A 72089-nucleotide genomic window follows, 5' to 3' on the forward strand; every position below is an offset into this window, starting at 1 on the left:
TAATTACTACCTGCTGCTTTGATTGAAAGTCCAGTTTAGAAAATTATTTCATCTTGGATATGTAACCCTCCATTCTGAAACTAAAGGTCAGGCAAGAGGAAAAATAAATGAACGGCTGTTTTTGTAGCTTGCTGTCACTTATTCTGCAGCTGAGGAGTTGCTGCAAGAAGAATTCCTGGGATCACTATATATATAAAAGGAAATCTATGTATGCATGTACGAGGTCTGTCCAAAAAGTAACGGACATTTTTATTTTTTTCAAAAACTATATGGATTTGAATCACGTGTGATTACATCAGCCAAGCTTGAACGTTCATGTGCATGCGTGAGTTTTTTCACGCCTGTCGGTTGCGTCATTTGCCTGTGGGCAGGCTTTGAGTGAGCACTGGTCCAGCCCCTTCGTCGGATTTTTATTGTCAGGGAAATGGCTGAGAGACTGCCGCTTTGCTCCATGAAATTTTTTTCAGAAACTGTTAGAGACAGCCAGTTGGAAACCATTTGAAAGATTCAGATGGCTTTCGATGGCTTTTCAGTCGAGTGAGTATCCGAGAAATTGTGTAACAGCTGGACATGCCACAGTGTGAGACTTCCAACACGGAGGTGTTTTTTTTGTTGCGCGTCATGAGCGGCTTCGTGCCGACACGCGAAATCCTCCACACGTCTTTCATTACAAAATCTCCTGTAACAGTGGAATGTGCCACAAAAGTGCTATGTCCAGCTCTCTTGCCATTTCTGTGGTAGTCACACGATGTCCCGGATCAACACAGCGTTCAGTTTAGAAATGATCTGGTCGTTCCAGCCTGTTGATGGCCGCTCGGTGCGCCGCGCGCCCTCCGCCGCTGTGGGCCGTCTTTAAAAAGCTTTTAACAGTCCTTAATCTGTGTGACGCCGACAGAATCTTCACCGAAAGCCATCGGAATCTTTCGAATGGTTTCCAACTGGCTGTCTCTAACAGTTTCTGAAAAAAAAATTCATGGAGCAAAGCGGCAGTCTCTCTGCCATTTCCCTGATAATATAAATCAGACGGGGGGGTGGACCAGTGCTCACTCAAAGCCTGCCCACAGGCGAATGACGCAACCGACAGGCGTGAAAAAACTCACGCATGCGCACGAAGGTTCAAGCTTGGCTGATGCAATCACATGTGATTCAAATCCATATAGTTTTTGAAAAAAATAAAAAGGTCCTTTACTTTGTGGACAGTCCTCGTATGTGGCACGGTTTGTGTTCGCTATACACAGCCACAGTAATTAAGCAATCGACACCAAACTTGGTATTGTGAGTGGGGGCACCAAGGGAGAGGTCACTGGGGCCCTTAGGTTGAAATAGTACATGCGTGAACACACACACACACACACACACACACATGGTCAGCCTGATATATTTAATCACGACCCACTCATTGGAGCCCTTTTTTTCACAGTTCACGTGGTACTCAGCTGAGGTAGCACGCATCACACTTTAATTACTACATAGTAGCGGCTGGCTAGGGTGTGCTTTAATTATAATCCAAACGGGCCAACGCGTGCTGCTTGCGAGTTAAGGCGCACATTTTTTCAATTAAAATGTACCTGCTGTGTGTCACATGCCAGAGCATTGCAGTGATATGACATGTTATCACCTTTTTATCATCATTTACTTGAGTCTCCATGAATGCCACAAATTGCTCTATGAAAATGAAAGATGTCAGCATACACATAATGCAATGCAGCTTACTACACCTTAACTAAAGTGACATGAAATATACAATGACATATACTATACTATACTATAGACATATACAATACTCTTCTCTATTACCCGTGTGTAGAATGCAGGGTTGGGAGGGTTACTTTAAAAAGGTATTCCGATACAGTTACTAGCTACCTGTTGAAAAATGTAGTCAGTAACGTAATCCAAGTACCATAATATTAAAGTAATATAATTTGATTACTTTCAATTACTTCTGGATTACTCCGATATCAAATATGCTAATACAGACAAAATAAACTAAATATAAATAGTCTTGACCACATAGAACAGTTTATTAAGCAAAAATAAAACTGTTTCTTTTACATGGCATGTGTTTTACTTCACATTATGAATTAAGAGCACCGCATATTGTTTTAAACACACCCAGTGTTCACCTGCTAGATTTTCAACAAAAAATGCCAAACAAATGAAGGATAATGAAAACTCAGGTGTTATGCAGATGAATTTGTAATTAAAAGTGGCTTGCAGAACAATATACAAAACAAAACAAAAAAAATCTGCTACTTGTTCAGTAAACATAAAATTATCTGACTTTAGTCTTTCACATGGCATTCGCACCATGTTTAACATATCAGTCCACTTATTGAACTTTCAAAATAAGAACAACAGCATAATGAAAACCATTAATTAAATACTGTCAGTAAGGAGGCGTGATCGCCATTTTAATTCCGGGCAAGTTAGTGATTTGTGTGCATAGAAGTTCAAGAAACAGGTGGAATATGCCGGAAAGCTGCGCATGTTGGCAAAGCCACAAACGGAGGAACAAGGGAGACAATATTTCCTTCCATATGTAAGTGGTTTTGGTTCTTCTTGTCACTTTGTCCGTGATATTTGGATGATAAACAGCTGTATGTCTCCTGTACCTGTGTCGCCCGATGACACAGACCATTAACTCTTCACTTATGTCTAGTTGATATTTTCCACTGCTAGACCAATGTGTAGTTAAAATACTTGTCGTTAGTGATTAAAATTGTTCGACAAGATGGGATTTTTTTTTTTTTATTTGCACCTTAAAATAATGAGATTATAATGACCCGCGCTGTGCCGCTCACAGTCACACCCATACAGAGATGTGTACCCACACCACTGACTTCATGAATGAAACTCGGTCAATAAAGGATAATTGTGTAAAAATATAATATATATATATATATAAATGTATTGTAATGGTTTTAGGAGCTGCGCTGAACAGCAGCTGCAGCAGGACGCCTCAGCTCAGCAGCTTGAACAGCGAGCGCAGATCTGTGTAACTTTCAACACTAATATTTGGGAATGTGTGAGTGTGTCAGAGTAAGTTGAATACTTTCCTGACATAATTTAATATAATTTAATTTTATTGGCTCGATATCCAGGTCAAAATGGCATTTTAACACGTATTTTGCGAGCATTTTTCTGAGTGTGTTCAGTCGCGAATCTCCATTGAAAATGCATTAACATCCGGGAACTTGATCAATATTTTGCCCAGTTAGGAGACGTCATGTCGCTGTTCATGAAGGGACGTTTTCGTTTCAAAGAACAAAAAAATATTATATACAGATAATATCATAAAATGCATTAAAATTGTAATCCCGCGATCTAATCCCCATTTTTATTAAATATACCTGTAATCTGAATATGTCTTTTTTTCTGTGACTGTAGCGGAATACAGTTACCTTTTTTTGTATCCTAATTACGTAACGCCGTTACTGTTGTGTGGGCCGCCCGAAGAGGAGGTACTGCTGGCCCAACACCAGAGGGCGCCCTGCCTGAAGGCGAGCTTCAGGCACCAGAGGGCACAGTCGCCGCAAAGGAGCTCCAGGAGCCTGGAGCTGACAGCTGTCACCACTCATTAATCATCATTACCATAAAAGCCTGGAGGAGACACCACATCTCTGCCGAGAAATCGTCTTACCAACAGGTAAAACTCTCAGCCGTGTCTGTGCCGAACGCACTTATCATTGTCTTTTTGAAACCTTTGCGGGAGTACCTGTTATCTTTAGTCAGCTGAGAGCTGGGTTATGGACGTAGAAGAGTGACGGACTTCACTCCTCTTTCCAAACCAGAGAAGTAACAGTCAGTCTCTGCACGTTTCTGTGTTTTTGTGTCGGAGGTGGAAATCCTCCCACAGAAGGAACTGAACTGAGTTGCTGATTGTTTTGCTGGGTGTGCACACACCCACTTGATCTGTTTTTTACTTTCTGCCAGCAGTACCCGGTCTGACAGCTGAAGGCGGTGGCCACCTGGGGACTCAGGACTTGGCGGCTCTGGTGGCTCTCGGGTCTCCGCTGGCAGTGGAAATCGTGTGGGTATCGACTCTTCTCTGGACAGGCGTCTCCTATCCTCGAGCCTGCCCACACGACACCGATTGTGTAATTGACTGTTGTTTAAAACCGTATCTGTATACCATTGTGCACATTTCACAACATTAAATTGTTACTTTTGGCATTTCCATTGTCCGTTCATTTACGCCCCATGTTGTGGGTCCGTGTCATCACACTTTTCACAACAGTTACATGTATTCCGTTACTCCTCAAGCCTGGTAGAATGTGTAACTCAGCTAGTTATATATAAAGCTGACCATGTGTGTGTTCACTATGCACAGCCACAATGATTAAGCAATCCACACCAAACTTGCTATGGTGACTGAGGGCACCAAGGGGGAGCTCACTGGGGCCCTTAGGTTGAAAGTGTACATGCTAAGTGTACCTAAGTGGCTCTACTGTACTCTATTCTACTCTTCTATTCTGCTCTTCTTTTTTTAGATATTTAGATATACCTTAGTATACACTAGTATAGTTTTACCTTAGAACAGGAATATATTATAGAAGACATACCTTACTGAATTTTCATGCGCGAGCACACACACACACACGCACACACACACACACACGCACGCACGCACGCACACACACACACACACACACACACACACACACACACACACACACACACACACACACACACACACACACACACACACACACACACACACACACACACACAGTCAGCCTTTAAGACATGCCGGTTTAAAATGGTTTCCATCCTCAAAATAGTTTGTGCTGACACTCCCACACTCGGCCCAGGGATTAGTCTCTCCCCACAGTGTCACTTCTAACAGAAAAATGGTGTACTGTTTTGTTTGGGGCTGCAATCACCGAAGCAGTCGGTAAAAGTTCAGTTTTTCTGGTTCCCAGTGGAGAAGGGAAGATGACGCAAATGGGAGCGTGTCGCTAAGTGTTGTTTGAGCTCCGGGTCACAAACAAACCTCAACACATGCCCACTTTCCCACCGCATTGTCACTTTTTCTTTGCATTTTCACTTTGTTTGCCATGTAAGTTGCCCAAAAACTTAGAGAAAGTGCCATGTTCCTGCTGGGGACAGACGAGGGCTGTCCCTGGAAGTAGAATCGTATGTATGTATGTATGTATGTATGCATCGTATGTATGTATTTTACCCCTTTGGCACCCTCGAACAAGAATGCAGTGCCCAGTTCCTCTCCTCTTTCCTTCCTTCCTCAACAGTGATGACACTCACCTCCTCCACTGTGTGCGCTGAGGTGAGAGCGATGGTCGTTTCTCCATCAGAAAACTCTGTCAGGTTCTCAGACAGCAGTTGCTGCAAACCTACAACCAGTCAAAACACAAACACATACACAAGTATCTAGGAGTGGACTAAAAGTTACATAAAACACACACAAAGGAGATGAAACCTTTTCATAACAGACAAAAAAAAAAAAAAGAACACAGTACTATAGCCACTTTGTGCAGAGTTGTTTAGGATTGTGGTTGGCTTTTTAACAGAGAACAAGTGGAAAACACTGACATGAGTGAAGCCTCCCTGAGGGACGATTGTAAAGCTGCAAAACATATTTTACACTTGTCTCCTTCATTTTACACTTGTCTCCTTATATTGTGTATGTAGTGTATTGCAGCAATCTTGAATCGCATAACATAGCTCTTTTATCAGCAATCAACTTATAACACCTCAGTAGAGTGCAGAGCCACTGAACGGACTGCGCGCTAAAACAATCAGTTAACTGTATAATCAGTTATCTTAAATGGTTTATTTGCATTTTGTACGCATGTTTACATTTAGAGAGATCCTATTGATGGTAACAGACACTTTTAAATACATTTTTGCCTGTTCAGTGGCAACATCAAGCAGTTTACTCTGAGTGTTGTTAGCTTACTCCGTACAATAACAATAATGTTAGCAGTTAGCCTGTGATGTTGTTTGCATTCTGAATCAATATTGCACTGTTTGTCACAAATGAAACATTTAACTTTAAAATATTCAAAAAATGATCAAAGATTGAAAAATGTTGGCGTTCCACCTTACAGTAAATTAAGACATATTACAATGTGCACTTTGTATCTTGGTTCTATCATGGCACTGAGTCCATCGCTCCAGAGAGCTCATTAGCTCCTCCAGCTGTACTGACCCGTGGCCATATTTTATCCAGAAAGCTTCATTTTGCAGTCGCAGTGCCTCTGTTAACGCAAGTACACACATGATCCATGTTCTTACTGACAACAAACTATAACAGTTACTTATATGACTTTAATGTGCATGGGTAAAAGAGCCCCAGTGCAAATACGTACAACTCAGTGCATCACAGTACAATCATCCGCAAATAGGCGGATAAAACGCCGCTAAATCCGTCGAATAAAGCGGCGTTTTGACGCCGTAGCATCCGGCACACGTCAGGCAACGGGGGTTAATACCCAGTTCTATCCTTTACAATCGCAGGTTAAGACGCGCGTGAGAATGGCGGTGTTCTGCTGCCGCTGATAATGCCCTGTGTACTGCTGGTTAATACCCAAGTTTTTATCCAGGCAAATCCTGCGTTACTCCAGGATCATTTGCATATAGGCACCGCCCCCAGAGTATAATAGGCTGAAGCAGCAGGAATACATGCCTCTGTCACTGAAGGGGGAGGGAGATCATGCTCAGCCTTTTCTTCTCCTTCCTTTCCCCCTCCTTAACGTGTTACTCCATCTCCACCACAGGCCTCCCCTCTGCTTCTGAACCAGACCTTTCCTTCTTCTTTAAGTCCTTACCGCTGCCAACTTTCTTTTAGGAGGCATACAGGAGCTTCTCTGCAAAAATATCTGGAGCTGGCGCGAGTGAGAGGTCTGCATGCAGCGCGGTAGCATTTTTATACTGACCGCCGCCTATCGCCCGTTTGGAACGCCGTTTTAACTGGGAGGTGGCGTTTAGAACGGCGTACTGTCCGCAAGCGCCACCGTTTTGTCTGCCTCTGTCGCCAGTTAAAACGCTGTTGTGTAAGCCGATGTGGGCTCTATCTCCATTTTATACGCCGTTGATTAGGGATACAACGCCGGCTGCTGAATAACGGTGGTGTAGACTGCGGCACTACAGGAAGGGACAGGATGAAACGGCGATTAAAAAGTATCAAACGCCGTTGTTCGCCTTGTCTCTGTCGTCACGCGAATTCTCCAGCAGCGCTCCCGGAATTATTCGACATGTTGAATAATTTTTTTCGACGATTCCCGGTGAAGCCGGAACTAAGCCACGCCCCCTAGCGCCGGCGTTAACAACGGCGTTTGATCCCTAAGACGGCTTGGAGGAGCCAAAAACTCTTCCGGGACGCTTCCGGGAGCTCTTACCATTTATGTGTAAACGGGGCTTTAATAGTGTGATGTTATTTCGAACAGATGAGTCGGTACCAAAGCAGCATCCATGAAAGACTGATTGTTTGAAGAGTAAAGATAGGCAGCGGATCTCCACTTTGTCAAGAAAGTAACCCGAAATATTTAAAAACATTGTCCCTCAAAGAAAGACTGGAAGGGATTTGCGTATTTCTCCATCTACAATGCTTAATATCCTTAAGTGATAAGAGGAATTTCAGTGCGTAGGGGGTTAGCCTAAGTCCATGACTTCCAATACCTTAGACAGCACTGCATCAAGAACTGTCTGTTGTGCTGCCTTGGTGTTTGCTCTGCTCTCCCTCCCTTCTTGTTCCTCTAGGTGCTGCGTCACGTAGCTGACTCTGCACACCTGCCAGCAATCAACCTCAGCTGTAGTTAAACCCTGGTCCTACCTCTCCACAATCACCAGAAACGCAGTTTTGCCTGCATGATACCTGGCCTCATTTTGTCACTCTGAGTCCTTGCACTCCTGTCTACATCGCAGCCGCCTGGTTCTGGTTATGGTTCAGTCATCATTCACCATCTGGTTCGGGAACTCACTCCATCTACCTTCTGATCAAGTCAGCATCTCCTTGCTCCAGTGTCTTCTTCCTTGGAATTGTACATTTATCTATTCAGATTTGTTTGCACAATAAAATTGTTATTTTTCTTCTTCATTTTGACTCCCTCCATTTTGGGTCCTAACCCCCATTTCTGGTTTAATCACAACACTGTCATTAATCAATAGGTGATATAACCATATTGTCAGGGAATTTGGGAAGCCTTTGTAAAGTGCAACAACAGAAGTTACATTCATAAATGTCACTTAAAACATTACCGTGCAAGAAAGAAGCCTGATGTTAAACTTGTCAACATCTCTGTGCTTTATTTTTTACCACTGTTGTCGTGTGTTACCTGTGCTGCTCCGCAGCCTGTCCAGTGGATTTTTATTTTATTATTTTATTTTATTTTATTTTATTTTTTTATTTTTTTTTTAGCACTGTTGTCGTGCGTTACCTGTGCTGCTCCACAGCCTGTCCAGTGGATTTTTATTTTATTTTTTAGCACTGTTGTCGTGCGTTACCTGTGCTGCTCCACAGCCTGTCCAGTGGATTTTTATTTTATTTTTTACCACTGTTGTCGTGCGTTACCTGTGCTGCTCCACAGCCTGTCCAGTGGATTTTGATTTTTATTTTATTTTTTTGGGCGCTGTTGTCGTGCGTTACCTGTGCTGCTCCACAGCCTGTCCAGTGGATTTTTATTTAGCGCTGTTGTCGTGCGTTACCTGTGCTGCTCCACAGCCTGTCCAGTGGATTTTTATTTTATTTTTTACCACTGTTGTCGTGCGTTACCTGTGCTGCTCCACAGCCTGTCCAGTGGATTTTGATTTTTATTTTATTTTTTTGGGCGCTGTTGTCGTGCGTTACCTGTGCTGCTCCACAGCCTGTCTAGTGGATTTTTATTTTGTTTTAGCACTGTTGTCGTGCGTTGCCTGTGCTGCTCCACAGCCTGTCCAGTGGATTTTTATTTTTATTTTATTTTATTTTTTAGCACTGTTGTTGTGCGTTACCTGTGCTGCTCCACAGCCTGTCCAGTGGATTTTTATTTTGTTTTAGCACTGTTGTCGTGCGTTACCTGTGCTGCTCCACAGCCTGTCTAGTGGATTTTTATTTTGTTTTAGCACTGTTGTCGTGCGTTACCTGTGCTGCTCCACAGCCTGTCTAGTGGATTTTTATTTTGTTTTAGCACTGTTGTCGTGCCTTACCTGTGCTGCTCCACAGCCTGTCTAGTGGATTTTTATTTTGTTTTAGCACTGTTGTTGTGCGTTACCTGTGCTGCTCCACAGCCTGTCTAGTGGATTTCTATTTTGTTTTAGCACTGTTGTCGTGCGTTACCTGTGCTGCTCCACAGCCTGTCTAGTGGATTTTTATTTTGTTTTAGCACTGTTGTCGTGCGTTACCTGTGCTGCTCCACAGCCTGTCTAGTGGATTTTTATTTTGTTTTAGCACTGTTGTCGTGCGTTACCTGTGCTGCTCCACAGCCTGTCTAGTGGATTTTTATTTTGTTTTAGCACTGTTGTCGTGCGTTACCTGTGCTGCTCCACAGCCTGTCTAGTGGATTTTTATTTTGTTTTAGCACTGTTGTCGTGCGTTACCTGTGCTGCTCCACAGCCTGTCCAGTGGATTTTTATTTTTATTTTATTTTATTTTTTAGCACTGTTGTTGTGCGTTACCTGTGCTGCTCCACAGCCTGTCTAGTGGATTTTTATTTTGTTTTAGCACTGTTGTCGTGCGTTGCCTGTGCTGCTCCACAGCCTGTCCAGTGGATTTTTATTTTTATTTTATTTTATTTTTTAGCACTGTTGTTGTGCGTTACCTGTGCTGCTCCACAGCCTGTCCAGTGGATTTTTATTTTGTTTTAGCACTGTTGTCGTGCGTTACCTGTGCTGCTCCACAGCCTGTCTAGTGGATTTTTATTTTGTTTTAGCACTGTTGTCGTGCGTTACCTGTGCTGCTCCACAGCCTGTCTAGTGGATTTTTATTTTGTTTTAGCACTGTTGTCGTGCCTTACCTGTGCTGCTCCACAGCCTGTCTAGTGGATTTTTATTTTGTTTTAGCACTGTTGTTGTGCGTTACCTGTGCTGCTCCACAGCCTGTCTAGTGGATTTCTATTTTGTTTTAGCACTGTTGTCGTGCGTTACCTGTGCTGCTCCACAGCCTGTCTAGTGGATTTTTATTTTGTTTTAGCACTGTTGTCGTGCGTTGCCTGTGCTGCTCCACAGCCTGTCCAGTGGATTTTTATTTTTATTTTATTTTATTTTTTAGCACTGTTGTTGTGCGTTACCTGTGCTGCTCCACAGCCTGTCTAGTGGATTTTTATTTTGTTTTAGCACTGTTGTCGTGCGTTACCTGTGCTGCTCCACAGCCTGTCCAGTGGATTTTTATTTTTATTTTATTTTATTTTTTAGCTCTGTTGTTGTGCGTTACCTGTGGTGCTCCACAGCCTGTCTAGTGGATTTTTATTTTATTTTAGCACTGTTGTCGTGCGTTACCTGTGCTGCTCCACAGCCTGTCTAGTGGATTTTTATTTTGTTTTAGCACTGTTGTCGTGCGTTGCCTGTGCTGCTCCACAGCCTGTCCAGTGGATTTTTATTTTTATTTTATTTTATTTTTTAGCACTGTTGTTGTGCGTTACCTGTGCTGCTCCACAGCCTGTCTAGTGGATTTTTATTTTATTTTAGCACTGTTGTTGTGCGTTACCTGTGCTGCTCCACAGCCTGTCTAGTGTCGGATTCCCTGTTTGGGAATCCGCTAGCTTAGCGTAGCTACTAGCTCTTAGCCGTTTTAGCATGGTGGCTTCTCCTGTCTCTCCCGTACTTTTCTGCTCTGGGTGTGAAATGTTTAGTTATTCCTCGGCCTCTTTTAGCAGTAACGGTACATGTAATAAGTGCAGCTTATTCGTAGCTTTGGAGGCCAGGCTGGGCGAATTGGAGGCTCGGCTCCGCACCGTGGAAAATTCTACAGCTAGCCAGGCCCCTGTAGTCGGTGCGGACCAAGGTAGCTTAGCCGCCGTTAGTTCCCCCCTGGCAGACCCCGTGCAGTCAGGAAGGCAGGCTGACTGGGTGACTGTGAGGAGGAAGCGTAGCCCTAAACAGAAGCCCCGTGTACACCGTCAACCCGTTCACATCTCTAACCGTTTTTCCCCACTCGACGATACACTCGCCGAGGATCAAACTCTGGTTATTGGCGACTCTGTTTTGAGAAATGTGAAGTTAGCGACACCAGCAACCATTGTCAATTGTCTTCCGGGGGCCAGAGCAGGCAACATCGAAGGACATTTGAAATTGCTGGCTAAGGCTAAGCGTAAATTTGGTAAGATTGTAATTCACGTCGGCAGTAATGACACTCGGTTACGCCAATCGGAGGTCACTAAAATTAACATTGAATCGGTGTGTAACTTTGCAAAAACAATGTCGGACTCTGTTGTTTTCTCTGGGCCCCTCCCCAATCAGACCGGGAGTGACATGTTTAGCCGCATGTTCTCCTTGAATTGCTGGCTGTCTGAGTGGTATCCAAAAAATGAGGTGGGCTTCATTGATAATTGGCAAAGCTTCTGGGGAAAACCTGGTCTTGTTAGGAGAGACGGCATCCATCCCACTTTAGAGGGAGCAGCTCTCATTTCTAGAAATCTGGCCAATTTTTTGGGATCCTCCAAACTGTGACTGTCTAGCGTTGGGACCAGGAGGCAGAGCTGTGGTCTTATACACCTCTCTGCAGCTTCTCTCCCCCTGCCATCCCCCTATTACCCCATCCCCGTAGAGACGGTGCCTGCTCCCAGACCACCAATAACTAGCAAAAATCTATTTAAGCATAAAAATTCAAAAAGAAAAAATAATATAGCACCTTCAATTGCACCACAGACTAAAACAGTTAAATGTGGTCTATTAAACATTAGGTCTCTTTCTTCTAAGTCCCTGTTGGTAAATGATATAATAATTGATCAACGTATTGATTTATTCTGCCTAACAGAAACTTGGTTACAGCAGGATGAATATGTTAGTTTAAATGAGTCAACACCCCCGAGTCACACTAACTGTCAGAATGCTCGTAGCACTGGCCGGGGCGGAGGATTAGCAGCAATCTTCCATTCCAGCTTATTAATTAATCAAAAACCTAGACAGAGCTTTAATTCATTTGAAAGCTTGTCTCTTAGTCTTGTCCATCCAAATTGGAAGTCCCAAAAACCAGTTTTATTTGTTATTATCTATCGTCCACCTGGTCGTTACTGTGAGTTTCTCTGTGAATTTTCAGACCTTTTGTCTGACTTAGTGCTTAGCTCAGATAAGATAATTATAGTGGGCGATTTTAACATCCACACAGATGCTGAGAATGACAGCCTCAACACTGCATTTAATCTATTATTAGACTCTATCGGCTTTGCTCAAAAAGTAAATGAGTCCACCCACCACTTTAATCATATTTTAGATCTTGTTCTGACTTATGGTATGGAAATAGAAGACTTAACAGTATTCCCTGAAAACTCCCTTTTGTCTGATCATTTTTTAATAACATTTACATTTACCCTGATGGACTACCCTGCAGTGGGGAATAAGTTTCATTACACTAGAAGTCTTTCAGAAAGCGCTGTAACTAGGTTTAAGGATATGATTCCTTCTTTATGTTCTCTAATGTCATATACCAACACAGAGCAGAGTAGCTACCTAAACTCTGTAAGGGAGTTAGAGTATCTTGTCAATAGTTTTACATCCTCATTGAAGACAACTTTGGATGCTGTAGCTCCTCTGAAAAAAAGAGCTTTAAATCAGAAGTGTCTGACTCCGTGGTATAACTCACAAACTCGTAGCTTAAAGCAGATAACCCGTAAGTTGGAGAGGAAATGGCGTCTCACTAATTTAGAAGATCTTCACTTAGCCTGGAAAAAGAGTTTGTTGCTCTATAAGAAAGCCCTTCGTGAAGCTAGGACATCTTTCTACTCATCACTAATTGAAGAAAATAAGAACAACCCCAGGTTTCTTTTCAGCACTGTAGCCAGGCTGACAAAGAGTCAGAGCTCTATTGAGCTGAGTATTCCATTAACTTTAACTAGTAATGACTTCATGACTTTCTTTGCTAACAAAATTATGACTATTAGAGAAAAAATTACTCATAACCATCCCAAAGATGTATCGTTATCTTTGGCTGCTTTCAGTGATGCCGGTATTTGGTTAGACTCTTTCTCTCTGATTGTTCTGTCTGAGTTATTTTCATTAGTTACTTCATCCAAACCATCAACATGCTTATTAGACCCCATTCCTGCCAGGCTGCTCAAGGAAGTCCTACCATTATTTAATGCTTCAATCTTAAATATGATCAATCTATCTTTGTTAGTTGGTTATGTACCACAGGCCTTTAAGGTGGCAGTAATTAAACCATTACTTAAAAAGCCATCACTTGACCCAGCTATCTTAGCTAATTATAGGCCAATCTCCAACCTTCCTTTTCTCTCAAAGATTCTTGAGAGGGTAGTTGTAAAACAGCTAACTGATCACCTGCAGAGGAATGGTCTATTTGAAGAGTTTCAGTCAGGTTTTAGAATTCATCATAGTACAGAAACAGCATTAGTGAAGGTTACAAATGACCTTCTTATGGCTTCGGACAGTGGACTTATCTCTGTGCTTGTTCTGTTGGACCTCAGTGCTGCTTTTGATACTGTTGACCATAAAATTTTATTACAGAGATTAGAGCATGTCATAGGTATTAAAGGCATTGCGCTGCGGTGGTTTGAATCATATTTGTCTAATAGATTACAGTTTGTTCATGTAAATGGGGAATCTTCTTCACAGACTAAAGTTAATTATGGAGTTCCACAAGGTTCTGTGCTAGGACCAATTTTATTCACTTTATACATGCTTCCCTTGGGCAGTATTATTAGACGGTATTGCTTAAATTTTCATTGTTACGCAGATGATACCCAGCTTTATCTATCCATGAAGCCAGAGGATACGCACCAATTAGCTAAACTGCAGGATTGTCTTACAGACATAAAGACATGGATGACCTCTAATTTCCTGCTTTTAAACTCAGATAAAACTGAAGTTATTGTACTTGGCCCCACAAATCTTAGAAGCATGGTGTCTAACCAGATCGTTACTCTGGATGGCATTTCCCTGATCTCTAGTAATACTGTGAGAAATCTTGGAGTTATTTTTGATCAGGATATGTCATTCAAAGCGCATATTAAACAAATATGTAGGACTGCCTTTTTGCATTTACGCAATATCTCTAAAATCAGAAAGGTCTTGTCTCAGAGTGATGCTGAAAAACTAATTCATGCATTTGTTTCCTCTAGGCTGGACTATTGTAATTCATTATTATCAGGTTGTCCTAAAAGTTCCCTAAAAAGCCTTCAGTTGGTTCAGAATGCTGCAGCTAGAGTACTGACGGGGACTAGCAGGAGAGAGCATATCTCACCCGTGTTGGCCTCCCTTCATTGGCTTCCTGTTAATGCTAGAATAGAATTTAAAATTCTTCTTCTTACTTATAAGGTTTTGAATAATCAGGTCCCATCTTATCTTAGGGACCTCGTAGTACCATATTACCCCATTAGAGCGCTTCGCTCTCAGACTGCGGGCTTACTTGTAGTTCCTAGGGTTTGTAAGAGTAGAATGGGAGGCAGAGCCTTCAGCTTTCAGGCTCCTCTCCTGTGGAACCAGCTCCCAATTCAGATCAGGGAGACAGATACCCTCTCTACTTTTAAGATTAGGCTTAAAACTTTCCTTTTCGCTAAGGCTTATAGTTAGGGCTGGATCGGGTGACCCTGGACCATCCCTTGGTTATGTTGCTTTAGACGTAGACTGTGTTTCATAATTATTGTGTGGCCTTGCCTTGCGGTGTGGAGCGCCTTGGGGCAACTGTTTGTTGTGATTTGGCGCTATACAAGAAAAAAGTTGATTGATTGATTGATATGGATACTGGGCTGGCCTGCCTGCAGTCCTGACCTGCCCCAATAAAGAATGTGCGAATAATTTTGAAATGAAAACTGCAACAATGAAGAGCTCATAATGTTGTGCACTTTAAGGGCCCATTCACACATAACACGATTTAAGCCGACTAGAGCACGAAGGAGGAATTGCATGCCATTCGTGAAAAACTGAAGCTGCCTCCAGCGCCTCGTACACATGTCACTACAACTATTCGCGCACACCAGCAGCTGAAAGACAGAGTGTGCCCTCTGAGAGCCCTTTCAATCTCTCTCACGACAGGTGTCAGCCAAATTCCAGGTGACACACATGAACATCTAACACCACTCGCTTAGCACTTACAAAATGTGTGGCCATTCACGCTGTTAGCACGAAAACAGTGAGCAGACAATCACTTTTGAACTGGCTGTGGAATTTATCTAAGTGTCCCCACGACTGTGGCGTTGCAAAAAGCAACACACATGTGGTGCATGTGTCTCACACGTGTGCGCGTGTCATGTCCCCCCCCCCCCCCCCTCCTGAAACACATGTGGAGCATATGTGCAAATCGGGGGCCACACTTGCATAAAATGCTGGTATGTATGCACTAACATGATCACATGCAGGGCCGGACAGTCAAGTCAGAGCGCACACAGCATGGGGAGGTGCCTCCCAGCTGCTGACCAGCGACACAAATGACGGCTCAGTGCACAGGATGTGTCACAGTACAAACACAGAGACCACAGCCATACATACACAATTACATAACAAATAAGTAAAAATTTATGATCACATAACAGAAAGTGACACGTTGGTGTGTGCGCTGAACTAACAGGGGGCATGTCCGCTGACAGCTGCAGCTGTTGAGATCTCTGGTTCTGGATGTCCCAGCTGGGGAATACGTACCGTGTTTGGACAAACATGACCTAACAACTGTCCACTGTGATGTGCGTGTGTCTGCTTGCTGTTCTCACATGGACATACACAAAAACATATATCGCTTGCTGTTGCGATGGGCTGTAGCGAGTGCACGGCACGCACATTGACACATCGGTGAAACCGATGGTCAGATCATAACACGCAGCGGGCAATCTGAATATCACATCACCCATATATATATTCTTATACCCTTATATATATTCTTATACCCATATATATATTTTTATATTCGCTGCAAAATGTGCAGCGAATATAAAAATTTTATCCCCCAAAAAACTTGTGTAAATTATTAATCACAATTCAAGTTATACTTGGCCTATTAACAAAATTGAAAAAGTGTCCAGAGGGACTTCTGAGTCACGAATGGAGTAGACGCTCATCGCTCGCTCTCCCGCAACTTTTCGATGTAAATTAATATTTAACAAGGACTGTGTTTTCACATAGTGGTGTTTGCTTTTACTGCCAATCTACTACTGCCCGAAGTCTGAATGGCATCGAAGTCAGCCAGGAAAGATGGGAAAAAAGACGAGGAGTCGGCAGGTGCTAACATGGCGGCCCTGGCTAAGCTGCTGGAGGAGCATAAAGCAGCCCTCTCCGCTCAGTTTAAAATCAATCAATCAATCAATCAATCAATCAATCAATCAATCAACTTTTTTCTTATATAGCGCCAAATCACAACAAACAGTTGCCCCAAATGGCCATGATCTCCCTTGAAACTAAGATAGACTGTGTTCAAACAACCATCTCCGACCATACAATAACCTTTTTCATGGTTATTGTATGGCCTTGCCTTGCAATATGGAGCGCCTTGGGGCAACTGTTTGTTGTGATTTGGCGCTATATAAGAAAAAAGTTGATTGATTGATTGACCACGGACAGAGACTGACTTCCCTGGAAGCCGACGCGTACCAAGTTAGTGACAAGTTGGAGGAGATGGAAGCTAAACTCGGTGCTCTGGAGCAGGGCTACAACAAGGTAAAGGCTAAGGCTATCGACCTCGAATCCCGCAGTTGACGCAACAACATACGGATAGCGGGAGTGCCTGAGTCTGCAGAGGGCATGCAGCCCACTGCCTTCTTTTCAAAGCTCCTGCTCGAAATCCTTGGCGAAGGGATTCTGAGCTCACCCCCGGAGTTAGACCGAGCCCACAGAGCATCGACTGCCAAGCGCTCCAGGGACAAACCACTGCTGGTGATTGCACGAGTTCATAACTACAGGCTTAAAGAACTGATCGTCCAAGAGGCTCGCAAAAGGAGAGGGAAGCTGTTCTACCAGGGGAAACCGGTGGCAATTTTTGAGAACTACTGTACTGAAATTATGGAGCAGCGCACAGCATACCGTGAGGTGATGTCGGCACTTTACCAGCGGGGTTTCAAGCCATCGCTGCTGTACCCAGCCAAACTGAGAATTACAACCAAAGACGGTGGGAGGAAACGTCTCGCCTCTGTGAAGGATGCTGAGGACTTTCTGGCGTCACAGCGCTGAATCTACAGTGATGTACGGTAACTGTGTGACACCCGTCCGACACAACATTTTATGCTGATGCTCTGACCCAGAGCCAGTGTGATTCGACAGCTGATTGTGGCGCCACCGCGCAGCATACCGGACGGCACACGTGGTTTCCAGCTGGGTGCTTTCATTGCCGTTATCCCCCCTTTTTTTAAAACTCTAATTAAGGGTCTTCATCTCGGTAGCACCAGCCTACTTAACCCCAAGGACTGGTCATATCACGTGGCTTCCAGCTAGGTGCTCTCATCGCCCCCCCCCCCCCCCACTTTTTTTTTACACAAAACTTGGTGTCCGAATTTTGGCAGCGCTCGCCTACTCTGTATCAAAACTGAACGTCACGTGGCTTCCAGCTGAGTGCTCCCACCGCCCCCCTCCCTTTTCTTTTTTTTTTTTAACTCCAATTAAGTGTCTAATTAAGTGTCATTATCTCAGTAGCACTAGCCTACTCAACTCAACACCAAGGACTGGTCATATCACGTGGCTTTTAGTTAGGTGCTCTCATCGCTCCTCCCTTGTTTTTTTGTTTTTTTTCTTCTTCTTCTTTAAGTGCCTCTTTTGTAGTAGCACTTGTTCTTTACACCAAGAACAATGTTTCTGTTTATCTTGGTCTGATTTATGACACCTCACCATGCCTATTCGGCTGGCAACTGAGTTCTGGACTTCTCTGTTTACAAGCCATTGGACAATGCTTGCGGGGCAAGTTGCGCCAGAGGTGACATACGGTTTACAGCCCCAGCGGTTATCACTGTTAATTATTATTACCATTCTCTTCAACATGTTAAATACTGATTAACTTTCGATCCAGGGAGAAGGAGTAGGTACACAGGGAAGTATATGTATGTCTAGGGATGTACTGTTTGAACCAATTCACGTCATGGCTGACAGAGATGGCAGGTTTTTAATTGTCTCTGGGAAACTTTTTGATACCAGTGTTGTCCTAGTTAACATTTATGCTCCAAATGCGGATGATGTTACCTTCTTTGAAAAAATGTTTTCTAAGCTTCCCGAGTTGGACTCGTGCTATCTAATCATGGGCAGGGACTTCAATTGCTGGCTTGATCCAGTACTAGATCGCTCTTCCTCCAAGCCAACTACGAGGACTAAGTCAGCCTCATACATACAATCATTTCTGTTAGAGGGTGGAATCTCCGACGTTTGGCGCCATCTTCATCATGATGATAGGGCATATTCCTTCTTATCCCCCATGCACAACACATTCACCAGGATAGATCATTTTTTTGTGGATGACAAAATTGTTCCCCAAGTCAGCTCATGTGACTATCAGAGTATAGTTATCTCCGACCATGCTCCTTTGACAATGTCAGTGAATTTCCCCAGGATCCCAAACCCCTCAAGACATTGGCGATTTAATTCTACACTACTCCCAGATGATAGCTTTATCAAGTTTATAGAGGAATATATTTCTCTATTTCTTGAAACTAACAATACTCCTGACGTATCTGCACTCTCAGTCTGGGAAGCACTCATAGCCTATTTGAGAGGCCAAATTATCTCATTTACAGCAAACTTGAAAAGAAAATCCCAGAAAGAACAATCGGACCTCCTATCTGAAATCCTTAACACTGACAAGGAATACGCGAAACACCAAACTCCTGAGCTTTACAATAAAAAGATTGAACTCAAAACCAGATTTGACCTCTTGACAACCTACCAAACACAAAACATTCTCCTGAAAAATAATTGCACATTGTATGAACACGGGGAGAAATTGGGGAAATTACTTGCTAACTTGCTAAGGGGACGCAGAGCCAAACAACACATATCGGCCATCCGCTCTGAAAATGGGGAAATTACTTCCAACCCCAGTGAGATCAACACTACGTTCAGAAATTTTTATTCCAGTCTATATTCCTCTGAATTTGATGGAGATGAGATTAGTATTAGCACTTTTCTCAACTCACTGCCTATTCCCTCTGTTCCTGTACACCTCATTGAGAAGCTAGAGGCTCCTATATCCCAAGCAGAAATAACCCAAGCCATCTCTTTGATGCAGTCTGGGAAGACACCGGAACCTGACGGTTTTCCCACTGAATTTTTTAAACAGTTTTCCAAACCCCTTTCATCGCAATTTGCAACGGTCCTACATGAATCACACCAACGTGGCTCACTTCCACCATCACTAGCTGAGGCTTTCATATCATTTATTGCAAAGAAAGGAAAAGACACGGCTGACTGTGCCTCCTATCCTCCTATTTCACTCCTTAATACGGATGCCAAAATTCTAGCGAAAGTCCTGGCTCTCAGATTAAAAGAGGCCCTCCCTCATATAATATCAGGCGTCTTCTTGATGTGCTATATACGCCCTCCCGAGACAAAACTCTGGAATGCATTGTTTCTATTGATGCGGAGAAAGCAATCGATCGTGTCAAGTGGAAATATCTGTTTTCAGCATTACGCAAATTTGGCTTCAGTCCCATGTTTGTAGGCTGGATTAAGTTGCTCTATGCCGCCACTACTGCAACTGTACGGACGAATGGCATAACATCCCTACCGTTCGCACTAGGCCACGGAACACGACAGGGTTGTCTGTTGAGCCCGATCCTATTTGATTTAGCAATAGAGCCACTTGCAGTCGCACTCAGAAACAGCATTAACATCCCAGGCATCTATAGGGGTGGCGTGGAGCATAAAGTTTCTCTTTACGCTGACGATCTCTTGCTGTATATCTCTAACCCAACTAATTCTCTGGCCGCGGCGTTGTCTCTTTTTGAAGAATTTGGATGTATGTCCGGCTACAAAATTAACATCCACAAGACAAAGCTTTTTCCAATAAATGACGAGGCCCTGGCTGCTGATTACAGTAGCACCCCTCTTAAAATTGAGAAACGGCAGTTTACCTATTTAGGATTAGAGATCACCCGTAAATTTAAGGACCTATTCCGCGAAAATTTCATAACTCTCCACAATCAGGTGAGAACGTCTCTACAACAATGGTCACCCCTTTCATTGACACTAGCCGGTCGTATAAATTCCGTAAAAATGAACATACTGCCTAAGTTTATGTACTTATTCCAATCTCTACCTATATTTGTTCCCAAATCCTTTTTTACTTTGTTGGATTTGACTATTTCTTCATACATCTGGCAGAATAAGAAACCCAGAGTAAGCAAAGTTGTGCTCCAACGTTTGAAGATCGACGGCGGCATGGGACTACCTAATATGCGCTCCTACTATTGGGCAGCAAATATTCGTTCTCTCGCCTTTTGGTATAAATACAATCTTCAATCGGATGGCCCGGAATGGTTAACAGTTGAGCTGAACTCAGTCCAAAACATGTCACTCTCTCTGTTGCTTGGTGCCCCACTTAATTATCCAGTACCCAAACAAATAAAAAATCCAGTAGTACGCTCTACTCTGAAGGTGTGGACTCAGTTTAGGAGGGAATTCAGTCTTGCCGAAATTTCCATGCTCAGTCCTGTTGCATCCAATCCCCTTTTTACCCCATCTCAGTGTGATACCTCCTCCACGGACTGGCATAAAAAGGGCATCATTTCACTCTCACATCTATTCAAGGGCAGCAATTTTTCTTCTTTTGATGAACTCTCTGAGAAATTCCACTTGCCCAAAATGCACTTTTTTCGTTATTTACAGGTCAGAGATTTTATGCGATGTACCTTATCATGCTTTCCCAATAAACCGGGTGCTAATCCAATTGACACATTTCTCTCCTTTAATCCAACCTTGAAGGGCGCACTCTCTAAACTGTAACGGAACATTATCGCACTCTCGCATTTGACACTAGACAGGACCAGAAAGGCATGGGAACAGGACCTAGGATGCTCGATATCTGCCGACTGCTGGGACTTGATCCTAAACTCGATTCATAAATCGACACTGTGTGCAAGACACTGCCTAATGCAATTCAAAGTGGTTCATAGAGCTCACAGATCAAAGGCTGAATTAGCTAGCATATATCCCGACGTTATCCCCACCTGTGTCAAATGTAAATTAGGCGATGCCACCCTCTTCCACATGTATTGGTTATGCCCCCACTTACAAATCTTTTGGAGTGAGATTTTTCACAGTCTTTCAAATATCCTGAAGCGTGAACTCTATCCAAATCCTATGATGGCCTTATTTGGTACCTTTGGGCCTGACGACCCCCGACTGACTTCTGCGGAGCACCACATGGTCTCCTTCTCCCTCCTGTTGGCCAGGCGGGCCATTCTGTTCAGGTGGAAGGAGGCGACCTCGCCCACACACACTCAATGGCTGAGGGACATTATGCGCTGTCTTGCTCTAGAAAAGATGTGTTTCTCATTGAAAGGCACTGAGGGCAAATTTTATAAGACTTGGGGATCCTTTCTGACCTACTTTCACGACTCGCACGTGTTGTAAAATATGACTGTGGAATAGGCCCCTGACATTTGAGTAACGACAAGCCTGCTGACTACTGTGGTTGCCTTAGCTGTGTTTCTTTGGGGGGGGCAGGTTCAACATTCTACCTCTATCTTGATATGATCAAGAGGAGTCGTTATACGCTCCTACACAGGTGTAAGCATAATATATGGGAGGGTAGATCATTTAACTGTACTTTCCATACTGGTACCTGCCTAATACCGGGATGATATGTTCTGTTGTTATTATTGTTATTATATTTGTAATATACAGTTCCAAGGTGCAACTGCTGCTTTTTTTTATGTGTGTATGTACATATATATGTTGTGAAAGTGTCGTGACACGGACCCACAACAGGGGGCGTTAATGAACGGACAATAGATAAGCCAAAAAGTAACAATTTAATGTTGTGAACCCGGCAGCTAACGAGTCCCGGATGTAGGTCTCCATTGATTCGTGTTCCGGACGTGAGAGGTTGTACAGCCTGCTGGACGGGTACTCAGCGCCCGGTATCAAATCAATGGCACAATCGTACGGACGGTGCGGGGGCAGCGTGAGTGCCAGATCCTTGCTGAAGACGTCAGCAAGGTCGTGGTACTCGGCTGGCACCGCCGCCAGATTGGGGGGGACTAAAACCTCCTCCTTAGCTGTCACACCGGGTGGAACCGAGGATCCTAAACACTCCCGGTGGCAGGTTTCGCTCCACTGAACCACAACCCCAGACGGCCAATCAATCCGGGGATTGTGTTTTAACACCCATGGAAAACCCAATATCACTCGGGAGGTAGAAGGTGTTACATAAAACACAATCTCCTCCCTGTGATTCCCAGACACCACCAATGTCACTGGCTGAGTCTGGTGTGTGATTAGTAGAAGAAGGGTGCCATCTAGTGCCCGCACCGACAATGGTGACGGTAAGGCCACTAGAGGGAGCCCAACCTCCTTTGCCCATCTGCTATCCAGCAGATTTCCCTCCGACCCCGTGTCCACCAGTGCTGGGGCGTGAAGGGTTAAATCCTCACTCAGGATCGTGACTGGGATTCGTGCAGATTTACGGGGTCTCCCCGCGTGGGTATTGTGACCCACCCTTAGCCCAGTCTCTAAGGAGACTTGGCTATTATGAGCGTACTCGATCCAGGCCAGATGATCACTCCAGGCCGTCAAGTGCGCGGAGGTCACGCAACGGAGGGCCTGCTCCAGTTCCTAGTTTGTCCGCTCTGCCTGCCCGTTCGTCTGGGGGTGGTACCCAGACGAGAGACTGACGGTGGCCCCCAGTTCCAAACAGAAACTCCGCCAGACCTGGGAGGAGAACTGAGGACCATGATCCGAGACAATGTCTGATGGAATCCCATGCAGACGCACGACGTGGTGGACCAGGAGGTCTGCAGTCTCCTGGGCCGTCGGGAGCTTCGGGAGGGCCACGAAGTGGGCCGCCTTGGAAAACCGGTCCACTATCGTTAGGATGGTGATGTTTCCCTGGGACGGTGGGAGGCCCGTGACAAAGTCCAGGCCGATATGAGACCAGGGGCGACGAGGCACTGGCAGAGGCTGGAGGAGGCCTTGGGCCTTGTGATGGTCAGCTTTGCCCCTGGCGCAGGTGGTGCAGGCCTGGACATACTCCCGGACGTCGGCTTCCATAGACGCCCACCAGAAGCGCTGCCGGACCACTGCCACGGTTCTTTGCACCCCTGGGTGACAGGAGAGCTTGGAACCGTGACAGAAGTCAAGGACCGCAGCCCTGGCCTCTGGTGGGACGTACAGTTTGTTCTTCGGACCGGTCCCCGGGTCCGGGCTCCGTGTCAGGGCCTCCCGGACGGTCTTCTCCACGTCCCAGGTAAGGGCGGCCACGACAGTAGACTCGGGGATGATGGTGTCAGGGGGGTCTGACAGCTCGGTCTTGACCTCCTCTTCGTGCACCCGGGACAGGGCATCAGATCGTTGGTTCTTTGTCCCGGGGCGGTAGGTGATCCGGAAGTCAAAACGCCCGAAGAACAGCGACCAGCGGGCTTGCCTGGGGTTCAGACGCTTCGCGGTCCGGATGTACTCCAGGTTCCGATGGTCCGTGAAAACTGTAAATGGTACCGACGCTCCCTCCAACAGGTGTCTCCACTCTTCAAGAGCCTCCTTCACCGCAAGAAGTTCCCGATTGCCGACGTCATAGTTCCGTTCAGCTGGGGTCAACCTGCGGGAAAAGTAGGCACATGGATGGAGAACCTTGTCGGACTCCCCGCTCTGGGATAGCACGGCTCCTATCCCTGAGTCAGAGGCATCCACTTCAACAATAAACTGGCGCTTGGGATCGGGCTGCACCAGAACTGGTGCAGTTGAGAACCGGCGTTTCAACTCCCTAAACGCGGCTTCGCACCGATCCGACCAGGTGAAGGGGACTTTTGTGGAGGTCAGGGCTGTCAGGGGGCTAACTACCTGACTGTAACCCTTGATGAACCTCCGATAGAAATTTGCAAAACCGAGGAACTGTTGTAGTTTCCTACGGTTCGTTGGTTGGGGCCAATCTCTCACCGCCGCAACCTTGGCCGGATCAGGGGCGACAGAGTTGGAGGAGATGATGAACCCCAAGAAGGACAAAGAAGAGCGGTAGAACTCACACTTCTCGCCCTTCACAAACAGCCGGTTCTCCAACAACCGCTGTAGGACCTGACGTACATGCTTAACATGGGTCTCAGGATCCGGAGAAAAAATGAGCATATCGTCTAGATATACGAAGACAAACCGATGCAGGAAGTCCCACAAGACGTCTTTAACCAATGCTTGGAACGTCGCGGGCGCATTGGTGAGGCCGAACGGCATGACCAGGTACTCAAAGTGACCTAACGGGGTGTTAAATGCTGTCTTCCACTCGTCTCCCTCCCGGATCCGAACCAGGTGATAAGCATTCCTAAGATCCAATTTCGTGAAAATTTGGGCTCCATGCAGGGGCGTGAACACTGAATCCAACACAGGTAACGGGTATCGGTTACGAACCGTGATCTCGTTCAGCCCTCTGTAATCAATGCATGGACGGAGTCCGCCGTCCTTCTTGCCCACAAAAAAGAAACCAGCACCCATCGGGGAGGTGGAGTTCCGGATCAACCCGGCAGCTAACGAGTCCCGGATGTAGGTCTCCATTGATTCGCGTTCCGGACGTGAGAGGTTGTACAGCCTGCTGGACGGGTACTCAGCGCCCGGTATCAAATCAATGGCACAATCGTACGGACGGTGCGGGGGCAGCGTGAGTGCCAGATCCTTGCTGAAGACGTCAGCAAGGTCGTGGTACTCGGCTGGCACCGCCGCCAGATTGGGGGGGACTAAAACCTCCTCCTTAGCTGTCACACCGGGTGGAACCGAGGATCCTAAACACTCCCGGTGGCAGGTTTCGTTCCACTGAACCACAACCCCAGACGGCCAATCAATCCGGGGATTGTGTTTTAACACCCATGGAAAACCCAATATCACTCGGGAGGTAGAAGGTGTTACATAAAACACAATCTCCTCCCTGTGATTCCCAGACACCACCAATGTCACTGGCTGAGTCTGGTGTGTGATTAGTAGAAGAAGGGTGCCATCTAGTGCCCGCACCGACAATGGTGACGGTAAGGCCACTAGAGGGAGCCCAACCTCCTTTGCCCATCTGCTATCCAGCAGATTTCCCTCCGACCCCGTGTCCACCAGTGCTGGGGCGTGAAGGGTTAAATCCTCACTCAGGATCGTGACTGGGATTTGTGCAGATTTACGGGGTCTCCCCGCGTGGGTATTGTGACCCACCCTTAGCCCAGTCTCTAAGGACGAGTGCTGCTGTTTTGATCGTTTGGGGCATTCTCTCTGTGTGTGCTCAGTTGAGCTACAGAGAAAACACTCTCCACGGATCAGCCTCCTTTGTCTCTGATCTGATCGTTTTTTGGCCCTGCTCGTTTCCATAGCAACGTCAGCAGGGGGAGCTGTTGTCACGTGGAGAGCCCTGGCAGTGGAGCGTGGGGAAGTCGGCTCCCTTTCAGACCCGGGAGGAAGAGGGACGGCTTGTGCCTGACCACGCCCTTCGTCTCGCTCCCGTCTGTGTTCTGTTAATCGGTTGTCTAACCGTATAACCAGGTCGATAAGCCCATCTAAATCCCGCGGCTCGTCCTTCGCCACCAGGTGCTCCTTGAGGACCAGAGACAGTCCGTTTACAAAGGCGGCACGGAGCGCAACAGCATTCCAGCCGGCTCGCGCTGCCGCGATGCGGAAGTCGACTGCATACTTTGCTGCGCTCCGACACCCCTGTCTTATCGACAGCAGCACACTTGAAGCGGTCTCACCTCTATGAGGGTGGTCGAACACCTGTCGGAACTCCCTCACAAACTCAGTATAAACTGTTAGGAGCCATGAATTCTGCTCCCAAAGCGCCGTAGCCTAGGCGCGTGCATCTCCTCGAAGCAAGTTTATAACGTAAGCCACCCGGCTGGCGTCTGACGCGTACATGACGGGACGCTGTGAAAAGATGAGCGAGCACTGCATCAAGAAGTCCGCGCACGTCTCCACACAGCCTCCGTACGGCTCCGGAGGGCTTATGTATGCTTCAGGGGAAGGTGGGGGGGGTCGTTGAACGACCAGCGGAATGTCTGTTTCTGGCACACGGTCAGCAGGAGGAGGTGCTACAGCAGCGCCCTGATCATGCGCTTCCACCTGGGCGGTGAGAGCCTCTATCCTGCGATTGAGAACACTGCTCTGCTCGGTAACTAAGTCCAACCGAGCGGCAAAGGCGGTTAAGATGTGTTGCAGCTCACCCACCACGCCTCCTGCCTGTGCACCTCGCTCTCTCATTGGCTGTTCAAGCGATGGTTGATGCCCCTCGGGATCCATGACGCTGGCCGAGAAATCCTGTTGTGAAAGTGTCGTGACACGGACCCACAACAGGGGGCGTTAATGAACGGACAATGGATAAGCCAAAAATTAACAATTTAATGTTGTGAATCGCACAACAACGTACAGACAATAACAATATGGTGGACTGTCAATCATACACCAGGTGACGTGTGGGCAGGCTCGACGATAGAAGACGCCTGGAGAGAGAAGAGCCGGATCCCCACACAGCTTCCAACACCAACGGAGCTGAAGAACACCGGAGCCGCCAAGCCCTGCGCCCCAGGTGGCCGCTGTCTTCAGCAGTCAGACCCGGTACTGCTGGCAGAGAACAGAGACAGTCCAGATGAGTGTGAGTTCGCACACTCAGTAATCCCACAGTCTGTATTAAGTAAAGGAGGGAAAACCTCCACCTCCAATCACACACACTCGTGCAGCTCCTGGTCAACCACTTATCTGGGTTGGGGTGTGAGGCGAAGCCGTCGCTGTCACACCAAACGCCAATCCCTCAGATAAGGACACACTCCAGGAAAACGGCTGCAACAGAAGTTCAGGTTATTACACACAAAGTGTCAGTCAGCAGAGAAATTACCTGAATGGTAGTTGATTTCTCGGCGAGGAGGTGGAGTTGCAGTCCGGTCTTTGTAGTGGTGGTGATGGGTGACAGCTTGTGTTGATTAATGACAGCTGTCACCTCCAGCAAAGCCGACGCCCTCTCGTGCTTGAAGCCCACACTTCAAGCAGGGCGCCATCTTGTGGTGGTGGGCCAGCAGTACCTCCTCTTCAGCGGCCCACACAACAATATATACATATATATATATATATATATATATATATATATATATATATATGTAATTGTGTGTATGTACAAGGTCTGTTAGAAAAGTATCGTACCTTTTTATTTTTTTCAAAAACTATATGGATTTGATTCATATGTTTTTACGTCAGCCAAGCTTGAACCTTTGTGCGCATGCGTGAGTTTTTCCACGCCTGTCGGTTGCGTCATTCGCCTGTGGGTAGGCTTTGAGTGAGCACTGGTCCACCTCTCTCATCGTTGTTTCATTGCGAGGAAATGGCGGAATGATTTTGGCTTTTTTTCCATCAGAATTTTTTCAGAAACTGTTAGAGACAGGCAGCTGGAAACCATTCGAAAAATTTATCTGGCTTTCGGTGAAAATTTTACGGGCTCAAGCTTGGCTGACGTAAAAACATATGAATCAAATCCATATAGTTTTTGAAAAAAATAAAAAGGTATGATACTTTTCTAACAGACCTCGTATGTATTTATATGCATATGTATATATGTTCGCTTTGGGAAATTTAATAAAAAGATTTTGAAAAAGAAAAAGTGGTGTGGAGGTTGAAGTCTCCACTTTCAACACACATTCAAACAGACACTCAGAGTGGAGCAGATTGTGTGTTACATCAGCTTAATTAGGTCATGTGACTTTTGATGCAAGGGCATGTCATTCGACTCCAAGGGATAAATACGTTTATCTCCTTGTTGATTTCAGGCATTTTACACACCTTTTATAGGACAGCTATGGTAGCGCAGTGGTAAAGCTTCTGGCTGGCTATCAGAGCTTTTGTAAATTGCAGGTTCGAATTCCATGGGTGGCATGTATTTTTTTTCCACAGCAGCTGCACGATGTGGTTACACATGCTCCAGCTGCTCACATTGTCTTCCCGCTGCGACGGTTTCATTCACACTCATGCACGAAACCGTTGCAGTGGGGTCGTTCACGCCTGCCCAAACCTGTGTCCCTCCCGACATCGGCTCTATGTTTTAGTGGTTCGCTCATACGAGCTGTTTCACCGTGATTCACCTGATTTGTACTTATACGTACTATGTGTGAAGGGGCCCTTAACATTGTCAGTGCTAATCTAACGCAGGCAATTTTTTTGTTAATATAGGCTATGATATGGTAGACTAGGATAGGAAAGGGTCGGAAACAACAGGATGAGAAAAGAGTGTTCACTGAATACAAATTAGTCTTATCTGCTGACCCATGAAAATTCAGTAAGGCATGTCTTCTAGAATATATTCCATTTCTAAGGTAGAACTCTACTAGTGTATACTAAGGTATATCCAAATATCTAAAAAAGGAAGAGTAGAACAGAGTAAAGTAGAGCCACTTAGGTGCCTGGTCTTCAGAAGCAGGGATGGTAGGTTGAAAAGCTTTTTTATCCCATGGGAACTCTTATCCCATGTTTACATGGCTGCTTAAAACTGACAGCTGTCTGATTGACATGGCAAGAAGGCAAACATGTGCATGACACTTACTACTCCATATAACTTATTTCTGGACATCTTTTTTTTTTGGCATACAAATGTCACCATGCTATCTCAAAAAAATTACCTAAACAAAATAATGTAAACTTAAATAATTTTTCTTTAAGAGCCCATGTTATGGGATGCTGTCTCTCTGCACTCCTCCTTACTCACACTCACCACCCCTCATCTCTTTCTCCATCTCTCCGGGTGGGTGTTAAGCGAGTCATGTCAGGGGATTTGTGTGTGTCCTCCTTCATCGCCCCATTACTCCTCCTGGGGGGCTTCTCCCTCACCTCCGAGTGTCTCCCCCAGCGCCACTCCGACGCGCTCCACTGGCTCTTGAAGAATCTCCCTGGCGACTGTCCTCACTGCAGACGATGCCCCATCATCTGCTGCTTCCTGCTGCTGATTGTAATGGACCACTCGCTGGATGCTGGACTCCAAAATGTGGTACTCAGAGCTGTGAAAGAGAGAAAAGGAAGGTGAAGAAAAAAATTGATGGTTGCAGGGGCAAAAGCATTGATTGTGGAGAATTTGCATACGCACATCTCCTCTTGGAGATTTAAGTGATAAACACACATTGGATGGAAATGCACACTCAGACACACACTTTAGCATCAACAAATACAGTTGCTCCAGTTCAATCCGGTGTGTCTGTCTGTGTCTGCATGTACATTGCTGTGCAAAACCTTTAGACATGCTTAAAGGGGTTATATTTGGTAAAATGGATTCTCATACTTCATACAGTTGCACCTGTCTTAGGATTTGATTTGAACATGTAGAAAATCTCTTGCAATAAGCAACACAGAGGATTGAACTGGGGGGTAGCAAGCAGCATCTGCACAGACTCATAGTTGTGTTTTCCCACCTGCAAGCTAGGGGCTGAAGAAAAACATCATAAAACGTGGTGCAATCAGAGTCATAAAGGTTTTGTATTATTCCATTAATTTCTACTTTTATTTTATTTTTTTTTTACTTTTGCTTTTAATTCTGTTTAGTTTTATGTTGATGAGTGAAGAGCAGAAAAATAAGCACTTACAGTAGTGTTCAGAATAATAGTAGTGCTATGTGACTAAAAACATTAATCCAGGTTTTGAGTATATTTCTTATTGTTAATGGGAAACAAGGTACCAGTAGATTCAGTAGATTCTCACAAATCCAACAAGACCAAGCATTCATGATATGCACACTCTTAAGGCTATGAAATTGGGCTATTAGTAAAAAAAAAAAATGTAGAAAAGGGGGTGTTCACACTAATAGTAGTGTGGCATTCAGTCAGTGAGTTCGTCAATTTTGTGGAACAAACAGGTGTGAATCAGGTGTCCCCTATGTAAGGATGAAGCCAGCACCTGTTGAACATGCTTTGCTCCTTGAAAGCCTGAGGAAAATGGGACGTTCAAGACATTGTTCAGAAGAACAGCGTAGTTTGATTAAAAAGTTGATTGGAGAGGGGAAAACTTACACGCAGGTGCAAAAAAGTATAGGCTGTTTATCTACAATGATCTCCAGTGCTTTAAAATGGACAAAAAAAAAAACAGAGATGCGTGGAAGAAAATGGGAAACAACCATCAAAATGGATAGAAGAATAACCAGAATGGCAAAGGCTCCAGGATGATCAAAGACAGTCTGGAGTTACCTGTAAGTGCTGTGACAGTTAGAAGATGCCTGTGTGAAACTAATTTATTTGCAAGAATCCCCGCAAAGTCCATCTGTTAAATAAAAGACGTGCAGAAGAGGTTACAATTTGCCAAAGAACACATCAACTGGCATAAAGAGAAATGGAGGAATATTTTGTGGACTGATGAGAGTAAAATTGTTCTTTTTGGGTCCAAGGGCTGCAGACAGTTTGTGAGATGACCCCAAACTCTGAATTCAAGCCACAGTTCACAGTGAAGACAGTGAAGCATGGTGGTGCAAGCATCATGATATGGGCATGTTTCTCCTACTATGGTGATGGGCCTATATATCGTATACCAGGTATCATGGATCAGTTTGGATATGTCAAAATACTTGAAGAGGTCATGTTGCCTTATGCCGAAGAGGACATGCCCTTGAAATGGGTGTTTCAACAAGACAATGACCCCAAGCACACTAGTAAACCAGCAAAATCTTGGTTCCAAACCAACAAAATTAATGCCTGGCAGATGTGAAGAAATCATGAAAAACTGTGGTTATACAACTAAATACTAGTTTAGTGATTCACAGGATTGCTAAAAAAGCAGTTTGAACATAATAGTTTTGAGTTTGTAGCGTCAACAGCAGATGCTACTATTATTGTGAACACCCCCCTTTTCTACTTTTTTTTTTTTTACTAATAGCCCAATTTCATAGCCTTAAGAGTGTGCATATCATGAATGCTTGGTCTTGTTTAATTTGTGAGAATCTACTGAATCTACTGGTAACTTGTTTCCCATGTAACAATAGGAATTATACTCAAAACCTGGATTAATCTTTTTAGTCACATAGCACTACTATTATTCTGAACACTACTGTATGAGCCTGTGCCCGCAAGCAGAATCTACATGCACCTTGACTTTATTTCATTTTGAAATATTGCACCATATAAATAGCAGGAAAAACATTACACTTGACTTTAGACCAGGTTTTTGTTGGTCTATAATGCAATCGCTTTCTGCAGCCTCATGACAGCACTGCACCTGACTGCACCTCATTTAAAGACCAAGTTACCCACTCGTGAACACGTACTTTTGCTATATAGCAAATAAAAAATAAGTGAAAATATCTGTATCAGTTGGAAAACAACAATGACGGGATGTATGACAGTGCAGCTACTGCACTGCACGATGGACTGCGCGATACACTGCACGATATACTGTACAATGCACTGCACAATACACTGCATGAAACACTGTACAATACAGTGCACGATACACTGCACAATACACTGATACACTGCACGATGCACTGCGCGATACACTGCGTGATACACTGCACGATGCACTGCATAATACACTGCATGATGCACTGCACGATACACTGCACGATGCACTGTATGATGCACACTATACCATCTGCCTGCTGTGCAACACACTGCTATGCATTGCGCTGTGCTTCCCTACATGCTACACTGCATCTACTGCAAGTTGTGCTATGTGCTGCATATCAGGTGTAAGATAGGGCCCTAAATGTTTCCCTAATCCAACCTTCTATCAAATAGCAAATATATTTACAAATTTTGAATTGAGTATTGGTTGTGCATGTATTTTGACATCACGTGCGTACAGAGGTGTTTTTACCTATCTAGCAGTCCATCTCTCAGTAGTGTTAATGAGAGTTTGCCATTGTGATGAATCTTGAGAAGGTCTACATCTTTCCTCCAAAGCAGCAAACTCTCACATACTTTCATCCTTCGCAGAAACCTCACTATGCCTCTTGGTAACACAGCTTTGCATCGCCTACTGCACAACAGCGGTACACACAATCTACCTGATAAATCCTTCTGAAGCACAGAGAGACACATGGAATCCATCAGGCTTGGAATTACTTTCTCTGCTCTGTGGAGCCAATGCAAAGCTAAAGTTCAACCATGCAGGAATCTCACCTGGCTGAAATGTAGAGCTAAGCACAGTGTTGAAGCCACAGTGTCCGTATCCGCCTCTAGTCCACCCAAAACAGCATGAATGTTGGGGCCCTCTGACACATCTGTCTGCAAGCACATACATGAACAAAAATGCTTTAATACGAGGTCTGTCCGTAAAGTATCGTACCTTTTTATTTTTTCAAAAACTATATGGATTTCATTCATATGTTTTTACGTCAGACATGCTTGAACCCTCGTGCGCATGCGTGAGTTTTTCCACGCCTGTCGGTGACGTCATTCACCTGTGAGCACTCCTTGTGGAAGGAGTGGTCCCGCCCCCTCGTCGGATTTTCATTGTCTGGAAATGGCGGAATGAAAAGGACTTTTTTTCCATCAGAATTTTTTCAGAAGCTGTTAGAGACTGGCACCTGGAAACCATTCGAAAAATTTATCTGGCTTTCAGTGAAAATTTTACGGGCTTCACAGAGAATAAGGACTTTAACTACAGGTTTAAGGACCCCTTTAAAGGACGGTCGGTGCGCCGCGCTGCGAGCTGCGACGATGCGGCACAAACCACTGGATCATTTCTAAGCTGATGGCTCTGTGGATACGAGACCGTCGTGTGCTCTTTCTCTGGTTATCACAAGACCTGGACATCAGCCATTTTCTGGCAGATTTCACTTTTAACAAGAGATTTTGTCATGGAAAGCCACGCGGAGGCTTCGCGCGTCACGACCGATTCGCTGATGAAGCGAGACAAAGGAACACCTCCGTTTCGGAGTGTTAGAGGACAAGTTGGGACATGTCTATCTCGGCTTTCAGTGCTTACCAGTCGAGTGAGTATAAAAGAACTTGTGGAGAGCTGGACATGTTTACTGGACAAACCCTCTGCGACATCACCCGTAGGTTAATAGTTGTCACCATGTTAGCAGTGTCTGACTCTGCCTAACTCCTGGCCAAACCATAAATCAGTAAAGAGACTGAGCATGAGCAAAAACGGATTGACCTGTGTGTGACAAATGAAGCCACAATGCACTAAACCATCTTGAAGTTACAAAGCTAGCTAAGGTTAATAAACTAAGTCACCTAGATTCTCACAATTGATTAACGCACATTTTCGACGTGCTGGGTGGTGCTTATTAGAGCCGGAGGCTTGGGTGCGTGGATTAAAATCTACAACTGTTTCCTCAATACCTTGCTTCATGCTTCATCTCAGTGAGTGGATGAACTATCCTGCATGAAACTGAATCGACCTGCTTAGGAAAAGTTGTCACTGACCATATTCACCTTATTCAGGAAGTCAGTGTGGGCAGCTCCATTTTGTCAAGCAACTTCCGGTTTGCCACTGAGTCAATGATTAGCTACGTGGGAACACAGTACGCGAGAAATGTCCAAACATGAGTAGCATTAATTGTTCAGTTCATGAGTGCCACAGCAACTGGAAGAAGAGGAAACTATCGCTTTCAGAACAATGTATTGAACATGGAAAGCAGAGATCTGAGTGCTGTGGACCAGCATTTAATTTGTTCCCTCCTCCATTGAAAGACGGCTAAAGGTGCTGAATTTGAAAAATCCACCGAACCATCCCTATGTCTGTTCTTTTTATTTTATGGAGAAAAAACCCACACCACTGGATCTATAACGCTCCGTTGAAGAAGCCACGGCGGATGCTAGTGAGACAAATGGGTAAGCTGTGTTTGTAGCGTTAGCTGCTATCTTATTTACTCATTTTCTGGTGTTTGATACAACCAAACACTGCATGAAATAACACCATATTTATATTAACGTTACATAATCTTGGCATTACGGTGATACTACTTGGCAAGTAGTATTTTAACTTGATTGTGCTCTTATATAAGCCTCAGCGGTGCTGTGCGGTGGAAAGCTTGTAGTTCCTCATAGCCAAACCATCCACGCCGAGTAACAACACAAAGTAGTTAAAAATAATCGAGGGCCACTTTTTCATGTCATCTTCCTGCTCTGTTATGACCCGTGGTGAGCCAGAGTTGATCCCGTTGAGCTTTTCAAAAAGGTTTTTGTTTCTACCCATGGAATATCTTCCATTGTTCTATATTGAAAACACCGCTCACCAGAAGTCCTAAGACAAAACGGAAATGCCTCTGTTGTACAAATTTGCGGGGCTGAGCTTATAGATCACTGTATGACAATTGCAGCCACTTCATGTCAAGCACGTAATACAAGTGCATCTGAAAGAATGGAAATATTGTGAAAAAGTTTATTAATGTTCTGGAATGTCCAGGCACATCCACAATTTCTCGGATAATCAATCGATGGAAAAACCAACGACAGCTGTCTGAACGCCCTCTCAAAGCCGTCCTGTGAGACCAAAACGGAGGTGGTTTTGTCTCGCTCCAGTAGCGAATCCATTGTGACGCGCAAAGCCTCCGCTCTTCTTTCCATGACAAACTCTCTTGTTAAAAGTGAAATCTGCCGGAAAATGGTTGATGTCCAGCTCTTGTGATAACCAGAGAAATGGCACACGATGGTCACGGATCCAGACAGCCATCCATTTAGAAATGAAATGGTCGTTCAGCCTGTCGATGGCGGCTTCCGAGCGCGGCACGCCCCACAGCCGCTGGGGGCCGTCCTTAAAGCGACAGTAGCACTCCTTATTCTCTACCAAGTCCGTAACATTTTCACCGAAAGCCAGATAAATTTTTCTAATGGTTTCCAGCTGCCAGTCTCTAACAGTTTCTGAAAAAATTCTGATGGAAAAAAAGCCCAAATCATTCTGCTATTTCCTGACAATGAAAATCCGACAAGGGGGCTGGACCACTCCTCACTCAAATCCTGCTCACAGGCGAATGACACAACTGACAGGCGTGGAAAAACTCATGCATGCGCACGAGGGTTCAAGCTTGTCTGACGCAATCACACGTGATTCAAATCCATATGGTTTATGAAAAAAATAAGGTTGGATACTTTTCTAATAGACCTCATATATATTCACCCTTTTGACAGTTTTTTGTTATAAATCAGTATACTGTATATGGCTTAGTAACGTAATACAGTGATACAGCAGTGCAACCTGGTCTCACGGCAAGTCATGATTCAGGAGCACGAAATATACATTAATCTATTGGTTTGTGATATTGTGACAAAAAGTGCCTCATTTTTGTCACAGCAGCACAAATTCATTCTCATTCATTCCGTGATGGCTGCATGAAATTAAAAGAGAAGCGCGGGGGGGGGGGGGGGGGGGGTATGGTTAGGGTGAGGGGAAGGAGTACGATTAGGTTATGGTTAAGGTTAGGGTTGGGGGTTGGAGTAGAGTTAGTAATATTTAGTTTAAAAAACCCTGTCATGAAAATTTGACTCATTCCGTGCTGGGAGCATGAAAAAAGTGTGAGACTGGGATGAGCAGTGACCACAGCACACCAGCGTTTTTTTTTTTTTTTAATTGGAGTAAGATGGAGCGTGCAGCGTGTTGTCAGACAGTGAGGATTCTGATGATGAGAAGATGATCCCTCTTTTGTTCTGGACAAGGAACCAAAGCAGATGGGTCCACCAACTTGCACACAGATCTCCACAGCTTCTGTTTGCAGTTTCTCCAGGAGTCAGGCGCTATGAGCTGGCATTTTGTGGATTGTCTTGATTATGACAACTTGACATTAATCAAAGTGACATGACCAGAAGTTGTCTTTGGCCTTTGTGGTCTTCGGTTGTATGCCAACATGTCAACTTGTCATTACAAAAACCAGATGGCACTTAATGACAGCAGTCATAAACATTTACATAACCTCATCATAAACATTGACGATACCTTCAAGTAAAGTGTTACCGAAGCATCTTACATTAGTGAAGGAGAAAAACAACTGGACTGTTGCACAGTGATACAAGTTCCTGTTTTCAGATGAAAATAAATTTTGAATTTAATTTGGAAATCAACATCCCAAAGTCTGGAGGAAGAGTGGAGAGGCAAATAATCCAAAATGCTTCAAGTCCAGTGTGAAATTTCCACCGTCGGTTTTGATTTGGGGAGCTATGTCATCTGCAGGTGTTGGTTCTCTGTGTTGTATCAAAGCACAAAGTCAATGCAGCTGTCTGCCAGGAGATTTTACAGTACCTCATGCTTCCATCTGCAGGCAAGCTTTATAAAGATGCTGATTTCATCAGGATGCTCTGCCTGTTGCACCAATAAGTAAAAGCCATACCTCTTATGGGCCTGCCAGTGCTGAACATGGACACACATAGGTTAAAGACCCAAGATGAACTGTTTTTGTTTGTTTGTGTGTTTCAATTGTGGAATCTGTTTTTGTTGCTCTTCTGTTTTTCTGTTTCTGTGTTCTGTTTCTTCTGTTTGTTCAGAAATTATTTTGAAATTTTGTAAAAAATAGAATGGCCTAAGCAGTGGGTCACCCCTCTGAGTCTGGTCTGCTTGAGGTGTCTTCCTCATTATCACCAGGGGGAGTTTTTCCTTACCACCGTCACCTGTGTGCTTTCTCTAGTGGGGGTTGGGAAGGTTTGACCTTACTTGTATGAAGAGTCTTGAGGTAGCACTGTTGTGATTCGACACTATGCAAATAAAATAAAATGAACTGAATTGATTTCCTTTTACAGCAGGACTTAGCACCTGCTCACAGTGCTAAAACTACTAGTAACCATTTCACTGATGATGGTATTACTGTACTTGAATGACCAGCCAACTTGGCTGCTCTGTGGGTTATTGTCAAGAAGAAGAAGAGAGGCACCAGAGACCCGACAAAACAGATGTGGTGGAAGCCTCTGTCAAAGCAACCTGGGCTTCCACAACACCTCAGCATTGCCACAGACTGATCACCTCCGTACCACCATTAATTCATGCAAAATGAGCTCTAACCAAGTACAGAGTGCACAAAATGGACGTACAAACATTTCTGCATAATAAATAATTTTTTAATTGATCTTATGAAATATTACAATATTATAGATTGTATAAAATAGACAACTGTTCTATTTTTTACAGATGGAGGTAGTAACTGTCAAAACTAAAATAATTCTTGAAATATTTTAGTTTATATGTAATGAGTCTAAAACATATAACATTTTTACTTTCTGAAATAACTGACAAAAAAAAAATACTGAACTTTTTCATAATCTTGTTTTTAGATGCATCTGTATGTACGAAATGATTGTGATACTGAGGCAGATATGATTAGACAAGCCTATGGCACTGAGACTAAACTGTTTTTATCAGAGCAGGGATAATTTCTGTTACTTGTACTGAACAAAGCAGACAAACAGTCCTCATTTAGCTTAAGTAGACGTTAATGACAGCATCATTAAAAAGATAGAGCATTCATCTCTGGGTGAAAAAGGCAGAAAATTAAGTTTGTTCTCAAATGTGACTCAGCATCACACAGTGTAGTATCTGATAACTGTTTGTATCACTTTTTGCCAGATGCATTTGAGTCAGGGACCCAAAAAGTAGGTAGTGGCACATATTTTGAGTTTTACCATTATTCTACTGTGGGTTGTTTTTCTTGTTGTGCTCAATCATTTTCCCATGTTGACAGACTGTTTCTGTCCAATCATTTCTCTGTGCACCTGAATAGATGAAGTACAGTACATCCAGAAACTATTCACAGTGCTTCACTTTTTCCACATTTCATGTTACAGCCTTATTCCAAAATGGAGTAAATTTATTTTTCCCCCTCAAAATTCTACTCACAACACCCCATAATGACAACATGAAAAAAGTTTTTTTTTTTTGCAAATTTATTAAAAATAAAAACCTAAGAAATCACATGTATATAAGTATTCTTGAAATTTTTGCAAATTCATTAAAAATAAAAAAACTAAGAATTAATTGCATGTACATAAGTCTTCACACCGTTTGCTCAATACTTTGATGCACCTTTGGCAGCAATTACAGCCTCAAGTCTTCTTGAATATGATGCTATGAGCTTGGTGCACCTATCTTTGAGCAGTTTTGCCCATTCCTCTTTACAGCACCTCTCAAGCTCCATCAGGCTGGATGGGGAGCATCGGTGCACAGACATTTTTGGATCTCTCTAAACATGTTCAATCGGATGACCAGGGGGACCTTGCTGCCCTGCAGGATTTTAAACCATGATGGTGTAGTGTGTTACTAATGTAATCTTTGTGACTGTGGTCCCAGTTCTCTTCAGGTCATTGATCAGGTCCTCTAGTGTAGTTCTGAGCTTTCTCAGCATCATCCTTAGTCCACTAGGCAAGATCTTGCATGGAACCCAAAACTGAGGAAGATTGACAGCCATCTTGTGTTTCTTCCATTTTCTAATAATTGCACCAACAGTTGTTGCCTTCTCACCAAGCTGCTTGCCTGTTGTCTTGTAGTCCATCCCAGCATTGTGCAGGTCTACAATTTTGTCCCTGGTGTCCTTAGACAGCGTTTTGGTCTTGGCCATGGTGGACAGGTTGGAGTGTGATTGATTGAGTGTGTGGACAGGCGTCTTTTATACAGGTAACAACTTTAAACAGGTAAAGAGTGCAGAATAGGAGGGCTTCTTAAAGAAAAATTAACAGGTCTTTGAGAGTCAGAATTCTTGCTGGTTGGTAAATGATCAAATACTTATTTCATGCAATAAAATGCAAATTAATTATTTAAAAATCATACAATGTGATTTTCTGATTTTTTTTTTTCTGTCTCTCAAGGTACCTATGATAAGAATTACAGACTCTCCATTCTTTGTAGGTGGGAAAATTTGCAAAATCAACAGTGGATCAAATACTTATTTGCTGCACTGTATCTTGGCTGTGTGCTTAGGGTCATTATCCTGCCGAAAGTTGAACCGTCGTCCCAGTCTGAGGTCAAGAGCGCTCTGGAGCAGGTTTTCATCCAGGATGTCTCTTGCTGCATTGCTGCATTCATCTTTCCCTCAATTCTGACTTGTCTCCCAGTTCCTGCCACTGAAAAACATCCCCACAGCATGATGCTGCCACCATGCTTCACTGTAGGGATGGTGTAGGCATTCACACCAAAGAGACGAGTCTTTGTCTCATCAGACCAGAGACTTTTGTTTCTCATTGTCTGAGAGTCCTTCAGGTACCTTTGGCAAACTCCAGGCAGGCTGCCATGTGCCTTTTACTAAGGAGTGGTTTACCGTCTGACCACTCTACCATACAGGCTTGATTGGTGGATTGCTGCAGAGATGGTTGTCCTTTTGGAAAGTTCTCCTCTCTCCAGAGGAATGCTGTAGCTCTGATAGAGTGACCATTGGGTTTTTCGTCATCTCTCTGACTAAGGTCCTTCTCCCCCAATCGTTCAGTTTAGACAGTTTAGGCATGTGCCTTTCCAAATCATGTTCAATCAACTGAATTTACCCCAGGTGGACTCCATTTCAGCTGTAGAAACGTCTCAAGTTTGATTAGTGGAAACAGGATGCACCTGAGCTCAATTTTTAACTTCATGGCAAAGTCTGTGAATGTGAATGTACATGTGATTTCTTTTTTTTTTTTTCTAATAAATTTGTATAAATCGCAAAAAATGTTTTTTTTTTCACATTGTCATTATGGGGTATTATGTGTAGAATTTTGAGGAAACCCCCTGTGAGTTGACCCCTGCACCAGAGGCCTGCAGCTGTAAGAGTTTTCTGTCTGTTCTTATTGACTCCATGCTCTCAAGCAGAAAGTCAGATGATCTTAAATAGACTTATTGTGTATTTAAAGTGAGGCAGTGTGTTTGTGGGTGGAAAAATAAAACATAGCACTATGTGTCGACCCCCTGGAGTGAGACGATGGGCACATTTTTAAGTGAATCAAGTGATGATAAAAAAAACACCTTTATCGGACAGATTCTCGGATTTGATCAGAAATTTCATCTATTCATCTATTCATGATGAACAAGGTGGAACAGGTGCAACATTTGCGAAAAAGCTATGCTTTTTGCTTACTTATCTGCCACTCCAGATATCTTCATACAATATCACAACTCTTCTCTTGGTACCCTGCCATAAGCTTTCTCCTAATCCACAAACACACAATGTAATTCCTCCTGGCCTTCTCTATTCTTCCCCATCAGTAATCTCAGAGCATACACTGCATCTGTAGTGCTCTTTCTCAGCATGAAACCATATTGCTGCTCACAGATCTTCACCCGTTTTCTAAGCCTACCTTAGAGTGGTCAAATGAACAATTTGGTATCATTTGAAGAAGAAGGAATGTACTGGGGAAGAACACAGACAACCAAATCGAATCAAATCAAGTCAATTTTATTTATATAGCGCCAAATCACAACAACAGTTGCCCCAAGGTGCTTTATATTGTAAGGCAAAAGCCATACAATAATTACAGAAAACCCCAATGGTCAAAACGACCCCCTATGAGCAAGCACTTGGCGACAGTGGGAAGGAAAAACTCCCTTTTAACAGGAAGAAACCTCCAGCAGAACCAGGCTCAGGGAGGGGCAGTCTTCTGCTGGGACTGGTTGGGGCTGAGAAGAGAGAATCAGGAAAAAGACATGCTGTGGAAGACAGCAGAGATCAATCACTAATGATTAAATGTAGAGTGGTGCATACAGAGCAAAAAGAGAAAGAAACACTCAGTGCATCATGGGAACCCCCCAGCAGTCTAAGTCTATAGCAGCATAACTAAGAGATGGTTCAGGGTCACCTGATCCAGCCCTATCTATAAGCTTTAGCAAAAAGGACAGTTTTAAGCCTAATCTTAAAAGTAGAGAGGGTGTCTGTCTCCCTGATCTGAATTGGGAGCTGGTTCCACAGGAGAGGAGCCTGAAAGCTGAAGGCTCTGCCTCCCATTCTACTCTTAAAAACCCTAGGAACTACAAGTAAGCCTGCAGCCTGAGAGTGAAGTGCTCTATTGGGGTGATATGGTACTAAGAGGTCCCTAAGATAAGATGGGACCTGATTATTCAAAACCTTATAAGTAAGAAGAAGAATTTTAAATTCTATTCTAGAATTAACAGGAAGCCAATGAAGAGAGGCCAATATGGGTGAAATATGCTCTCTCCTAGTCCCCGTCAGTACGCTAGCTGCAGCATTTTGAATTAACTGAAGGCTTTTCGGGGAACTTTTAGGACAACCTGATAATAATGAATTACAATAGTCCAGCCTAGAGGAAATAAATGCATGAATTAGATTTCAGCATCACTCTGAGACAAGACCTTTCTAATTTTAGAGATATTGCGCAAATGTAAAAAAGCAGTCCTACATATTTGCTTAATATGCGCATTGAAGGACATATCCTGATCAAAAATGACTCCAAGATTTCTTGTTGTGTGGGCCGCTGAAGAGGAGGTACTGCTGGCCCACCACCACCAGAGGGCGCCCTGCCTGGAGTGCGGGCTCCAGGCACCAGAGGGCGCTGCCGCCTCACAGGAGCAGCCGGGGTGACAGCTGACACTCATCACCTATGACAGCTGTCGCCACTCATCTGATCAGCATCGGTATATCAGCAAGACGTCATCTCCACCTCTTTGCCGAGATATCGTTCTACCTGGAAGGTAACGTACCTCAGCTGACTCTTTGACAGTATTCTTTTGTGACTTTGTGCGTTGTATTGTGGACTACTTTTCCAACGAGAGGTGGAGGTAGCTTTCCTGCCGTACGGATTCCTGGGTGCAAACGCGCCCTCATTTAATTGGTTTTTGTTCCTCGCCAGCAGTACCAGGTCCGACACGCGGAGGCAGTGGCCACCTGGGAGTTCGGGACTTGGCGGCTCCAGTATTCCCGGGGTCTGGTGGCGGAGGAAATCGTGTGGTTCCGGTTCTGCTTTGGACAGGCGTCTCCTATCTTCGAGCCTGCCCACACGACACCTTTGTGAATTGACTCTTGTCTATTGTTGTAATCTGTTGTATTTGTTGTGCACATTCACAACAGTAAAGTGTTGTTATTTGACCTACTCCATTGTCCGTTCATTTGCGCCCCCTGTTGTGGGTCCGTGTACCTACACTTTCCCAACAGGATATCTCGGCCATCGTCATGGATCCCGAGGGGCGTCAACCGGCTGTTGAACGGCCAATGGAAGAACAGGGCGCACAGGCGTCCGCAGGAGGAATGATCGGTGAGTTGCAGTGGATCCTCACCGCTTTCACGGCTCGGTTGGATTTAATGACCGAGCAGAACGTCCTCCTTAACCGCAGGGTGGAGGCTCTCGCCGCGCAGGTGGAAGCGCGCCCTCAGGGCACTGCTGCGGCTCTCCCTCCTGTCGACCCTGTGCATAACAGTGACGTTCCACAGGTCATTCAACAACCCCTCCCACCTTCCCCGGAAGCATACATAAGCCCTCCAGAGCCGTACGGAGGTTGTGTGGAGACGTGCGCGGACTTCCTTATGCAGTGTTCTCTCGTCTTCGCACAACGTCCTGTCATGTACGCGACTGATGCCAGCAAAATAGCTTATGTAATAAATCTGCTTCGCGGTGAGGCACGCGCTTGGGCTACAGCGCTCTGGGAGCAGAATTTACGGCTCCTTCAGACATATGATGGGTTTGTGAGGGAGTTCAGAACAGTGTTTGATCACCCAAATAGAGGAGAGACCGCTTCAGCCGTGCTGCTGTCAATGAGACAGGGGCGCCGGAGTGCAGCTGCCTATGCAGTCGACTTCCGCATCGCGGCTGCGAGGTCCGGCTGGAATAGCACTGCCCTCCGCGCCGCCTTTGTAAACGGACTGTCGTTGGTCCTAAAGGAGCACCTGGTGGCTAAGGACGAACCGCGGGATTTAGATGGGCTTATTGATCTCGTTATACGATTAGACAATCGGTTAGAAGAACGCCGTCGGGAAAGAGACGAAGGGCGTGGCCGGGCACGCGCCGTCCCTCTCCCTTCCGGTTCCGACCGCGTTCCGCCCTCCCCACGCTCCACGGCCCCTACGCTCCGTGTGGTTACAGCTCCCCCTGCTGACGAAGCTATGGACACGAGCGGGGCCACATTTAGGGCACCAGATAGACAGAGGAGGCTGGCCCGTGGAGCGTGTTTTGTTTGTGGCTCGATAGAGCATCAGGTAAGAGACTGCCCCGAGCGGTTAAACACCAACGCCCGCTCCTAGAAACTGGGCTAGGGGTGGGCCGAGACATTCACGTGGGACACACCCACATTGCCACACGACTCCCAGTTACAATCTTTTATGAGGATTTAACCCTGAAGGCCCCAGCACTGGTGGACACGGGCTCTGAAGGGAATCTGTTAGACAGCAGATGGGCCAGGGAGATAGGGCTCCCTCTGGTGGCGCTTACCTCGCCTGTGCAGGTGCGGGCACTAGATGGCTCCCTACTCCCTCCAATCACACATAAGACACCACCAGTAACTCTGGTGGTGTCAGGAAATCACTGGGAGGAGATCGAGTTTTTTGTGACTCCTGCTACCTCCCGTGTGATTTTAGGGTTCCCCTGGATGTTAAAACACAATCCCCGGATCGATTGGCCGTCCGGGGTAGTGGTTCAGTGGAGCGAGACCTGCCATCGGGTATGTTTAGGTTCCTCGGTTCCTCCCGGTTCCCAGGCTAAGGAGGAGGTCAGAGTCCCGCCCAATCTAGGGACGGTGCCGGTGGAGTACCATGACCTTGTGGATGTGTTCAGTAAGGATCTGGCGCTCACCCTTCCCCCCCACCCTCCGTACGATTGTGCCATTGATTTGGTTCCAGGCGTTGAGTTCCCGTCCAGCAGGCTGTACAACCTCTCACGACCTGAGCGCGAATCAATGGAGACCTACATCCGGGACTCTTTAGCTGCCGGGTTGATCCGGAATTCCACTTCCCCGATGGGTGCAGGTTTCTTTTTTGTGGGAAAAAAGGATGGCGGACTACGTCCATGCATTGATTACAGGGGGCTGAACGAAATTACGGTTCGTAACCGATACCCATTGCCCTTGTTGGATTCAGTGTTCACACCCCTGCATGGAGCCCAAATGTTCACCAAGCTCGATCTTAGGAATGCGTATCACCTGGTTCGGATCCGGAAGGGAGACGAGTGGAAGACGGCATTTAACACCCCGTTAGGTCACTTTGAGTACCTGGTCATGCCGTTCGGTCTTACAAACGCCCCCGCGACGTTCCAAGCATTGGTTAATGATGTCTTGCGGGATTTCCTGCACCGATTCGTCTTCGTATATCTGGATGACATACTCATCTTTTCTCCGGATCCTGAGACCCATGTCCGGCATGTACGTCAGGTCCTGCAGCGGTTATTAGAGAACCAGCTGTTTGTGAAGGGCGAGAAGTGCGAGTTTCACCGCACTTCTTTGTCCTTCCTGGGGTTTATCATCTCCCCTAACTCCGTCGCTCCTGATCCGGCCAAGGTCGCGGCGGTGAGAGACTGGCCCCAACCCACCAGCCGTAGGAAGCTGCAACAGTTCCTCGGCTTTGCTAATTTTTACAGGAGGTTCATTAAGGGCTACAGTCAGGTAGTTAGCCCCCTGACAGCCCTGACCTCACCAAAAGTCCCCTTCACCTGGTTGGATCGTTGCGATGCCGCGTTCAAGGAGTTGAAACGGCGCTTCTCGTCTGCACCCGTTCTGGTGCAGCCCGATCCTAGTCGCCAGTTAGTGGTTGAAGTGGATGCCTCGGACTCAGGGATAGGAGCTGTGCTTTCCCAGAGCGGGAAGACCGATAAGGTCCTTCACCCGTGTGCCTATTTTTCCCGCAGGTTGACCCCGGCCGAACGGAACTATGACGTCGGCAATCGAGAACTCCTTGCGGTGAAAGAGGCTCTTGAAGAGTGGAGACATCTGTTGGAGGGAACGTCCGTGCCATTCACGGTTTTCACTGACCACCGGAACCTGGAGTATATCAGGACCGCCAAGTGGCTGAACCCCAGGCAAGCCCGCTGGTCACTGTTCTTCGGCCATTTTGACTTCCAGATCACCTACCGTCCCGGGACCAAAAACCAGAGATCGGATGCCTTGTCCCGGGTACATGAAGATGAAGTCAAAGCGGAGTTGTCGGATCCACCGGAACCCATCATCCCGGAGTCCACTATCGTGGCCACCCTTACCTGGGACGTAGAGAGAACCGTCCGGGAGGCCCTGGCACAAAGCCCGGACCCCGGAACTGGGCCGAAGAACAGACTCTACGTCCCACCAGAAGCTAGGGCTGCAGTCCTGGACTTCTGTCACGGCTCTAAGCTCTCCTGTCATCCAGGGGTGCGAAGAACTGTGGCAGTTGTCCGGCAGCGCTTCTGGTGGGCGTCCCTAGAGGCCGACGTCCGGGATTATATCCAGGCCTGCACCACCTGCGCCAGGGGCAAGGCTGACCATCGCAGGGCTTCGGGACTGCCCGTGCCCCATTGCCCCTGGTCCCACATCGGCCTGGATTTTGTCACGGGCCTCCTGCCGTCCCAGGGCAACACCACCATCCTCACGATAGTGGACCGATTCTCCAAGGCGGCCCACTTCGTGGCCCTCCTGAAGCTCCCGACGGCCCAGGAGACAGCGGACCTCCTGGTCCACCACGTCGTCCGGCTGCATGGGATCCCAACAGACATCGTCTCCGATCGCGGTCCCCAGTTCTCCTCGCAAGTCTGGAGGAGCTTCTGCCGGGAACTGGGGGCCACAGTGAGTCTCTCATCCGGGTATCATCCCCAGACCAACGGGCAAGCAGAACGGGCCAATCAGGAGGTGGAGCAGGCCCTGCGTTGCGTGACAGCCGCGCACCCGGCGGCCTGGAGTACCCATCTGGCCTGGATCGAGTATGCCCATAACAGCCAGGTGTCGTCAGCCACCGGCCTCTCCCCTTTCGAGGTGTGTCTGGGGTACCAACCTCCTTTGTTTCCGGTGGTTGAGGGAGAGGTCGGTGTGCCCTCGGTCCAGGCCCACCTACGGAAGTGCCGTCGGGTGTGGCGTGCCGCCCGTTCTGCCTTGCTGAGGGCCCGGATGAGGACGAAGGCCCATGCAGACCGTCGGCGGACCCGGCCCCTACATACCGGCCAGGGCAGGCAGTGTGGTTGTCTACTAAGGACATTCCCCTTCAAGTGGACTCCCCTAAACTGCAGGACCAGTATATCGGTCCGTTTAAGATCATCAAGGTACTCAGTCCAGCCGCAGTGAGGCTTCAGCTTCCGGCCTCACTGCGGATCCATCCCATTTTCCACGTGTCCCGGATCAAGCCCCATCACACCTCACCCCTCTGTACTCCGGGTCCGGCACCACCTCCTGCCCGGATCATCGATGGCGAGCCGGCTTGGACTGTGCGCCGGCTCTTAGATGTCCGTAGGATGGGCCAGGGCTTCCAGTATTTGGTGGACTGGGAGGGGTACGGACCTGAAGAATGCTCCTGGGTGAAGAGGAGCTTCATCCTGGACCCGGCCCTCCTGGCTGATTTCTACCGCCGCCACCCGGACAAGCCTGGTCGGGCGCCAGGAGGTGCCCGTTGAGGGGGGGGTCCTGTTGTGTGGGCCGCTGAAGAGGAGGTACTGCTGGCCCACCACCACCAGAGGGCGCCCTGCCTGGAGTGCAGGCTCCAGGCACCAGAGGGCGCTGCCGCCTCACAGGAGCAGCCGGGGTGACAGCTGACACTCATCACCTATGACAGCTGTCGCCACTCATCTGATCAGCATCGGTATATCAGCAAGACGTCATCTCCACCTCTTTGCCGAGATATCGTTCTACCTGGAAGGTAACGTACCTCAGCTGACTGTTTGAGAGTATTCTTTTGTGACTTTGTGCGTTGTATTGTGGACTACTTTTCCAACGAGAGGTGGAGGTAGCTTTCCTGCCGTACGGATTCCTGGGTGCAAACGCGCCCTCATTTAATTGCTTTTTCTTCCTCGCCAGCAGTACCAGGTCCGACACGCGGAGGCAGTGGCCACCTGGGAGTTCGGGACTTGGCGGCTCCAGTATTCCCGGGGTCTGGTAGCGGAGGAAATCGTGTGGTTCCGGTTCTGCTTTGGACAGGCGTCTCCTATCTTCGAGCCTGCCCACACGACACCTTTGTGAATTGACTCTTGTCTATTGTTGTAATCTGTTGTATTTGTTGTGCACATTCACAACAGCAAAGTGTTGTTATTTGACCTACTCCATTGTCCGTTCATTTGCACCCCCTGTTGTGGGTCCGTGTACCTACACTTTCCCAACATTTCTCACAGTATTACTAGAGGTCAGGGTAATGCCATCCAGAATAAGGATCTGGTTAGACACCATGTTTCTAAGATTTGTGGGGCCAAGTACAATAACTTCAGTTTTATCTGAATTTAAAAGCAGGAAATTAGAGGTAATCCATGTCTTTATGTCTGTAAGACATTCCTGCAGTTTAACTAATTGGTGTGTGTCCTCTGGCTTCATGGATAGATAAAGCTGGGTATCATCTGCGTAACAACGAAAATTTAAGCAATGTCATCTAATAATACTGCCTAAGGGAAGCATGTATAAAGTGAATAAAATTGGTCCTAGCACAGAACCTTGTGGAACTCCATAATTAACCTTAGTCTTTGAAGAAGACTCCCCATTTACATGAACAAATTGTAATCTATTAGATAAATATGATTCAAACCACCACAGTGCAGTGCCTTTAATACCTATGGCATGCTCTAATCTCTGTAATAAAATGTTATGGTCAACAGTATCAAAAGCAGCACTGAGGTCTAACAGGACAAGCACAGAGATGAGTCCACTGTCTGAGGCCATAAGAAGATCATTTGTAACCTTCACTAATGCTGTTTCTGTACTATGATGAATTCTGAAACCTGACTGAAACTCTTCAAATAGACCATTCCTCTGCAGATGATCAGTTAGCTGTTTTACAGCTACCCTTTCAAGAATTTTTGAGAGAAAAGGAAGGTTGGAGATTGGCCTATAATTAGCTAAGATAGCTGGGTCAAGTGATGGCTTTTTAAGTAATGGTTTAATTACTGCCACCTTAAAAGCCTGTGGTACATAGACAACTAATAAAGATAGATTGATCATATTTAAGATCGAAGCATTCATTAATGGTAGGGTTTCCTTGAGCAGCCTGGTAGGAATGGGGTCTAATAGACATGTTGATGGTTTGGAGGAAGTGACTAATGAAAATAACTCAGACGGAACAATCGGAGAGAAAGAGTCTAACCAAATACCAGCATTACTGAAAGCAGCCAAAGATAACGATATGTCTTTGGGATGGTTATGAGTAATTTTTTCTCTAATAGTTAAAATTTTATTTCGCAAAGAAAGTCATGAAGTCATCACTAATTAAAGTTAAAGGAATACTCGGCTCAATAGAGCTCTGACTCTTTGTCAGCCTGGCTACAGTGCTGAAAAGAAACCTGGGGTTGTTCTTATTTTCTTCAATTAGTGATGAGTAGTAAGATGTCCTAGCTTTACGGAGGGCTTTTTTTTTATAGAGCAACAGACTCTTTTTCCAGGCTAAGTGAAGATCTTCTAAATTAGTGAGACGCCATTTCCTCTCCAACTTACAGGTTATCTGCTTTAAGCTGCGAGTTTGTGAGTTATACCACGGAGTCAGGCACTTCTGATTTAAAGCTCTCTTTTTCAGAGGAGCTACATCATCCAAAGTTGTGCTCAATGAGGATGTAAAACTATTGACGAGATAATCTATCTCACTCACAGAGTTTAGTTAGCTACTCTGCACTGTGTTGATATATGGCATTGGAGAACATAACAAAGAAGGAATCATATCCTTAAACCTAGTTACAGCACTTTCCGAAAGACTTCTACTGTAATGAAACTTATTCCCCACTGCTGGGTAGTCCATTAAAGTAAATGTAAATGTTATTAAGAAATGATCAGACAGAAAGGGGTTTTCAGGGAATATTGTTAAGTCTTCAATTTCCATACCATAAGTCAAAACAAGATCTAAAGTATGATTAAAGTGTGGGTGGACTCATTTACATTTTGGGCAAAGCCAATTGAGTCTAATAATAGATTAAATGCAGTGTTGAGGCTGTCATTCTCAGCATTTATGTGGATGTTAAAATCACCCACTATAATTATCTTATCTGAGCTAAGCACTAAGTCAGACAAAAGGTCTGAAAATTCACAGAGAAACTCACAGTAACGACCAGGTGGACGATAGATAACAACAAATAAAACTGGTTTTTGGGACTTCCAATTTGGATGGACAAGACTAAGAGTCAAGCTTTCAAATAAATTAAAGCTCTGTCTGGGTTTTTTATGAATTAATAAGATGGAGTGGAAGATTGCTGCTAATCCTCCCCCTCGGCCCGTGCTACGAGCATTCTGACAGTTAGTGTGACTCGGGGGTGTCGACTCATTTAAACTAACATATTCATCCTGCTGTAACCAGGTTTCTGTAAGGCAGAATAAATCAATATGTTGATCAATTATTATATCATTTACTAACAGGGACTTAGAAGAGAGAGACCTAATGTTTAATAGACCACATTTAACTGTTTTAGTCTGTGGTGCAGTTGAAGGTCCTATATTATTTTTTCTTTTTGAATTTTTATGCTTAAATAGATTTTTACTGGTTGGTGGTGGTCTGGGAGCAGACACCATCTCTACAGGGATGGGGTATTGGGGGGATGGCAGGGGGAGAGAAGCTGCGGAGAGGTGTGTAAGACTACAACTCTGCTCAATGGATGATCACAGAATTCTTCCCTGGTGAAGAAAAACCCCTTCATATCATCTAGCAAAATCAAGAACACCCTGGTCGAGGTAGTCATTAGAGCCCGACCGATATGGATTTTTTGAGGCCGATGCTGGTAACAATATTTGGATGAAAAAAAATGCCGATAATCGATAAATCGGCCGATTTGCTGATAGCCGATAAATCAGCCGATATTTTTTTTTTTTAATGAATAAAATGTTCTTTTTTGGACCCTTAACAAAAAAATGTATGAGCTAAAAGCTGAAGCTTTGTCCTCATATTAATTATCTTTATAACAAAGAAGAATTTTCAAGTTCAAAAATGCAATCAAGAATTAAACTTTTGTGAAATTAGCAAATACATATCCTTAAAAAGAGTTGTGAAATACATATGTACCTCTTGTTGCTGCAACTTAGATATCGGTTCAGGATAAGGATATAGATCCTTATAAACTTACTTGTATGCTTTAGTCAGCCGATCAGTGCAGTGTGACGGCGAACTACGGGGCCGAACACATTTAAGCAGGGGTGTAAGCAGCTCTCATTTGAATGGAGTCATTGCTCCATCTACTGGACAAATGGTGCAAGAACATTTTACATTGCCGACAAACATTATTTCAGTAACTGTTCCGTTTATGAAAAATTATCGGTATTCTATCGGCAAAATTTCGGCCGATATATCGGTCGGGCCCTAGCAGTCATATCATTGTCAATCAGGAGACGTCTACAATCAGGAGACGTCTTCGTGGATGTAAATACAGAGTTTAGGCCAAACTACAAACACTGGTAACACTCAAGAACAGGAACAAAGGGCCAGGTAAGAGCTTTCCAGAAAACTTTAAAAACAAACAAACAACTACAACAAAACTGCCCAGTTCTAGAACAATACTCTTTTGGACAGATCAGATTGTAAAAATGCACATGGCAGTAAGAACACCTTATTTCTGTCTATAAGACATCCACATGTAGGATGCTGAGTGGATAAATGAAATGACTGGAGAATAAAAGCCTAGAGAAAAAGAGAGAGGAGACAAAGAGGTGATATTTAATCTGAGACCTGTGAGAATCAATCAGTTGCCATCAGATAACCTGAACTGTTTTAAGAGAATGGTCTAGTCATTTCTAATCAACAGTATTCTCGAAAGTCAGTCGAGCCAATTTGTGGAACTATGTATTATTTTATTTGCTTCTTAGTGTTTTTTTTTATTTAGTGTTTTTATCATTTTATCTTGTTGCCTATTGTATTTTTTTTATGTAAGGACCACAATGGAAATAAGTCATTTGACTTTCTTGTGTTGGAATTCCATGAGTTGTATTAGCCATATGTTTTAACATGTTTTTATGTTTTGTATGGAATTTCTAAATCAATCAATCAATCAATCAATCAATCAAAAGGAAGGAGTGTAACTCTTTTAAATGTGCTGACAAAAAAGAGATGGAACAGAAGGAGGAGGAGTAGATGACAAATCAATCAAGGGAAGAAGGTAGGAAAAGGAAAGGAACAGAGAAGAAAAAGAGAGGGAGTGAGAGACATTAGAGATAATAGAGTGATGACAGAAGGGAAATAAGGGAGGAAGAGTTCAGAGAAGGAAGAAGAGAAGAGGAATGAGAGAGAGATGCATAGCAGCCAGGTGTCTTCATAGGGAGTGAGAGAGAATCAATCAATACGAGTGAGCCAGTGAAAGCAAGCATTAGGGGAGAAAAGGCCACTCAGTGTGTGTGCAGTGGTCATCTGATTCTGAGTGCTCTGAGCTCTGTTTTCTCTCCTCTCCTCTTTTTGTTTTTTGTTAAACATTTCCAGTGTTGTATAGTAACGAAGTAAAAATACTTCACTACTGTACTTAAGTACGTTTTGGGAGACTTTGTACTTTACTTGAGTTTTTTAAATTCAGCTTACTTACACTTTTACTTCACTACATTTACAACGTTAATTGTATAGTTCTACTCCAATACATTTTCTATGCGCCATGCCGTTACTCGTTACAAAAACAAAACAAAAAAAAAACAAAAACACACACACACGAAAAAAAGTCGTGTTTTCACCCAGAGACAACCAGTGACTGCAACGAAGTCAGGCCGATTTGTCATGAGGCATGTCCGCTAGGCTTTTTTGCACTTGCGCACTTGTTTGTCAGGAAAATGATAATTTCTCTACATTGATTACAGACCTGCAGTGGGTCCATAATCAACTTTTCTGCAGCGCGGCTTTACTTTGAACCTTGAACCAATCGAAGCAGTGATTTGTAGATCGAAGCAGTGCTTCGAAAATTTGGCTCATTTCGTGACGGGAGCATGAAAAAAAAAGTGAGACTGGGCTGGTGTGAGAAGGCACATAAGACATCGTGTGTCCTATACAAGCTGTCTGAAAGGATTAATATAATGTGAATCTTTAAGAGCCTATGCATGCAGTTTACTGTGCATGAGCCAGAAAGCTTGGAATGTTCAGAAATAAAAGAATTTGAAGTTCACTGAACACACAGCTAAAGCACTTTGCTAAAAGGTATGCGAGTGAAGGAGGAAGAGTTGTCCAGAGTCAAACTCAGAGAGAAATAAAGATGAGTTTAGCAGGCATTACGAGCCAAGACAATTAGAAGTATGGATGTTCTGGATAGAGGCCATCTACAGAGTGATGAGACAGTGAAAGAGAGGGAGGGACATCATGAGACTGAGATGGAAGCAGAGTGGTCAGCAAAAGAGCAAATCATGTGTGTGTGTGTGTGTGTGTGTGTGTGTGTGTGTGTGTGTGTGTGTGTGTGTGTGTGTGTGTGTGTGTGTGTGTGTGTGTGTGTGTGTGTGTGTGTGTGTGTGTGTGTGTGTGTGTGTGTGTGAATAAGAGGAAGAGAGACGGCTGATATATATATAATAAGAGGACGTGTTACTCTGCAGCCTGCATGACTTTCCCTCCTTAATGCTCAATTATCTTGCTGTGCTCTGATCTGCCTGTTTGTTTCTTTGATCTTCTCTTCTCCTCCATTTACACATTTATCAGGAGAGCATCCCACATGAAACCTGCTGTCCTTTTATAAATTTCACTAATTTCAGATAAGCTGCCTACATTTGTATTGTGTGTTGACAAACATGAAGACATGAATAAATTTAAATTAAAAGAAAGAACCAAAGTCACAACACAAAAATACATTTGTGTAGTAGTCTATTGTAGCCCAAGTTTAAGTGGGCTTCTGGCAAAATTTTAATTTAATTTTAATTAATTGTATTCTATTTTATTTTATTTTACTCTGTTTTATAGAACTGTGTTATATATTTTAGCATCATTTATTTATTGTAATTGCTGCATTTTATTGATTGTCTTGTTTTAATGTGTACAGCATTTTGGTCAACCCTGTTGTTCTAAATGTTGTCTATAAATAAAGTCTGAGTTGAGTTGAGTATTGTTTAGCTGTTGTTATTTCTAGAAATACAGTGCAGAAGGGATATTAAACTGACTGCATTAATCAGAATTTTTAATACTGGATATCAAACTGACACCCAACTATAAATGGAATACTTCATGTGTTGACATAAAGTCTAAACAGGCTAATTTCAGAACTGGCTACAGGTGGTCAGAATCTAAGCAAGTGTAACCTGCATCACTTCATCCCTGACTGGGGTCAAACCCATAATCCCTGATGTAGGAGGCAGGCACTCGAACCATGAGGCTAAAACCCAACTCCTCCAGCAACTCTTGCTAGAACATATTTTGGCATTGGAGAGTGAAGTTTTACTCACTGCACAGCACCTCCTATTGGTCATCATTACAGCAGCATGAAGCAAAATTGAACCAGCTGAGGTAATTGAGCTAAATAGCCAATTACTTAATGTAATAATGAGCCATATAATACATTAATATCTATATATAAGGAAGTGTGGTACAAGTACTATATCTTAGAGATTAGTACAAGAGATTAGTAAGGAAGAAGTGAGGGCTGCTATGAAGAGGATGAAGAATGGAAAGGCAGTTGGTCCAGATGACATTCCAGTGGAGGCATGGAAACGTCTAGGAGAGATGGCAGTAGAGTTTCTAACCAGACTGTTTAATAAAATCTTAGAAAGTGAGAGGATGCCTGAGGAGTGGAGATGAAGTGTGCTGGTTCCTATTTTCAAGAGCAAGGGTGATGTGCAGAGCTGCAGTAACTACAGAGGCATAAAGCTGATCAGTCACAGCATGAAGTTATGGGAAAGAGTAGTAGAAGCTAGGCTTAGAAAACAGGTGAAGATCTGTGAGCAGAAATATGGTTTCATGCCGAGAAAGAGCACTACAGATGCAATGTTTGCTCTGAGAATACTGTTGGAGAAGTACAGAGAAGGCCAGAAAGAGTTACATTGTGTGTTTGTGGACTTAGAAAAAGCTTATGATAGGGTGCCAAGAGAGGAGCTGGGGTATTGTATGTGGAAGTCTGGAGTGGCAGAGAAGTATGTTAGGGTAGTGCAGGACATGTACAAGAATAGTGTGACAGTGGTGAGATGCGCAGTCGGAATGACAGTGTTGTGAAAGTGTAGGTACACGGACCCACAACAGGGGGCGCAAATGAACGGACAATGGAGTAGGTCAAATAACAACAATTTACTGTTGCGAATGTGCACAACGAATACAACAGATTACAACACTAGACAGGAGGCAAATCACAAAGGTGTCGTGTGGGCAGGCTCGAAGATAGGAGACACCTGTCCAAAGCAGAACCGGAACCACACGATTTCCTCCGCCACCAGAACCCGGAAATACTGGAGCCGCCAAGTCCCGAACTCCCAGGTGGCCACTGCCTCCGCGTGTCGGACCTGGTACTGCTGGCGAGGAACAAAAAGCAGTTAAATGAGGGCGCGTTTGCACCCAGCAAACCGTATGGCAGGAAAGCTACCTCCACCTCTCGTTGGCAAGGTAGTTCACAATACAACGCTCAAGTAACAAAAGGATACTGTCTCACAGTCAGCTGAGGTACGTTACCTTCAAGGTAGAACGATATCTCGGCAAAGAGGTGGAGATGTCGTCTGGCTGATATACCAACACTGACCCTGATGACTGGTGACAGCTGTCAAAGATGATGAGCGTCAGCTGTCACCCTGGCTGCTCCTGTGAGGCGGCATCGCCCTCTGGTGCCTGGAGCCCGCACTCCAGGCCAGGCGCCCTCTGGTGGTGGTGGGCCAGCAGTACCTCCTCTTCAGCGGCCCACACAACAGACAGACCCATTCAAAGTGGAGGTGGGATTACACCAAGGATCAGCTCTGAGTCCTTTCTTGTTTGCAGTGGTGATGGACAGGTTGACGGATGAGATCAGACAGGAGTCCCCATGGATTATGATGTTTGCAGATGACATTGTTCTCTGTAGTGAGAGTAGAGAGCAAGTTGAGTCTAGTCTAGAGAGGTGGAGATATGCTTTGGAGAAAAGGGGAATGAAAGTCAGTAGAAGCAAGACTGAGTACATGTGTGTGAATGGGAGGGAGCCCAGTGGAATAGTGCAGTTACAAGGAGTAGAACTGGTGAAAGTAGATGAGTTTAAATATTTGGGGTCAACTGTTCAAAGTAATGGAGAGTGTGGCAGAGAGGTGAAGAAGAGAGTGCAGGCAGGGTGGAGTGGGTGGCGAAAAGGTGGCAGAAGTGATTTGTGACCGAAGAATATCAGCAAGAGTGAAGGGGAAAGTTTACAAGACAGTACTGAGACCAGCTATGTTGTACGGCTATGTTAGACGGTGGCACTAACAAAAGACAGGAGGCAGAGCTGGAGGTGGCAGAGCTGAAGATGTTGAGATTCTCTTTGGGAGTGACAAGAATGGACAAGATTAGGAACGAACATATCAGAGGAACAGCTCAGGTGGGACAGTTTGGAGACAAAGTCAGAGAGGCGAGATTGAGATGGTTTGGACATGTGCAGAGGAGGGACCCGGGGTATATAGGGAGAAAGATGCTGAGGATGGAGCCACCAGGCAGGAGGAGAAGAGGGAGACCAAAGAGGAGGTTTATGGATGTGCTGAGGGAGGACATGCAGGTGGTTGGTGTGACAGAGGAAGATACAGAGGACAGGGTGAGATGGAAACGATTGATCTGCTGTGGCGACCCCTAATGGGAACAGCCGAAAGACAAAGAAGATGAAGTGTGTGATCTTGTATTGTCTTACACCTGACTGTAATTTTTTTTCTTTAAAAAACATTATAAATGTCAGTTGTGCAGAAATTAATAAGATCAGGTCGGGGAGCATCTGCAGGTGCCATGAAACAATGCATCTATCACACTAGGGAACCATCATGGGTCCTGATTGGTAATCATGCAAGCAGACCACCAGTTCATCCAAAAAGTAGTCCAGCTCCAAAAAGTAATAATTTATTTGGGCCAGGCTGGTGATATGTGAGTGTCCACTTGGCCTTTACCAGTTGCTGGGGTCCCCGGCACTGAAGCACCTGCTCAAAGGATCAAAAGTGTCATTGCTAAGGTTCCTTCATAATGCAAGTTGTAGGTCTCATCTAGGTTACCTCAAGTATTTGCTCGTGACACAAAGTAGTTTGTGTCTGGAGCACTGAGGAGTCAGAAGCATGTGGGACTTCATCTGAATCCTACAATGAGTCTGTGGTCAGAGGTCTTAAACTGAGAACCTGTTGGGGAAAGTGAGGAACACGGACCCACAACAGGGGGCGCAAATGAACGGACAATGAAGAAGTCAAATAACAAGGTTTTACTGTTGTGAATTCGCACAACAAACACAACAGATCACAATTGTAAGAATAAACCAATTCCACTGGTGACGTGTGGGCAGGCTCGACGATAGGAGACGTCCGTCCGAGTCGAACCGGAACCACCCGATTTCCTCTGCCACCAAACCCCGGGGAATACTGGAGCCGCCAAGTCCCGAACTCCCAGGTGGCCACTGCCTCCGCTCGTCGGATCCGGTACTGCTGGCGAGGAACAGAAACAGTCAGATGTGGGTGCGGCTGCACCCAGCAACACGTAGGGTAGAAACACCACCTCCACCTCTAGTCACAAACAATATTGCAGTGAAGGGTACTTATCCGATATGAATCTAGTTCAGTCTTCAGCTGTCTTAAGCACAAGCAAAAAGGTTATTCCTCAGAAATATGATGACTGGCTGAGTGCGTTACCTTCCTGGTAGAACGATATCTCGGCAATGAGATGGAGATGCCGTCCAGCTGATATACCCCTCAGCTGATGGATGTCAGCTGTTTCAGGTGATGGGTGACAGCTGTCACCTGGGCTGCTCCTCTTCAGCGGCAGCGCCCTCCGGTGCCTGGAGCCCGCACTCCAGGCGGGGCGCCCTCTGGTGGTGGTGGGCCAGCAGTACCTCCTCTTCAGCGGCCCACACAACAGAACCTCTATAAACTCTGCAGGAGTCTCTGCCATCTGTTCACAATGACATACTACATAACTGATGTCCTTAGTCACAGCACCAGTACTGGAGTATCATGACCAGAAGAGCCACTGTGGACACTGGAACCACGATCTAGCAACTCATAGCTATTGACTTTGAAAAGTCAAGTACCATTGATACAATTTCAGCATGGTTGTCAGATCTATGGGAACTAACACAGTCCTCATAACCAGCCTTACTCATGTCTGTATCCACATTGAACTCACTCATGGCCAGAGGAGAGTCACCTCTGGGGTAGTCAGCAATTACCAAGCTAAGGTTCCAAATAAAACATGTCTCTCAATGAGATACATATCACTCACCACAGTTGGAGGTTAGACTGAGATAACAGCCAAGACAAAGAATGCCAAAGAATGCCTAAGTCTTATCCTTATAATACAGTCATTGACTGGATGATAGCTTTCACATGTGGAAGGAGTTGAACATGGAACAGCAATAGCCACTCTGTCAACATGCTGAACTCTGGAGGAACTACACCAAAAGTAGGAGTATCCATGCACTGAGATCTGGCTGGGTCCAGGTCTATGGAACTCAGAAAGTGCTGACACTGGAAAGCAGAGCTTTCCAAGATCCTGCAACACAAGATGGGAACCCCTGCCTAGAGAAAGGATTCAGTCATCCTGATTAAAAAAAAAAAAAAAAAAAAAAACACACTGGTGAAAACAGAACAGAATCTCCTTGACAGTAGATCCAAAAACAGTAATTCTACAAACTTCCTGATTCTGACAAAGAACACTGATACATGACACCATTAGAATGTGAGAAATAATTACATTAAAGAGAATAATCACTTAAAAAGAAAAAAGTAAATTCACAGAGTAAAGCCAGCCTATAACATACTCATTAGAGACTAACACAAAGTTATGATGACCATTTTCCTTACATGCAGATGCCTCACAAACTGCATTCTATTCCCAAAGGATAATGGTGCACAGCACTAAAGCAGACACCAAAATGCAAATACAATGTAAAACATTTCAAGGTAGTTTAACTCAGAAATGAAAGTTCACTTGCTGCCTTGAAAATGCAAGTTAACTCAACTTGAAGGTTGAGGGAACCTGCCACTCCAAAAGGTAAGGATCTTGGATGATACCTTTGTTTCAACCCAGAAATGAAAGTTGAACGTCTTTTTTTTTTTTTTTACCACATATTGTCTCTATTTTAGTTGGAATTCTAACATATATTACCTATCTGCACTATAACTATTTGATTGTATCTAAGATTCAACAATGGTTTAAAGAACCATCATGAACCAAACTCAAGCCAAGGCAACCATCTCTCCAGCCCCACCCATTTTTCTTTTTTCCTACCTGATAACTAACAAACCAAAGTACATCTCAAATAATAATCTACACAATGAACTCATTTATATTTTAATTTCTAAAATTTATAGAATTGAGTTGAAATTCCAAAAAAAAAAAAAAGCTAGACCTCTGAGTCAATAAGAATAAGTGAGTGGACATAACTAAATGGGACCATAACATTTTAAAGTGTATCACCAAATGCAGCCTTTCCCAAAGGCCACTGAAAATCCTGTGGGACCCACTCATGGTCAGTCTGCAGTAGATTCACGGCCTACCAGGGGACCTGCAGTACTGTGTGGCTCACTTTGGGAATCACTGACTTAATACGTTAATTCCAAACAAAAGCATTTACAGCACACAAGGTACTGCACATATTGCTGTGACCACATGCTGCAGATTGTTGTGCACACCGTGCAGGAGGGACCCGAAGTAGACCCCAAATACATGAGCATGGCTCTATGCAACTGTTGCAAAGCACAGGCTGAATACGAACAGGCCAGTTCAACAGATCAAGGTACACAATATATAATCCACTTAACAACATGCATCCATGTGTGCACCAAAGACTCCACTATCCTTTAAGTGAGGTACTGCCTTATAGTATTAGTATTTTTTCCCCTCATATGCACAAATGTCTCAGTCCTGGATCAAATGCAAATGACGTGTCAGTATCTGCAGAGCAGTCGAACAGCAGCCTCTGGCTAAACTTATTGATGTCGCCTCCCTCTCATCATTCTAATCCAAACACTAATGTTCCTGAAAGCACCACGCTCGCTCCTGTTCTACGGGGATACTCTCGATCTACAGGTGCAGGGGGGTGGGGGGGTGGAGTGACACGCGTGTGTCTGTGCGCGTTTTCACGCAGCCTGCAGCATAGCGGTAGCATCCTATTTGTTATACCCACAACGTGAAGCGTGCACAGCGCTGAAGGCTCTCAACTCACCGGCAGTCTGCTCTGGACCGTCCGTAAATACTCTTCCATTGTCGGCAGTACGTCGCTACCGTGCCGCTGCAGATCTCGCCATAAAGCCGCTCAGCTGTGCGTGAATATGTGGTGTGTTCATGTGTATGTGTGTGTGTGCGTGTTTTTTTTTTTTCTTCTTCTTCTTCCCTGAGTCCCCCCCGCCGCGCTCACACTGCAGCACTGTGCCGCTGTGGAGCCGTCGGTCCTCCGCTTCTCCACGGGGGAACCCGCCGCGCCGACAGAGGGTGTGACGGCAGGAAGAGAAGCGGCGGAGACGCGCACGGTGATTCAACCGCGCTCCCTGTGGTACACCGAGCCCTCCTTCACTCCTCCACACGCGCAACGTTCTTTTTCTCCCACACGGTCTCCCGATCAGCTGTACACGTCTGCAGCTTCAGCACCACGGACAGCAACCGTCCCGCGTTTTCTGCTCATCGATCGCGTCACAAAAAAGAAAACATAAAATAAACGCAATGGACGCGCCGCAATAACTAATGAAAGTGCGTGGCGTTAGATTGGGTTGCACGTGCACACGGTTTGGAGTAATCGTCAGATAAAAACACAGCAAACTCCTCAAATCACGCATTATTAAAATGACCGGTATTTTTTTGTTGGGGAAACCAGCAGCTTATACTAGATGCTTTTGTTGATGATGAAGAAAGGTTTACTGTGCTTGACTTCATGAACAACTCCCAATTTCAGGGTCCCATGATCCTTTGCGCAAGTGGAGTGGTTCTGGTCTTACTAACATGGTGTTGTATGGAGATTCGTGGTTTCCTCACAGTTTTTGGGAAATTATGGAATGGGGATATCGATGGCACACAATCTGGGTCAAATCGGAACCACTGCACATGCACAAACACAAAGGATCATGGGACTTCGAACACCTCTACCCTGTTATCATTGCAGAAATACAATCAGTGAGTAACTAGTTGCAGCACTTGAGAAGCCGAGTGAGGACTCAGAGGGTTTGGGTTTGTGACTGTCCTGGATTAAGACTAAGATCCAGGCTTTTAAAGACTGGACTTGGCAATCAGAAGTGCATCATCCATACACACACTGGAAATATTGAACTTGAGACATTCACTTATCTCCATAGTAACATTCAGGGCTCTGGGTCCTCAACACCTGGGAAGAGCTTATGGAGTGAAGAGACTGCAGGACAGCGGTGTCAATATCTTTGAAGGAGGAAGGTCCAAATCTTTAGGGTCCTGGTGATTCCTGTCTTGTTGTGTAGTTCTGAGTCTTGGATGCTTACAAGTGACCTACAGGCAATGATTGGATGTCTTTAGTATTCAGTGTCTCTGGAGGATCCTTGGGTATTGCTGGAATGAGTTTGTGTCAAATGAGGAGTTACTCAGAGAGACGTGCATGGTGAGTGAGCCTCAGCTATGACATTTTAGTCTTGACAAATTTCTCTGTGCATCATCCAGCACAGAGGTGTCTAAGTGTTTGGGTCCACAGGAGGTGCAGAAGGTCGAAGGGACACCTGTTCTTTACATAGCTGTGCAGATGGTTACTTTCAAAAGTTGTGGATATACTGGTTGTCAGCATAGATGGTTGCCTTTCAGGACCAGTGGTTCTGTGGTATGGTGGATGCGGCACCAGCGCATGCTCCCAGTCCTGATCTGAACGGACTGGCATGAAAAAAGTGGTGTGAAATTTATTTGGAACAAGCTCGGGAACTTTCTTCATCTTAGAAATTCCATGTGAATTTAACTTGGTATATTCACTTACTTTTGTTTAAAAAATATTCACTTGTCACTTATAAATTCAGTACAGTTCAGGATCTAAAAGCTATTTTATATCACATCTTAGATTGCTGTGTAGTGACACTTCACATCCTCGTTCACCTCCTCTCATTTTTTATTGTTGAAGAACATTTGAGCGCACAAAGAGAAACTGAACAGGTGGTTTTCACACCTTCCCACTGTGTTTATTCTAATGCTGCGTTTACACATAACGACGACAAGTCACGAATGCCACGAAGTACACATTCTTGGCCGCTGATCACGAATGTGATGATTCGGGGCAGAGGCGTCAGGTGTCCTCAGGAACTGCTGCAACCTGTTACCACACGTTACAATTAATGGCACGTGTTGCTGGAGAATTATCAGGAACCATTACGCACGGTCAAGAATAGTGTTCCGTGTTGTTGCGCGCTATTGCGTGCTTTTGCGCGTAACAGTGCATCGTTAAGTTCTGTCATGTTGTGAACGAGATGAATTGTCTCCACACACACACCCATATTCATCCAACCGAATTCAGATCGCTCCAGTTTTTCAGAAGAACTTTGTGACTGCATGCATAGTTGGGCTCTGTGCCTGGAATTTGGCCAACACCTGCCGTGAGAGGGTTCGATGGGCTCGCACAGGGCAAACTCTGTCTTTCTGGTGTGCGCAAATAGTTGTAGCAACAGGTGTACGAGGCAGCTGCGATTTTACACATTTTGTACACAATTCATGCTTCATGCATACTTTTACACTTAAATTCGCACTATGTGTGAAGGAGCCCTAAGATATTTGAATTTAAATCTCCAGCTTTAATTCTTTGACCTTAATTTAATGTGGATCACAACAGCCAGATACCTATTAATGTGAGGACAGTGAGGAATCTGTGCAGCACCTTAAGTATCTGTTCTATGACAAGTGGCAAGGCACAGCAAAAATACTTTCAAGAAGATTCTTTTAGATCTGCATACATTTGAAGAAGAATTTAAATGACAAATTCATAATATGCAGTGACAAAAATGAGTTTATTTTTCAGTTAAATTACATTCCTCCTTTTGTCCCAGGGTAAAATTCCACTCTATGATCAAAACAGCATAAATACAATAGTTTATTTCAACTCTGCTCAAGTCTAAAAAGCCAGTTTGTTAACCACAGATGAGAGTATTTTTTTTATTTAAGAAAGGCCACAGGTAGGAATCGAACCCATGACCTTCTTGCTGTGAGACAACAGTGCCAACCACTAATCCACTGTGCAGCCTATTTACATGAGTAAATATTTCCTCTATATTAGCTTAATCATTTTAACAGAAATATATGTATGTTGCAAGTAGTTAAAAATACAAGTGTTGTATGACTGGGGGGGCCTGGCTGCCTTTTGTTTCTGTCTTCTGTTTCTGTCTTTTGTTTTTCCTTCCAGGTGGTACGCGTTTAGGACTGAGTGGCTGTGTGGCTGAGTTTTCAGGACCTCACCCTGATCACCTGAGGCTGATCATGTGCAGCTCGTCAGGACTCACAGCTGTGGTGCATCTACACGGATTGGAGCATGGTGGCATTTGGGTCTGGAGTACACAGTGTGTATTTGCCGGAGACTCGACCTTGTGACCAGACGGGTGAGATCGTCGTCTAGAGAGCCATCTCATCATCATGGATGCAGAGACCACCAGGTTTGATGCTATGGTCTGTGAAAGAGGAGGGGGTGAGGTCTCACGCTCGTCAGCACACTTCCTGAGGTACGTTAGGTTTTGTGACTAACATGAGTACAGTCAGTAAATGTGGTGTCCCTCACACCTTATTATATTGAGCTGTTATGTTAGTCGTTTAATCAGCTTCCACTGCAGTGAGGCTATGAACTGAGTGTTCCATGCCTGCAGGGTGGGAAGCTGATTAGTAATTAAGCCAGGAAGTGTTTGCTGTTTGTGTACACCTTTGAGTGGTCTCTCTGTGTGTGGAGTGTGGACTCACATGATGGTTTCTTCTTTCACAGACTCGGTTTGTCGCGGCCACCTGGGGGGTGTCGGCGGGGTCCTTGGGTCCGAACTGTTTCTGGCGCCGGACCGTTTGTGCTGCTGGGAGCGCACCGTTTCTCCACCTCGCAGACCGCGCACTCATTTGTTTGTACTTTTGCACATCACTGTTATGTTTATTAAATTCTGTTATCCTTTGTACCGTGCTCTGCTTATTTTATACTGGGTCCTTCAAACGCTGGTCGGTTCTCCGTCCTGCGTCCAACACATAACAACAAGAATACATTAATAACTATACTATGCAGTTTTAAGGTTTAGAAAATTGCAGTTTGAGGCATTTTAGTGTCTTACTGTAGTTGATCTATGGTTACCACTGAATGTGCTTTTCAAACTTTTTTTTGTTTTAAATAAGGAGTTTCAATGTCTGGAAACTTTAAACTGGCCATAGGAGTTGTGCAAGTGTGAATATTTATTTACCTGTATGTGGCCCTGCTACAGACTGGTGTCCTGTCCAGGGTGTACCCTGCTTCATGCCCTATGACTGCTGGGATAGGCTCCTGTGAGAGCTCATTTGATCCCTTTCACGGCAGGCGTCGGCCAAATTTCAGGTGACACACATGAACATCTAACACCGTTCGCTTGGTGGTTAGAAAATGTGTGGCCATTCACACTGTTAGCATGAAAACAGTGAGCAAACAATCACTTTCGAGCTGGATGTGAAATTTGTCTAAGTGCCCCAGTGAGTGTGGGGTTGCAAAAGTGGCGTGCCAGAGTGTCGGCTCCCCCCGCAACACATGTGCTGTCTGTGTAAATTGCGTATGTGTTGCTCCCCCCATCCGCAACACATGTGACGGATGTGTTGCGGATGGGGGGGGGATAACGAAATAGCAGTAAAAATAACTAAAAAGAAATGATCACATAACACAGAAACACAATGACACGTTGGTGTGTGTGCTGAACTGACAAGGGGTGTGTCTGCCGACAGCCGCAACTGTTGAGATCTGTGAGAGATCTTCATGTCATTTCATGACTGTACGTCTGTGACCATGGGTCATCTACAGAGGAACAGACAGTTCACATTTGTATTGTTCTCAATAAGAGGGATTCAATAAAATGCAATGTTTTGTTATGGTGTGTGGTTTTATTTTTTTGTTAAATATGCCTATCTTCTTGTTGATTTCACACACCTTTTATAGGACTGTGATGGTAGTGCAATGGTAAAGTTTCTGGCTGGCAATCAGAGCTTTTGTAAATTGCAGGTTTGAATCCCATGGGTGGCATGTATTTTTTTTTTCACAGTAGCTGCGTGATGTGGTTACACATGGTCCAGCTGCTTGCACTGTGTTCCTGCTGCAGAATCGTTCACACCTGCCCGACCATGTGTTCCTCCCAATGTCGACTCGATGTCTTCGTGGTTCGCTCATATGAGCTGCTTTGCCGTGATTTGCCCTGATTTGTACTTATTTATACTATGTGTGAAGGGGCCCTTACCTTTGTACACCACAAGAAGGGTGCTGAAATTAAACAATCAATATGTGCATATAGTGTACTTTTTCAGCTTTAATTCAAGTGGTTTCACAAAAATGTTGCATTTACCGTTTTGGAATTACAGCAACTTTTATACAAAATACTTCTATTTTCAGAATCCACAAGTAATTAAACTAAATATAAGGATTATTTAAATACAAATCATCACTTTTATCACCAGTTTTCTTTCAACAAGTCACGGGATGGATATGCAAATATTTTCCAGTCAATCAATGCATCTAGGCCTTCACTGACCACTCATTAAGAAATGCCGACAATATGGTTATCTATAGTAAATCTGTCTGGAGAAGGCAGTTCTCAAAAACTAAGTGACTGACAAGAAGGAAACTAGTGAGGGAAGCCACCAAGACACTCAAAACAACTCTGAATCACTTTTGTTGGTTGCATCACCAGTTACACAGCTTCATGGTTGAGTAAAACAAAAAAGATTTTCTTGCAAACACATGAAATTTCATTGACAGTTCACCAGAAGACAGTTTACAGCCAAGATCAGAATTGTTTTCTTGGGTGAAAATCCTTCTCTGTTCATTTTGTTATGAAGCTGTGACTGGTTGTGTAATAGAGAAAAGGTGCATGATGCACAGTTTCTCAAATCACAGCCACAGAAGCCTATAACTCCTTAAGAGTTGTCATTGACATCTCAGTGGCTTCCCTCACTAGTCTCTTTATTGTATGATCATTGAGACCGGCATACTCCAGGCAGATTTACCATACAGTGCCATACTGTTTTATGTGTCATGATGTGTGGTATATTTCTCTGGGCATGATCCATCATGCAGGTGTTCGTCAGTGTTATGGACCCCAGTGCCTGTAGAAAACCAAGAGGACACCCACATTTCACCTATCTGTGGCAGATAGATGTTTACTTTCAAGAGGTGGGGTTGTACTGTACCGGTTGTCGGCCTGGGGTTTTGACAACCAGGACCTAAGCCAGTTCCATAGTCTGGTGCATGCAGCAACGTGAGGCACCAGCACATATTTTCATGCTTCACCTGACCTAATGTAAATGAAGTCCAACACATATTTGCTGACTTGTGTATACTCATGTATCCATCCCCAGACCTGTCTAAAAGAATGGTGTTCACAGTGTTGTGAATCACTATGGCAAAGAAGCAGAAAGTAATTGTGTCATATACTATCAAAAACATGGTCTAAAGTCAAGAGCAGAGTTTTGCTATTATTTATCCAGCACAATTCGCTTCTTTAACATTTCCCATAATCCCTCTGCGCATCCTAGAATGCACCGCTGCAGAGTTCCGGCATTTCAAAGCCATGTAAACAATGGCTAGGGAGGATGTGGATGGTGTCGATTCAGCGAGTTCATGAGCGATTATGATGATGACACCTTCTCCCAAGTTGATCGGGTTATCTAGAGGAGGTGCAGCACCTGTGAGGAACTTCTGCTGTGCCCTGATGTTGTCTTGTTGTCCATACTTTACGAGGTGTGTTTACATTGTGCCCTAAACCGGAACTCTACTGAAACTGACCTCTCACGTAAGTCACGGACCACAGGACGGCATGAGATTCACAACTGCTAAACAGGGATATTCAGATATGCCTTACAGTGGTGGGTTCACAAAGCATGTACACTCTGCTTTTCCACACATCAAAACTGAATTGAAAACTACAACTAAATAAAATAACAAACATTAAGGGAAACTACAAAACTTCACTTGCCTGCTTTATTGCTTCACCTCAGGGAGCTTTGGTGGCTGCATTCTGTTTGCATGCTTTGATGTATTAGACACATATCTGTTACAGTAACTCACCAGAAAACCTCTTACTTTAGCTGGCTGCCAAAACAGCAGGGTGCCAGGTTCCAACACACCACAAAGCTTAAAGGGGATGTCAACTCACACACATGTGCCCTGTAAAATAGCAAAGTGGAGTTGGACATGGCCCAAATCCATGTGCACTATGCATTTTAGACTTTGCACCTTAGATCATCAAAATAGGTCCAGATACCTGTGTAGACTATACAGTAATTTAAAATGTAAGCATTGTCTCACATACACTAAGACATTACTATGCAGCTCACACTGTGTCCATGCATATGCAAAATTGTACATATATGCCTGCAGTTTAGTTTTTGTTATTTGGGCAAAGAGCTCCTTCATTAAAATCAAATACCTGCAGCAGCACAGAGACTCTGTACCAAACGATAGAGGGGTTTGTGTTCTGTGGTGAAGGTGGTGACACATTGACCACTGCGTGGAGCCAAAACACCTGTAAAGACTCATTCACAGCAGAGTCAAGTCAGACACTAGAGTTCCAACATCCACTTTCAAAATAAAAGCTTAGCTGTTTGAAAAGAAGAAAGATTTGGGCATGTTTCATATTTAGAAAACAACAGACCTGTTCATTAAAGCTTTAGAAAGCCTAGAATGTTTTTTTAATGAAAATACAGTGTTTGATTTTTTTTTTTTTTCCTTTGTTGGTGGGTCAACAGATAAGTTAGAAATGTTCAAAAATTTGTTTCCTAACAAAGGTTTTTTCTTTGGGTAATTTTGCCCATTCCTCTTTTGCCCATTCCTCTGTTAAAAAAAAAAAATTGTACAAATATATGAATAGCTTTACTGAAAATACTGCAAACTTTACAATATAGAAAACCTGCAATTCTGCAATAAACTGGCATCCTGTTCAGGGTGTCTCCTGCCTTGCGCTCTATCACCTCTGGGATAGGCTCCAGCTCCCCGGTGACCCTTAATTTGAATAAGCAATTATAGAAAATAAATGACTGAATGGAACCTTGTAATTTATAAAATAATAATAATAATAATAGATGGAGGATGCGGTACAGGGAACTGCTTGTGATAACATTTCATCACATTGTGTGCATTAGTATGAAAATACAGCAAACCAGAATCCATTTTATCATATTGGCATTTAAATATTTTGTCTCCTCAATTCTAAATGATATTAACATTATTTGAACAAATATAGTAGAAATATGATACCATGCCAATATGATATATCATTCATTATATTTTCAGAGTAGCTCCTATTGTGTGACAGCACACCGGTGCAAACAGGAAGAATGCTTGTCTCTGAAACCAAATTTCACAGGTTTCTGACTGCCAGAGGTCCATTCTCCCTTTCAGCTGGAGTTGTAGGAAAATCCAGATCAGCATGTGGATCAAATGTCAAACCTCCTGTGGCAGCTTTAAGCAAAATAGGAGCAGGACAACACAATCACATTGAATGGCATTCTAAGTGCAATAAGTAACAACAGCATTTAAATTCTACAGAAATCTTCTTCTACAGCAAATCAATAAGTTTCCATCTCACCCTGTCTTCTATATCTTCCTCTGTCACACCAACCACCTGCATGTTCTCCCTCAGCACATCCATAAACCTCCCTCTTCTCCTCCAAACTGGTGGCTCCATCCTCAGCAACCTTCTTCCTTTATATCCTGGGTCCCTCCTCTGCACATGTGCAAACCATCTCAATCTCGCCTCTCTGAGAGGCGAGATTGAGACCTGAAATAATTAGTTTAAAAACATCATGATAATATTCATTTACCAAAAATAAAAAGCTGTTGGATTTACTGGTTTAAAATGATCTGTAAATGCATTTAAGTATTTTTACAAAATTATTTTGGCAACCACAGCTACCAGGGTTTTTTAAACCATAAAACAACACATTTATTTATTTATGTGTTTGTTTGTTTTTACAGCATGTTTTGAAAAGTGATTCAACCAAAATCATTTATGAGAAATTTATATTTCCTTATATATTTTGTTTCAGTTTCATAATTGCTGGGATTTCTTTTTCAGATATTTTTATTTTTTATTTTATTTTTTTGCTTTTTATATAAAGCAATATTCTCTACACCGTACGTGAGTGGGTTCACACCATGCGTATGTTGTAACAAACGTCCATTTTAATTTACAGTACACTGCTGGCAGCTCAAGTTGTCTGTAGACTGCTGTTATTGTACAGTGTGTCTACTGTAACATACCACCATTTATTATTGTAATAAGATTACAGTACTGTCCTACTGTTAAATGACAGTAAGCAGCTGTGGTTGCCAGAACAATTCTCACACTCACTTGCTCATCTTCAACCGCTTTCTCCAATTAAGGGTCACAGGGAGCTGAAGCCTGTCTCAGCAGTCATAGGGCTTGAGGCAGGGTACACCCTGGACAGGACGCTAGTCTACAGCAGGGCCACATATAGACAAACAAACACACTCACCTACAGACAATTTAAAGTTTCTAGTCCACTTAACCTGCATGTTTTTGGATGTGGGAGGAAGCTGAAACACCCACACAAACATTGGGAGAACATGAAAACTCCTCACAGAAAGGCCACAGGTGGGAATCGATCCCATGACCTTCTCGCTGTGAAGCAACAGTGCTAACCACTAAGCCACCATGCTGCCCCAGAATAATTCTGCTTAAATAGACCAAACAACAACAACAATTTAAAACTATTCCATTTCATTAGTGTCAGGGTTTGAGTTTTGGTTGTGGTTATCCGGTTTTATTTTTATAGTCTGTTTGTTTTTGTTTTTTTTGTGTTTCATTGGTTTACTGTGTGTTTATTTTCTTGTGGGGTTTTTCTGCCTGGGTCTGTCTGTCTCTATCTCTCCTGTCTGTCTCTTGGTGCTTGGTGGTGGGTGTTTCCCTCTCTCTGGCCATGCCCTTATTCTGGTGCCTTGCATGCGCACCCGTTCTTGATTTGCTACTCATCACCTGTTTGTTTAAGCTGCGTGTTTGCATAACCTGGGGTTATATAAGATCACCGGGTGTGTTAGTCCTTTGCCAGATTGTTGTGCCTTGTGCCACTTCCAGCGGGATCTGACCCGTTCCAGCTGGCGGTATGCCACCACAGTAGGCAGCTCGCACAACAGGACCAGCTGACTGCTCTCACTTCTGGGTTCAGCAAGCTCGCTAAAAGCCAGGACTCGTTTATGACAACAGTGGGCACCCAGATGGGACAGTTACTGTCAAAATTACATCCTCAGGCTACCACTGATACGGCCACTGGCAGCACCAGTGCACCTCCACCGGAGCTGTCAGCAGCCTCACCAGCTCCCGTACCTGAACTTGTCTTCTGCGATCAGCTGTCTCGGCCTGAATGCTTCTCAGGCAAGTCCGGTGACATCAGACCATTTATAACTCAGTGTGAGTTGCATTTTGAGTTCATGTCATCAATGTTCCCGTCTGATAGGACGAAGATAGCATTCATGATAACTCAACTGACCAGTCATGCTGCGGCATGGGCAACAGCAGAATGGGGTCATCAAACTGCCACCTGTGCCTCTCTTCCGGCTTTCACTGTTGCTCTACAATAGGTGTTTCAACACACATCTCCGGGGGGTGACGCTGCACGTACCCTGATGAGGCTTAAGCAGGGCGGCCACCAAGTCACAGACTACGCCATCGACTTCCACATCCTGGCAGCCAAAAGCAAATGGAATCCTGCAGCGCTCCTTGATGTCTTCTTCCAGAGGCCGGCAGACAATATCCAGGACCAGCTCGTAGCCGTTGACCTTCCCAAAAACCTTGACAAGCTCGTCACACTCGCCATCCAGACCAACCAGCATCTCCAGGATCGTCCCCACTGAGCAGCTCGGCTCCTTAACTGAAGCTCCGCCACACCTCCCAGCCATTTGTCCTCCTCCAGCTTTGTCGGAACAGAATCACCACATTGCACTGAGGAGCCCATGCAACTAGGTCACACCCATCTGTCTTTGGATGAGAGACAACGCAGGTGAGAGGACGGACTCTGTTTTTATTGTGGACATTCTGGACATTTGATAACCAATTGTCAGGCCAGGGGTGCCACCGTGCGGTCAATGTCCAATTTACGGGTGAGTCAAAACTCTATTACTCCATCTTCAGCACAAAATATAATTCCAGCTAAAGTAATCCCTGAAAATTCATCTGCTTCCATGTCAGCTTTTGTTGATTCCGGTTCTGATGCTAACTTGATGTTGTCCTCTCTTGCCAGATCCCTGCACCTAAGACTCTTTAAACTCTTGCGCCCTCTGGTGGTGCGCGCTGTGAATGAATTGGGTTGTGTTACTCACTGGGCTCAGTCCGTGTCTATAATAATGTCGGAAAACCACTATGAAACAGTTTTCACGTAGTTGATCAAATGACTCACCCAATAATTTTGGGACAACCCTGGCCGCAACAACACAGCCCCAATTTCAATTGTGTCTATAGGCAAAATTGTTTCTTGGGGGTCTAACTGTAAAAATTCCTGTGTGCCAAAACCCGGTCATTCTCTGCCAGTTTCTAACCCGGATCTCGCGGGGGTGTCGCCATGCTACTATGATTTAGCTGAGGTAATGCTCTCTCAAATGTTTAAAATTCACGGTTTGCCCCAGGACATCGTGTCCGACTGGAGTCCCCAGTTTGTGTTGAATTTCTGGAGGGAGTTCTGTCGTCTCCTCTGGGTCACTGCCAGCTTGACTTCAGGCTACCATCCACAAGCCAGTGGACAAACTGAAAGATTCAATCAAGAACTCAAAAAAGGATTCCGCATTCTCGCGTCACAACACCCAGGCCACATGGTCATCTCAACTTCCATGGATTGAACTTGCATACAACCACTTACCGTCTGCCTCCACTCTACATACAAGACCATTGATAATCTCCCTCGATCTGGGGCTCCACGCAAGATGTCATCCTGTGGGGTCAAAATGATCATGAAAATGGTGAACAAAAATCCCAGAACTACACGGAGGGACCTGATGAATGACATGTAGAGAGCTGGGACCAAAGTAAGAAAAGGCTACACACTACGCAGAGAGGGACTCAAATTCTTCAGTGCCAGGCGTGTCCCCCTGCTTAAGCCAGTACATGTCCAGGCCCATCTGAAGTTTGCCAGAGAGCAAATGGGTCACTGCCAGCTTGACTTCAGGCTACCATCCACAAGCCAGTGGACAAACTGAAAGATTCAATCAAGAACTCAAAAAAGGATTCCGCATTCTCGCGTCACACCACCCAGGCCACATGGTCATCTCAACTTCCATGGATTGAACTTGCATACAACCACTTACCGTCTGCCTCCACTCTACTTTTCATGTTGTTTTTAGTCATCAACCATCTCTGTTTCCACCCACAGTGTCCACCTCTCCAGTTCCATCAGCACTCAGTCTCATTCTCCGCTGCCGACTAACCTGGGAGTGGGAAGAAGAGCTCTGCTGCGACCCTCGCGCCACAGTGGACATGGGTTCCAGTACCTCATGGACTGGGAGGGCTAGGGCCCTGAGGAGTGGTCATGGATTCCCTCCTGCTTTGTTTTGGATCCTGCTCTGATTCATGAATTTCATGCTTCTCATCCGTCTGTTGCCGGCCGTGGTGATACCATGGTGATAAATAAGTCTTTGGTCACCCACAAACAAGCAAGATTTCTGGCTCTCACAGACCTGTAACTTCTTTAAGAAGCTCTTCTGTCCTCCGCCTGTTACCTGTATTAATGG

The 72089-nt window shown here is 44.7% G+C and overlaps 1 long non-coding RNA gene across 1 annotated transcript; it reads right to left on the reverse strand.

Annotated features, from left to right (window-relative positions):
• Window positions 1-5248: 5248 nt before the first annotated feature.
• LOC117510612 lies at window positions 5249-59539 on the reverse strand. The gene is made up of 3 exons (XR_004560762.1): window positions 59388-59539; window positions 29050-29216; window positions 5249-5343 (listed from the first exon to the last, which is right to left on the reverse strand). It is a non-coding gene; the product is annotated as an uncharacterized LOC117510612 (long non-coding RNA).
• Between the last annotated feature and the right edge of the window lie 12550 nt (window positions 59540-72089).

The sequence above is a fragment of the Thalassophryne amazonica genome, chromosome 5 (genome assembly GCF_902500255.1).
Source record: "Thalassophryne amazonica chromosome 5, fThaAma1.1, whole genome shotgun sequence".
Classification (NCBI taxonomy): Eukaryota; Metazoa; Chordata; class Actinopteri; order Batrachoidiformes; family Batrachoididae; genus Thalassophryne; species Thalassophryne amazonica.